We start from the raw sequence: 72,089 nt of genomic DNA on the forward strand, positions 1-72,089 counted from the left end.
CTCTACCCCTACAGTTTTTGCAATCTTCCAAGCTCCATTTAACCCAACGACTTTTCTACAGCGGGTCTGGGATGATCCATATCTTGAATAGGGGACCGTTAGTTTTGTCGTGAAGACCAATGCCATAAATCGAACATGAATGGAATAAAATACCGATTCTATTACATTATGTTCATTGGCTTTTGCAGTATCGACGAGAGAGAAAAAGTCCTATGCGCTGTACTATTCAGCTGACGTTAACAGTTCTTTCCCTCCGCTGCGAACATCCCTCAGAATTATAGTTTAACCTGCAGAATTTTAAGCAAAATGGCGACAGTGTAATGGATGGAGGACGAAAAACGTACAGTGTCAAGTGTAATGACAAACTTGTCAATTGTTATTGTTTCCTGCATTGGGAAGGTAGGTCTCATGCTTTGATACACGCGTCTATAGACAATAAATTATTATTTGAGGTATCGGGTGTTGACATGTTGAGAGGTTCGTGGTAGCCCTTGGTTTTATTGAGCAGGGAACACAGCGGACACACTGGCACCATACTGGCATAGAGATGAGATAACGCAAGACGTTGGCTCGACATGCATAATGGTCAGTATGGACCGATGGACTTGACTTCTATTCACCAATTTGTGCACTGTCAAGTTACCCGATTCTCAATAAGCACTCCATTGTCCTGTATGTTGTAGTTGAGCACCGTTCCAAAAGTTCTTAGCTTACGGCTACTCAATAGACTCTTTGTTGTTTCTGTAGCTACGCAATGGGGCAGGAGCCTACCTGTCCCCAATAACTTAACACAGAGGTCTATATATTTTCAAAGGGGTGTTGTCAAACTCCAGACAGAGCTATACGTGTCGCATCTGCAGCAAGTCTGAGATTTGAGTCATTTGACACTTCAAGTATTCAAACGAGCATGGAGCAATGCATTCCTCAACTAATTAGGTCGGATTTGTAGCCACTACCCTAGGCTACCTCCTCAACTTTTTAAAAGACTTACACGAATCATGCACTTGACCTATTTGAAACTTAGACCCATTGTTTCAAAGTATTAAATACTATTAGAATATATACACACATTTGGGGGGTTCTGCTGTCATGGAATGCCTTTCCCATACTGAAGATAAAATATCATAGAATCAAGTGCTATTTGCATGTATAAATATCACTTTGTTCCACTGTGTCCATTCCATTCCAAACATGAAAACAATATGTAAAATGCATTATATGGGGATCATGTCTCTGCATGCCCTACTGTTAACTGTTAACCATTGTTCTAGAAACAGATTCCTGCAGTAGCCTACTTAAAAGGCAATGGGATCTTTGCACTTTGAAGGGCATCTGCCACAACAACTGCTAATGAATTATGCCCACATTCATAGCACGTTAATAACACCTTTCAGTTATGGGAGTCACTCACCCCAGTTACACTATACCTGAAATACATGCAAATGCCGAAGCATTTATAGCATATTAGAATAATCTATGATTATGACCTAACTCAAATAATATTTACTTTATATGAAAGTTTATCTACACTCTGGCTTCACACACACACACACACACACACACACACACACACACACACATACATACATATTTACACACAGCAAATTCCTTGTAAACTGATTTCCTAGTTTGACTTAATAAAATGATGGACTAGGCAAGTTATCCTCAAATTGATTATATGTAACTTGACAAGGTCAAATATAAGATGCCAGAATTCCCAGAATGCACGGCATAGCAAAACATCTTGTGCTCATAGGGCGCTCAGGTCAAAGGTAGTGCACTATGTAGGGAATAGGGTGCCATTTGGAACACACACTGAGTCTGCTGGCTTGACGTGCTCATACTGCTATAAATGAAGACGCCAGGGACTACTGCAACGGGAGTACACTGCCCTGAATTAGCAACTCAGATGAGCAGCTGCAGAGAGAGATTAGATATTTTAGTAATCTATGGAAGGATATAGTACCAAGGACCCAAAATCTTTTAGTAGCAAAAGGAAATAAGGGCAGAATGATTGGATGATGTGGCACACATTGACAATATCCTCTTAGTATTAACCATTGAATCTATAGGAAATGTCCTATTGTGAGGGAAAAAAGTATTTGATCCCCTGCTGATTTTGTACGTTTGCCCACTGACAAAGACATGATCAGTCTATAATTGTAATGGTAGGTTTGAACAGTGAGCGACAGAATAACAACAAAAAAATCCAGAAAAACTTGTGTTATCAATTGATTTGCATTTTAATGAGGGAAATAAGTATTTGACCCCTCTGCAAAACATGACTTAGTACTTGGTGGCAAAACCCTTGTTGGCAATCACAGAGGTCAGACGTTTCTTGTAGTTGGCCACCAGGTTTGCACACATCTCAGGAGGGATTTTGTCCCACTCCTCTTTGCAGATCTTCTCCAAGTCATTAAGGTTTTGAGCATGACGTTTGGCAACTCGAACCTTCAGCTCCCTCCACAGATTTTCTATGAGATTAAGGTCTGGAGACTGGCTAGGCCACTCTAGGACCTTAATGTGCTTCTTCTTGAGCCACTCCTTTGTTGCCTTGGCCGTGTGTTTTGGGTCATTGTCATGCTGGAATACCCATCCACGACCCATTTTCAATGCCCTGGCTGAGGGAAGGAGGTTCTCACCCAAGATTTGACGGTACATGGCCCCGTCCATCGTCCCTTTGATGCGGTGAAGTTGTCCTGTCCACTTAGCAGAAAAACACCCCCAAAGCATAATGTTTACACCTCCATGTTTGACGGTGGGGATGGTGTTCTTGGGGTCATAGGCAGCATTCCTCCTCCTCCAAACACGGCGAGTTGAGTTGATGCCAAAGAGCTCCATTTTGGTCTCTTCTGACCACAACACTTTCACCCAGTTCTCCTCTGAATCATTCAGATGTTCATTGGCAAACTTCAGACGGCCCTGTATATGTGCTTTCTTGAGCAGGGGGACATTGCGGGTGCTGCAGGATTTCAGTCCTTCACGGCGTAGTGTGTTACCAATTGTTTTCTTGGTGACTATGGTCCCAGCTCCCTTGAGATCATTGACAAGATCCTCCCGTGTAGTTCTGGGCTGATTCCTCACCATTCTCATGATCATTGCAACTCCACGAGGTGAGATCTTGCATGGAGCCCCAGGCCGAGGGAGATTGACAGTCTTTTGTGTTTCTTCCATTTGCAAATAATCGCACCAACTGTTGTCACCTTCTCACCAAGCTGCTTGGCGATGGTGTTGTAGCCCATTCCAGCCTTGTGTAGGTCTACAATCTTGTCCCTGACATCCTTGGAGAGCTCTTTGGTCTTGGCCATGGTGGAGAGTTTGGAATCTGATTGATTGATTGCTTCTGCGTTTTTCTGGATTTTTTTGTTGTTATTCTGTCTCTCACTGTTCAAATAAACCTACCATTAAAATTATAGACTGATCATTTCTTTGTCAGTGGGCAAACGTACAAAATCAGCAGGGGATCAAATACTTTTTTCCCTCACTGTACTTCAGTAGCCAACACTGCCATTGGACCATTAACATTGAAGGGAACATTTGTGTATCACTTTTAAAACTCAAGTTTTGATACTGTATGCTGTGCTATATTAATGTGTGCATACATAAAGACAATTTTTATTTCTTTATTACAGGTGGGTTTTCAGAAGACCGTAGGGTGGAACCAATGGTTTGGAATAGATTGGTAAGGAATGACTGCTTTGGAATTATTTATTAGTAAACCACAAGCATTAGTAACATGTCTACGATTGTATTTTGTGCTGAACCATATTAACCATAACCTTTTACTGCAGTTTGCTAAATCAGGGTCACACAGAGTGTTTCTTGGTAGTCTTAAACAAATCTACTTTGAAACCAAAGTATACACTTCACACATAGTTATGGGCTTAAAAAGAATACACCTGTACCATGTCAGATATGTTAGATATAGAGTTGAAATGTATTCAATTTTGAGTTTGCGTCCCAATATTACACTTTGTATACGTTACAGAAGACTGAAATATAACAAAACCATTTGACATAGAAACACCAGACTTTCGACAATTTTTTTATTTTTATTTTTATTAATTATGATATTAATACAATTCCACCCATGAGGCCACTAGTCATTTGACTGCAGGAAAGGGCTACCTAACTTTGTATACCTCAATAAATGTAGATTCAATTCAAAATTGAAGAAGAAGTCATGCATGATTTATAATATTTTTCAGGTTATATTGAAGGAAAGGGATCTTAACGCACAATAATGTTACTGTGTGTTGTTGAGGTGTGATGATTGTGTGACACAGTTGTGTGTCTCCATACATACTGCCATAACACCTGAAACTGTAGCTCAGAGCTGTGAACTGCTCTGATACTATAGCTGGGTGTGATTAGATTAAGCAGAGTCAAATTAAATCTCAGATGTCACTTTCCTGGCTACGTCCCAAATTGCACCCTATTCCCTACAGTATATAGTGCACAAAGTTTGACCAAGAGCCACAGGGAATAGGGTACCATTTGGGATGCAGCCCATGTGTCACTGCCTCACTGCCTCCTCCTGCACTACACTACACTACACTTGGCAGGTCATAGGCAGCGTTAAGTCTATTTCCTGTTACTCTGATTATACCTCCAGTCATACACATAGACCAAGAAGAGATTGACGCAAAACAATAATATTCTGAGTGTGATTTTAAGTGTTGTTATGTGAGCTAGTAATATTGTAATATTGAAATGAATATTCTATTTTCTTGAATTACATACTTTTATGGTACGTTTGATCTATATCCCAGGTAACAGGGGACGTCCTCAGGACATTCACAACGTTCCCTGTTTGTCTCTTACTGGGACTATATAGTGCATCATGTGTAGAGAGAGAGAGGGTCCTAGCACCTTGCTGGTCTCCTGGGGTTTTGACCCCTAAACTCACTGGCCACTCCAGTAACACAGGCTTATTGAAGTGGCTCTACAGTGTCAGCCTATCTGTCCGTTGCCTTAACCCCCCATTCAGAGGAGTTGAAATACAGGCCTAGATGAACAATGGCACATAACAATAGGCAATCATTATTGTCATTGCAGTCTATCATTTTAAGACAAGAATTTGTAGAATCTGAGAACAGTGAAGGCAGTCGCTACAAGACAATCACTAAAAAAATGCAATATTTCAGAAAAAAAGGATAGAAATGTTTTCATTGTGTTCCATACTAAATGAAACTACATTTCTAAGATGTTAACTGTATACACGATTTACTTATGACTGAAATAGAGAAGTCTACACCAAGTCTACAGTATGTTGAATGCACATATAAATACAGGTACATTTAGTGATATTTAAAAGAAAAATAAAGTATTTGTATTTCCATTTTGTAGCTCTGTAGCAATAATATAATCCTCAGAATGTGACCACATAATATAATCCACATTTAACCACATGCTAGACCACAGACAAGAAGGCCCAATCTGAAAATACATGTTTGTGAATTCTTGTGCAGATTCCAGGATCAATACGACCAAGGCCGGAAGAATGTTCTATTGATGTAGGAGCTATTCACTCATTGAGCGCCAATTAACCAAAAATGTAAATCCTGTGTCTGTATTGATTGAGAGGGTAAAGGCAGAAGTTTGCCACTACATTAGTAACAAGGCAGCTGGACCTTTCTGTGATATCTATCAAGGTTGTGGTCATCCACATTAAATTTCACATTTATTCTCGGAGTTTGATGTGATATTTTAGAGATTTGAGCGTAGGGGTACACAGGTTAGCTACAATTATGCTGATGCCAAGGTTTCTATGGGTACGCTGAATGAAATGTGGCATTCTGAGCCTACCGTTATACTTATGGGTAGTTGTTACATAGTGATGAACCTTCCTTTCTCTCCTCTCAACCATCTCAGGGAGACAAATCCTCATCTAATCAGCACCTTCCAGCTTGATTTATAAATGACCTTCAAAAGGGTAGATCAGGGACATTTTTTCATATGGTGTTTTTGAAGGATTTGTTAGCCATTTTTAGGACAGTGCAAATGCTCCCTTAAACTAAGTCATGTTCTGATTTGAGTATTCACTTCTTAAGAGGGGTAAGACCTCTGCATAGTCAGCTGTCCATACTAATGCTGTTGAACTAAATTGCTGGGAATCTCATTATTCTGACTGCAGAGGTTATATTACAAATCTTAAAAGAATTGCATTGAAGGACTTTTACCTGGTAAATTACAGTATCCTACTCAGATATTTGTGTGATAGTATGAAGAAATATATTTTTGATCATTGGTACAGTTATTCTTCTAATCAAATCGAAGTTTATTGGTCGCGTACACAGATTTGCATATGTTATCGCAGGTGCAATGAAATGCTTGTTTCTAGCTCCATTAGTGCAGTAATACCTAGCAATACAAAACAATACACACATAATCTAGAAAGAACGAAATTAAGAAATATCAGAATGAGCAATGTCAGAGTCCGGAATATAAATAAGTATATACAGTACCAGTCAAATGTTTGGACACACCTACTAATTCAAGGGTTTTTCTTTATTTGTACAATTTTTTTACATTGTAGAATAATAGTGAAGACATCAAAACTATGAAATAACACATATGGAATCATGTAGTAACCAAAAAAGTGTTAAACAAATCAAAATATATTTGAGATTTGAGATTCTTCAAATGGCCACCGTTTGCCTTGAAGACAGCTTTGCACACATGCGGAGATCATCCGTTCACCTACTCTGCATCTCACAAAGACACGGCGGTTGAAACCAAAAAAGTCAAATTTGGACTCATCAGACCAATGGACAGATTTCCCCTGGTCTAATGTCCATTGCTCCTGTTTCTTGGCCCAAGCAAGTCTCTTCTTATTATTGGTGTCCTTTAGTAGTGGTTTCTTTGCAGCAATTCGACCATGAAGGCCTGATTCATGCAGTCTCCTCTGAACAGTTGATGTTGAGATGTGTCTGTTACTTGAACTCTGTGAAGCATTTATTTGGGCTGCAATTTCTGAGGCTGGTAACTCTAATGAGCTTATTCTCTGCAGCAGAGGTAACTCTGGGTCTTCCTTTCCTGTGGCGGTCCTCATGAGAGCCAGTTTCATCATAGCGCTTGATGGTTTCTGCGACTGCACTTGAAGAAACTTTGAAAGTTCTTGAAATGTTCCATATTGACTGACCTTCATGTCTTAAAGTAATGATGGACTGTCGTTTCTCTTTGCTTATTTGAGCTGTTCTTGCCATAATATGGACTTGGTCTGTTACCAAATAGAGCTATCTTCTATATACCACCCCTACCTTGTAACAACAGAACTGATTGGCTCAAACGCATTAAGAAGGAAATAAATTCCACAAATTAACTTTTAAGAAGGCACACCTGTTAATTGAAATGCATTCCAGGTGACTATCTCATGAAGCTGGTTGAGAGAATGCCAAGAGTGTGCAAAGCTGTCATCAAGGCAAAGGGTGGCTACTTTGAAGAATCTCAAATATAAAATATATTTTGATTTGTTTAACAGTTTTTTGGTTACTACATGATTCCATATGTGTTATTTCATAGTTTCGATGTCTTCACTATTATTCTACAATGTAGAAAATAGTAAAAATAAAGAAAACCCTGGAATGAGTAGGTGTGTCCAAACTTTTGACTGGTACTGTATATATAGTGGTGTGTAAATACAGTATGGACAGTATGTGAATAGAAAATGTGTGTACAGCAGTAGTTATATAGGATGAGCCATGACTAGAATACAGTATATCCATATAAAGTGGCTCATATATAACGTCATGAAGTACACAGTATCTTGCGTTTCACAATTGAGGCTTCTAGTGTTTCATAGTGTGTTGAGTCTCTGCGGGTGAAATGTTGTATTCAGTCCACCTGTGTGTACAGGACAGGAAGGCTGCAGCAGGGCCATCTGTTGGTCACTGTTGGTATTGGAAGAGGTCCAGTTATACACATGATCAGGTTACAGTAATATACCTCTCGTGACACAAATCTGACAAGTACTCCCATGTGAGTATGACAATCATTAATTAATGTTAGTTCAAACCAGTACTCAGTTATCTGATAGATAACTTATTGGGGTAATTGAGGATTTGGTCAATCTCTACTTTAGTATTCATATCTTGCTCTATTGATGTAAAGATGCATAGATATAAAATACATATTTAAATAGAAAGCGATTAAGGGAGTGTATCTTACAGATACACATGTTCAGCTGGTTGATAGTAATGATTGATAGTAATAAACTGAATCGTTAGAGATGAAAATATTTTGAACGAGCTATAAGTTATAGTTTCAGACTCTCACTCTGTATGTTTGACAGATTGATAGTGATTGATAGTAATAAACTGTAATAAACTGAATCGTTAGAGATTAAAATATTTGTAGGGCTTCAAAATCAGGTTTTTATAGTGAGTAATCCTAATGTTGACGATGAAAGCACTGCCTGGCGAACATTTGAGTGAGAGTCTTTGAAGAGTCAACTTGAAATGAATCCCACAGCATCTGTTAATAAAACAGAAAGTTAGTGAGAAGAAAAGAACAAACAAACAAATTAAATAAAAGGAATGAAAGATCAAATCATCCTTCACAAAAACAGTATTCTGTGGATAATTTTTCTGAATGGGCACAAACTGATGCAATCACGCTTAGAGCAGCATAATGCATGAAGTTATATCATGTTATAGTCATATCATGCATTAGCAATAGATGCCATTAATCTATATTTAAAATTGCAGATAGCAGGTGGAAGAAGACTACTTACAATGGTATTTAGTACAGTCGTAGTGTTGCTACATCTGTACTATAAAATATAAGATCTCAGAACAATGGGGGATCAGTCAGTCGTCAAAAAAGGGACATTTGTGAACCTCTTTGATTTGGTATGATTTGTTTTGATCTGGAGAGGGAGGGAGGTTTTTAAAATCTCCTTAACCCCCCCAGGCTTGACCAGCCTCCCATAGGGTTAATGACCGGGGCCTAGTCTGTGTTGAATAATACACACACTCAGAGGATGGACGTGGGGAGTGTGTGTGTGTGTAGTATGTGTGTGTGTATCTCAGTGTGTGTTGAACCCTTGCCTGTGATCAGTGGCTAAGGGTTAGATGGTAGACGCTAGCCCACCCCACCCCACCTCTCCACGGTGTACCACCATTGATAAGATTATATTAATTGGTATGAATAGAGAGGGCTTTCTCCTCCTCCTCCACCTCTCCTTGTATACATTTACCATTATACTCATTAGCTTCCCCAGTGCGGTGCCTCCCAGCCAGCTTCCCTTGTCCTCCACATCCCCCTAGGGTCTCCTGGGAGGCAATTTGCATCTCTCCATGGAGTCTCTCTGGGGTTATTGAGGAAATATTAGCCTCTTTTCTTCCCCGGCCGACCCTTTGATTTATTTGGAGGCTGGGCTGATAGAGTGGCAGGCCCATGTTAATGACTGGTCCTGGTACAGGACCCCTGGTGCAAGCCACTCTTTGATCCATGCTGGAAAGGTGCAATTGACAAGCACCACTGAATAATCATGTTATGTGTGTGTGTGTGTCTTGGTGTGTGTGTGTGGGAAGGGGGTCTGTGTGTGAGTCTCGGTGTATGTGTGTGTGTACTGTATGCACGGCTTAGATAGGTAGACCTTGAGAAATGACAAGAGGGAATCCCATTGCTGTCAGGGTCAGTGTGTTCAAGTTGCTCAGTGTCTCTGATCACCCAGAGTGCATTGTGGGTTAGATTATAAAGGTTAATAAATAAAATGATGTTTGATTGGAAAGGTTTGTGTTTCATTACTTGTATCCCTGGCTATATCTATGTGTATTTTATTATTTTATTGTTTGCTTGTAAGGGGAAAGTTATTTTCCTTCCTTCTAACCAGGAACAGTTCAGGGCCAGTTGTTATTATTATTGTTAGACTTTGCAGAGAATTTGCTTCTTGTTTATGGGCCTAGGACTAAGGACCACATCCCCACTTCTGGCCAGCCATATAGTTCAGCTCAGCTGCAATGTAGTAGGTGTAGCAATCTAACAACACTCTAATGGCCTGCTAGATTACACGTTCTTTACCTGGAGAACACACTAATTGCCGAAAGTATTTTAAAACAGAATAATATAATCGGAGAACACACAGATTTAAAAGTACTTTAAATCGGGACAATGTTCTGTTCTACTGATGATGAATAATGCTAAATCAATTGAGTTTGGGTTGCTTTGTACTGTAGCTAGCTAGTGAGAGGTCCTTGTTATACCTTGTTCTGCCTGATCCATGCTTGCCATGTACTCTGTACGACTGACGGAGCCAGATATTCATATTATGTTTTTAAAGAAAGGTAATGAGAGGTTTTTCATCCTGATGTGTGTGATGCTTGACATTCCTCCAGATGTAAGCATGCTGATGCCTGCTCACTCGGCAGAGAGAGAGGAGCCTGTCCTCCGTTTGGAGAGGAGTTTGACACTGACATCTCTTTCATGTGATTGGTCACGTGTCTGACTACAGAAAAGTTTGATAGGCCTGTATTTTATATAATTCCATCTCAACAAAAAAGATGGGGTGCAATCTGAGCATGCCCAATCATGATCATAGCAACTGCTTGTATCATGCATATAGCCCCAAAGTATTTATATATAGTGAGCTCTAGAGTCTATGGTAATCATCACATTTATTAAAAGCCAACATCCATACAACTAATAAATAAATAAAATAAATACAAGTAGCAAAGCTACCAATGGAATCTACATCTAGACCTACATCACATATTCAAAACAGATGAGAAGATATGAATTTGTATTTTGAATCAACAGCTCATGTCATGAAGGAGGCAACAAACACAGTAATACATGGAAATGTGCCATTTTCAACAGGCATGAACAGCACTGCATAGCTTGCCAGAACCACCCGAGTAGATGAGTGTGGCGGCAATATGCTTTGGTTAGTGTTTGTGTCCCAAATGGCACCTTATTCCCTATTTAGTGCATTACTTTTGACCAGGGCCCATAGGGCTCTGGTCAAAAGTAGTGCACTACTGTATACAGGGAATAGAGTGCCATTTGGGATGTTGCCAGTGAGTGTTTTCTTCTAATTATTGGGTGGATCAGTGTGTGTGTATCTAAACAGAACAGATATGATGTTCATGAACCATCTGTCTGCTGTAGTATTCTCAGTGACTGTGTCCCAAATGGCACCCTACTCCCTATATAGCACATTACTTTTGACCATAGCCCATAGGGAAAGTAGCTGCTCCTCTGTGGCCACTGGCCCTGGTCTCCTCCGCATTGTGAGCGAGAGAGAACTCACTAAAATGGTCACTCCTCCTTTCTCCTTAAAAATGAGAGAAGTTTAAAACTAACAAAGCCCAGGGAAATCCCCATCAGACATCCCTCCCTTAATCCTTTTAATTTTGAAAGGTATTGTTTAAAGCTTCAAAGTTTATATAGTTTAATCCCCCCTCTAACACTACGGGCAGAAAATGAGGCCATGTCAGCAGTTTGAACAGATATAATCTACTCCACACAACAGAAAATCCTCGTGCTAGACAAGGGTGCATAGGTTCCCTGTGAACTCAAGCGTTTGATGTTGCTACCTGCTATTGAACATGACTTCTGTCTTAACCCAACTGTCACTCGCTCCCTGTCCTCTTTTATCACTCCCAATATTCTCGTTACACCTTTTTTTTCATCAGTAAATCTACCATTTCATTTATTCTCTTTCTGTTTTTTAGAGAGAAGGGCATGGAAAGGTTTGGGGTGAGAGGGTTTGGGGGTTTGGTGCGAGGTGTATTTTTTTAGACATGCTCCTTAGTCTTAACTCAGTGAAAGGAAACTAGCCCACTCGGTTTGTACTGACAGGATGTATTATTCTTTTGTTTAGTGAAATTCGGGGCTAGTTGAATTTGAGTCCACTCCACATTGCCACAACTTTACATCACTATTGCCTTCCTTGTGTGTAATCAGTGTTTTTTTTCTTGCCATTTTTGTTGTGGTTCCATAGAATAGAAAGAAAGCTCAAGGCATGTTCTATTATTCTCACATTCTTCTGAACCTTTGTTAACTGAGTCCAAATATACACACCACAACCTATTTTAGATCATAAGCTATTAATATATCATTTTAATCTATAACAGTGTCTATGTCCCAAATGGTTCCCTATTCCCTAGATAGTACACTACTTTTGACCATAACCCTGTCGGCCCTGGTCAAAAGTAGTGCACTAGTGACAAATGCATTTCTTCTCATTAGAACCAGTTGAGTCAAATACATGTCTTTTTACTTTAGCAGTGGATGACATTGTTTGGTTATGAAAGGCTTTGTGTAATTACATTAGCACGATTCAGCTGACAGGACTGAGTGCATCTGCTCAGGATACAGGCATACATAATCACACCCCGAATCAGGATACAGACATACATAATCATACCCCAAAATCCCTCTAGAGAGAGTGGATGCCTTTATGATGTAAATTACCTTTTGTTGACAAGCTATCTGGATGATAAAAATAAACTTAATCAAGCCAAACGTCATGTCATGCACAAATGTCATGCATCAAGTCTAGAACCAACAGGACCCTGCACAGCTTCTACCCTCAAGCCATACGACTGCTAAATAGTTAGTTAAATAGCTACCTAGACTATCTGCATTGACCCCCCTTTGCACTTACTCTTTTGATTCATCACACGGCTGCTACTGATTATTATCTATCCTGTTGCCTAGTCACTTTACCCCTACATATATGTACAGTTGAAGTTGCAAGTTTACATACACTTCGGTTGGAGTCATTTAAAACTTGTTTTTCAAGCACTCCACAAATTTCTTGTTAACAAACTATAGTTTTGGCAAGTCAGTTAGGACATCTACTTTGTGCATGACACAAGTCATTTTTCCAACAATTGTTTACAGAAAGATTATTTCACTTATAATTCACTGTATCACAATTCCAGTGGGTCAGAAGTTTATATACACTAACTTGACTGTGCCTTTAAACAGCTTGGAAAATTCCAGAAAATGATGTCATGGCTTTAGAAGCTTCTGATAGGCTAATTGACATCATTTGAGTCAATTGGAGGTGTACATGTGGATGTATTTCAAGGCCTACCTTCAAACTCAGTGCCTCTTTGCTTGACATCATGGGAAAATCAAAGAAATCAGCCAAGACCTCGGAAAAAAATGTGTTGACCTCCACAAGTCTGGTTCATCCTTGGGAGCAATTTCCAAACGCCTGAACATACCACGTTCATTTTTACCAACAATAGTACGCAAGTATAAACACCATGGGACTACGCAGCCGTCATACCGCTCAGGAAGGAGAGAGATGAACATACTTTGGTGCGAAAAGTGCAAATCAATCCCAGAACAACAGCAAAGTACCTTGTGAAGATGCTGGAGGAAACAGGTACAAAAGTATCTATATCCACAGTAAAAGGAGTCCTATATCGACATAATCTGAAAGGCCGCTCAGCAAGGAAGAAGCCACTGCTCCAAAACCGCCATAACAAAGCCAGACTACGGTTTGCAACTGCACATGAGGACAAAGATCATACTTTTTGGAGAAATGTCCTCTGGTCTGATGAAACAAAAATAGAACTGTTTGGCCATAATGACCATCGTTATGTTTGGAGGAAAAAGGGGGTTGCTTGCAAGCCGAAGAACACCATCCCAACCGTGAAGCACAGGGGTGGCAGCATCATGCTGTGGGGGTGCTTTGCTGCAGGAGGGACTGGTGCACTTCACAAAATAGATGGCATCATGAGGAAGGAAAATTATGTGGATATATTGAAGCAACATCTCAAGACATCAGTCAGGAAGTTAAAGCTTGGTCGTAAATGGGTCTTCCAAATGGACAATGACCCCAAGCATACTTCCAAAGTTGTGGCAAAATGGCTTAAGGACAACAAAGTCAAGGTATTGGAGTGGCCATCACAAAGTCCTGACCTCAATCCTATAGAAAATGTGTGGGCAGAACTGAAAAAGCGTGTGCGAGCAAGGAGACCTACAAACCTGACTCAGTTACACCAGCTCTGTGAGGAGGAATGGGCCAAAATTCACCCAACTTATTGTGGGAAGCTTGTGGAAGACTACCCGAAACGTTTGACCCAAGTTAAACAATTTAAAGGCAATGCTACCAAATACTAATTGAGTGTATGTAAACTTCTGACCCACTGGGAATGTGATGAAAGAAATAAAAGCAGAAATAAATAATTCTCTCTACTATTATTCTGACATTTCACATTCTTAAAATAAAGTGGTGATCCTAACTGACCTAAGACAGGGAATTTTTACTAGGATAAAATGTCAGGAATTGTGAAAAACTGAATTTGGCTAAGGTGTATGTAAACTTCCGACTTCAACTGTACGTATATACCTCAATTACCTCGTACCCCTGCACATTGACTCTGTACTGGTACCCCATGTATATAGCCAAGATTGTCTTTCTATTCTTTTTATTGTTCTCGCTACATTGTTGGAAAGGGCCCATAAGTAAACATTTCACTGTTAGTCTACACCTGTTGTTTACAAAGCATGTGACAAATAACATTTGATTTGATTTGATGTATGAAACTGCCCACTTTATTCTCTTTATGAATACAAGCACCATTAAATTTATTGTAAATTCATTATTGTGAGCTCTAAATGTACAGTAGTTGCTGAATAGCTCTAGTGAATTATTACTGTGTTATTATGAGGGTTGTAGGCTACACTAATCGTTTTAGGCCTGTTTCTCTGGTGTCTGTGCATGGGTCTGTGTGGGTAAAGGTGCAATCTGTGATATTAACTATCAATTTTTTTAAGTATATAACTTCTAAATGCCTCAAAAGCTTACCCCATCCTAAGCAAACATATATTGTGTCTCTGGGTCTATGTGGTTTTTCAATTTTCACCTAAAAATACCCAAATCTAACTGCCTGTAGCTCAGGACCTGATGCAAGGATATGCATATTCTTGATATAATTTGAAAGGAAACACTTTGAAGTTTGTGGAAATGTGAAATTAATGTAGGAGAATATAACACATTAGATCTGGTAAAAGATAATACAAACAAAAAAACATGCGTTTTCTATTTTTATTTTGTTGCATCATCATTGAAATGCAAGAGAAAGGCCAGACAGTGATGTAGGATTCTAGATGTAATTTAGATGTTGTCCACCAGATGTGTGTGCAAAGTTTCAGACTGATCCAGTGAAGAATTACATCACTACACAATATTTTGTATCAAGTCTGCCAGGAGTTTTCCCAAATGTGCTGAATTGGTTTTCAAGTACATAACTATAGAGAACATACAAAAATGCTATGGTATTACAAAATTTAAGTTTGCACATTCCCAGGAATGTGATAAATGATGGATCATTAGCTTCCCTACAGAAAAGACACTAACCTTCACACATCTAGATGGCCGGGTGGGGTGGGTGTGGAGTCAGAGGTCAAACTGTAGAACCCAGTTCCTACATTTGAAAAAAAAAAAGATTTCTCAAACAAACCTACATTACATTTTATATCTGGTACCCTCAGGATGACAAATCAGAGCAAGATTACTGAATGTAAGTACATTATTTACCTTCAGAGGTGAATGTACCAAACCAGTTGCCGTGATAAAAGTGTTTTGTTGTTGTGCACTATCCTCAAACAATAGCATGGTATTTTTTAGCTGTAATAGCTACTGGAAATTGGACACTGCAGTTAGATTAACAAGAATTTAAGCTTTCTGCCCATGTAAGATATGTCTATGTCCCGGAAAGTTGGCTGTTGTTTACAACACCATTCTGTCACATATCGCATACTGAGCAACAACCGTCCCGTATAAGAGACACTGATCCCGTAGCGGTTAACTGGAGGCTTTAGACCACACTCCAGAATATGAACTGAACCAAGCCTTTCCTATTCACTATGGCATTGAGAAGAACAGTGCTCTGCTCTCCTCTCATTGGGACTGCTGAAGAGTCAGACTGAATCTCTGCCTGTTTGTTTTGATCCGTGGGTTTTGATACTCTTATCACACTTGAGAGGCAGCTTCATAAATTCACTATTTGTCAAATAAATCAATAGTTCCCATTAGCTGAGGAAGTTGTGGAGCTGCAGCAATACTTGAGGGGCAGCGGCCCCCCTTGTTGTTTAGATGTGTGTTTTCTCTCCCAGTGAAGGCGGCGGCAGAGACATACTGCATGGGGATGGGTGGCTGTCTGTTGATCCATCCAGACAGCTCCAGCGGTTGTACTGGTCTGGTTGACTGGTCCTGGTTGGGAAGAGGGAATTCATTTGGACACTAGTACCAAACTCAAAAGCCTTTAGCACTGATTCTTTACTGATGTTAAGCCTGGCTAGCCTGGCACTCTTTGTTTTATGATGTTTTCAGGCTGTTCACATTAGATTTTTGCCATTTCCTGGACATTATGATAAATATGTTGATGAATGGAGCGACAAAGATATTTTAGTTATTTTTCCATTTGTAACACAAAATTGCAATAAAAATGTAATAAATGTAAAAAAAATTGCAGGTTTTGGTGAGGGTCAAGAGTAAGACGTTTAAAGTTTTAAATGCTTTTCTACAATGCTTTTAAAGACAATGGGTCGTTGAGACAAGCTGTTTTTTAAATATCTCAGAAAGGTTTCTGTATCATCAGGGAATCCAGAATAATAATGATAATATGCAATTATCGCCTCCCTGTTTCTTCTGCAGTAACCTCAAGATGAGGTGCTATATGAGTGTTACTGCAAGTGCTGATAGACCCGAAAAAATTTTGATTCAAAGAAAGAAAGAAAAAGCCAAGTAACATTATACATATCTGGGAGGTGTTTCAGTAAGAGCTCTGTTATTCCTTTAGTAGAATTTGACTGAATATAAAGGTTCCATTTCAGAGTGTTCTAGAACATAATGATTGCTGAACATTATCTCTTGCTGAACATTCTCTCATATAAGATGTATTGGGGAATGATGCAGAGCTGGATTAATGGTAATACATCTCATTGATAAGATACAGATCGATCTATGCATACGGCTTAAATGTATTTAAGCTTATAATCCTTGTAAATAGCTTCCGGAAAGGCAAAGTCAGCCTTTTAACATTGACTAAATTAAGTAAATAGAAGCAAAAAAATACATGTTTTATCGCATCGCTGTTGAACCCTGAATGTTTGCTTGTGGTTGTTATATATGGAACAGAGAGAGAGAGAGTCATATCGTATGCTAGTAGCCCCACTAATGAGCCTTTAAAGCAGAAATCATATTCTGATGGCTTTGCCACCCTGCTGTTCGGGGGGGTAGCAGTGAAGTTAGCTTTAAATGCGGAGCGTCTGTTCTGCCTCTCCCTCCCTGATAACCCCCTACAGTAACACCACAGCAGACGGATGGAATAGGGAGCTCGGAAGGTTTTACCTCAGAGGTGGTAACAGTGAAGCCACTCATTAACACTGAATTTACCACTTCGTTAGCGACGTAGCTTCCTGCAGAGAGCAGCCAACACTGGATCATGTCAAATCCACTGAGCATACATTGTAGACTACACTATGGTTCCGTCCCAAATGGCACGCTTTTCCCTATAAAGTGCTCTACTTTTGACCAGAGCCCTTATCGGCCCTGGTCAAAAGTAGTGCAGTAAATAGGGAATAGGTTGCCATTTGGGATGCAGTATATGTCTATCAGCTTGGGCTACAACAACCCTGCCTGGACACTTCACATTGTACCAAGCTGTAAAATACATCACCTCACCTCTCTGTCTCACAGCAAGGCTGGGAAGAGTGTTAAATATTAGAAGATTTTATTCATGTATTTTCACTCTTTTAAGTGGCTTGTTTAAGGATTAACATGTTCAACAGTTGAGTCTATAATACATTTAGCAATCTGTCGACTGTTGATTGCTGTTTATATGTTTGTTAGTGATGGGGGGAAAAAATCGATACAGTTACATATTGTGATATTATTTGGGGACGATATTATATCTGTATCTGACTCCAAGTATCGATTTGTCGGCTGTACCTGCAGCAAAACTCTTGTATTTTTCATCCTATAGCTTGGTGTCCATCTTCTTTTTAAATAGTTTTCAGCATTTTATTTCTCTGACTGATCAAAACGTGTTTTCTCATGCTCTCTCTTGTCTCTCTGCATCAGACCTATAGTGAGCAATATGTTTGAAGCATGAAATTGCAATTAAAATCGCAGTATCAAATCGCAATACATATAGAATCATGAGAATCGTGGGAGTCACAATACATACCGTTTCGGCACCATCGTGTCGTGATAATATCGTATCGTGAGGTCCCTGGCAATTCCCAGCCCTAATGATTGTGTGTGTGTGTGTTTGTGTGTGTGTGTGTTCATGGGTGTGTGTGTGTTTATATCTCTCTATGTATGTGTATGTCTGTGAATGTGTGTGAGACAGACAGATTGTGTAGCCCGACGTATGCCAATTTGTCAGGATTGGAGCAACAACAGTGTCGTGCTGGGAACCGTGTTGGCACCATCACAGAGTGCTAAGACTGAGTATGATCTCATTGGAAGTCTACTTTGTTCCCATGGAAATTGGTCAATTTTAGCAGGCGTCTGGGAGCGTTCGGGGGAGGAACAGGAAGGTTGTATTCTAGAGGTGTGCTATGGTAATTAAGAGGCCTCACCGGGGTATCTGGGGCTAACAGCAGGGTTTGTTTTGAAAAGAAGTGGCGGACGAGGGTGTTAAGAAAATCATAATGCAGCACCAGAGAGCCGAGCAGAAGAGTACTGTGGATGAAACTCTCATTGTGTGGAACAGTTGGGGAGAAAATAGGCAGAGCTGACACTGAACACTGACTGATTTTCTGTGTGTATAAGGAATAATAATTGTTTGTTATTCAACATAATATTAGCCTGCATTTTGACTTTGTTGTGGGTTGGACTGTATATATTTCCATTTGCCACATTTAGACTTGTTTTAATCATCCATTTTTAATCGCCTTTAGCCCTCAAAACACGATATAAATTATTGAGTATGTTTTAAGCTGATTTGGTGGTTTTTCTCTATTTCTCTCTTCTCAGAACATACTGGTGAGATGGCTGATATAAAGCCAAATGCACAAGAAGACAAAGAAGGAGATGTGGTGGAACCAGTGTGTGACAGCTCCGGTGCCACTCAGGAGCCATTACAGCGTCACACGTCCTCCCTAAAGAACAATGCTGCAGGGTTGTCAGAGCAGCTGTCCTCTGACAGACTCCCAAACCCTTTAAATGGTGCACAGCCCAGTCCATTTGTACCCAGCAGTGTCCCTGCTGTTCCCCACACAGCCCAAGCACCCCATTCACTACCTTCAGTAGCACTTGTTAATGGACCTGCTTCACACCCTAACTCAGAGGAGAGCTGTGGCCTGAACAAAGACAGCACAACGCCCAACACTGTCCTGGTGGAGGCCCAGGACGCCCAACTACGGCAAGCAGGGAGGGACTCAAGCCCTCAGGTGTTACCGCCACCCAGTGAGCTTCAATCAGACGCCACGAAGAACCCAGCAAGGCTAGGGCCCGTTCTGAAAACACTAGCCACCACGCAGCCAGGAGCCAACAACACATCGCCATCTGACTCTGGGGAGAGTGAGGCTGAACTGCCCTACCAGGCCTCTGACACCACCTTGTCAGGCCACAGTCCACAGCCACACCAAACGGCAATTAACCAAATATGGACGGCTGAGGGAGTCAAGGCTAGAGCTAGATCTATATGGGACTTAAACACCACAGAATCCTCTGAGAGTTCGTCGGACGGTTCTGACGGGACTGACGCACTACACTGGGATTCTCAGAAAGAGCTCATACGGGTGTTGTGGAACAATCGTAACGTTGACAGCAGCTTAGAGACAAACACTGCAGGAGTGGGAGTGATGCCTCAGCTTACCAGCCAAAGACAGAGGAAGCGTAAAATACACCTGGTGGGTACGTCAGGCTCTCCTGAAAAAGTTTACAACAGCAGCTCAAATCACACCTACAAAAAATGGCATATTGAAGAGGAGGATGATGATGAGGAGGATTTTGACATAAATGAAGAGGAATCCCCCTGTAAAAAGGATTATGTACAGGCTTCTGTGAATTCATGTCAAGAGCATCCCAGTGACAGGCCTGTAATCATCAAGAAACTGATTGTAAGAGCAGATTGCCATGAAGACAATCACTCCGACTCCCTCTTTAGTAGAAAGCCCAAGCAGCTAAAGACAGAGCAATCCGAAGAAGAACCATCGTTCTTCCCATGCACAAAGTGCAATGTTAATTTCAAGGAGAAAAGGCATTTGCATAGACATATGATGTATCATTTAGATGGGCATAATCATCAGATACGCCACCACGAGAACGTTCCACGGCCTTTTATATGCAGGGAGTGTGGGCGTTCGTTCCGCGATCGCAACTCCCTCCTCAAGCACATGATAATCCACCAGGAGAGACGGGAGAAACTCATGGAGGAGATCCAGGGACTCAACAAACTCCGAGACGAAGGCAGGAATGCCAAGCTGCAATGCCCGCAGTGTGTGTTCGGGACCAACTGCCCCAAGACCTTCGTCCAGCACGCCAAGACACACGAGAAGGACAAACGTTATTACTGCTGCGAGGAGTGCAACCACATGGCCCTGACAGAACGGGAGCTGGAAGCACACCTGTACGCGGTGCACTGTGACACACTGCAGTACAAATACAAGAACATGATCAAAGATGAGGAGTCAGAGGTTCCTACAGATAACAATGAAGATAATGAATCACGATCTGTTCTGTTTCACTGTAAAGTGTGCCCTTTCAGCACCCAGTATGAAAATGACCTGAAGAGCCATTGTGAGCTAATACACCAGTTTTGTGAAGATGAATGTGGAAGTCCACCGTTTAACAAAGCACCTGACCATCAAGATCAATATAGGCTAGCTGACCCGTCCAAGAAAGCAGATTTAAAACTCCTACAGCTGAAGCAAAAGTTCTGTATTAAAAAGCCTGCTTTCTGGAAAAGAGCAGATTTGCCCCTTTGGTCTGGTAGTGTAGCTGACTTTTACACGAGAGACAAAGCAGACGCACAGAAGTCTTACAAAGATCTTTCTTCCTCCCAGTTCAATTGCAGTCTTGTCAGCTCAACAAACAAGCTGTCACCATCTGTGTGGAGGAGTGACAAGCCAAGCAAATTATCTCCCAAACCAACAGAGAAAATAGACGTGACAACAGGTCTCCCTTATGTTGAGGAAGACAATCAACAATACGACCATGTCGTTTCAGGAATCTCAGAAAGGACAAAATATCCCTCAAACGTCGATGTGTTGGTTACATCCAAGACAGCTAAACCAGGCCAGATGCTAAATCATAGCTACGACTCTGACAAGAGTCAGGGAGATAGCAACAACTTGACCTGCAGGAAGTCAGAGCCCCAAGCTGTTACCCTAAAGTCTCCATCCAAACGAAAAATGTTCACTCCCTTCCGCAACACTGTGGACAAGGTGGTTGATCATGTTTTGCCAAAACTGAACCCAAAGTTAAAAGAGACTACCACTCCTGAAGACACAGAAGAGGGAGATGATGATTATGAGGACACGTATGACTTTAGTGCCTACACCAGCGAGGCTACAGCCAACTTCCTGGATAGTAGTGAGAATGAGAGGAACCCCTATGCCCGTAGCTACTTCATACGAAGACAGAGGGGTTCTTTTGTAAAAGAAGATCCTGCACCTGCTGCTGATGTCGTCCATTTTGAAAAGAACGCCGCTCAGGCTGACCACCATTTAAAAAAGACTGAAGTCAAGGAGGGGGAGTATGACAGCGATGACATACAGAAGCTTATCATCAAAGAGGAGTGTATAGAAAGCTCAGTGTGTGACGATCCTCCGGAGTCACCCACCACCACCAACACACAGAACCAGAGTCTCTCCTATGAGTATGACGTCTCCCCTCCATTTGGGACAGAAAGGAAGTCCTGCCCCTACTGTCCTGCTGTGTTTGAGTCTGGGGTGGGCTTGTCCAATCACGTGCGAGGGCACCTGCACAGGGTGGGGCTGAGTTATGATGCTCGCCATGTGGTGTCACCTGAGCAGGTAGCTTCACAGGACCGACAGCCACGCATACGCAGGAAGATCCCCTCTGTGGCACGGAGGATCAAAAAAGGTGAGCAACTTATTACATTTTCCCTGTCTTTATTCAATGACTTATTGTTTTCCTATTGTACTGTAATAGGGTCATCTGTAATCACACGCTAACTATATTTGTGACTGCTTCTTTCACAGTCAGGTGTGTCATGTTATTATTTTATAGATAGTGTGTAATATTCAAAGTTACCACAAAGTTGCCTAGTAATTTACCTAGATCGCTCTGGATAAGAGCGTCTGCTAAATGACTAAAATGTTAATGTAAATATAGATAGTGTGTTAAAACCTAACCTTTTTTTAATCTTCATGTTACAGCTGAGAAGCCAGAGTCTCAGGCAGAGCACACCTGTCCCTTGTGCTGTGGCTGGTTCGACACCAACACGGGCCTCTCCAACCATGTGAGGGGCCATCTAAAGCGGATAGGGAAGACCAGCACCAGCACCAGTAAGAGTCCAGTGTGTATCCTTAACGAGCTGCTACAGGATGAGCAGGAACACCAGAACATCCTCCAGACTCTCAACAGGTACTGTAAACATTTCCCCAACAAGTTACTGTTCACACCTTTTAGGGATGTAATATAATATTCTATCCTATATCAGGTATATATTTATTTTGAATTTGTCTTCATTTTAATGTATTTTTCATTATGTCTACTTTTATGTCATTGTACTTTTTCATGTATCTCTCTGGCTATATGTTGTGACTAGTGTATCCTATATCATTGTTGTGTTTCATTTGAAACCTGAACAGGAAGCAGTTCCTCTCTCGACCAATCATCTCCCAGAAGTTCATTGGGAGTGATGGGCTCTTCCTGACACCCACAGGGATCCCAGTGAAGATCCAACATGGCTGCCAGCCGGGCCAGGATGGCAATTCCACTCCATGGGGGCCCAGTGCAACTACACCCAGGGAGGAGGGAGTTAAGAGAGATGAGTTATTTTCTGAGAGGAAGAGTATAGAGGTACAGTTGTTGTGTTGTATTTTGGTGCTATGTTATTTTGTGTGATGTACTTTTACTCTTAGTTATGTTGTTTATAATTGCTTTATTTTTTTTTATTCTGTAAGTGTCCTTGTGTATCTTGAAAGGCGCAAGTAAAATGTATTATTGTAATGAATATTATTATTATTATTACAGATACGAGGGGTCAGGGAACCTTCCCAGGGCACTTTAGTAGAGCTGCTGAGGAAGAGGAAGTTGGACAAGGAGCAGGAGCAGCTGAGGGATAACAGCAGATCGTATGAAGCAGATAGGAAGCACTTTACTGTGACCAAAGAGAGGTTTGAGGAGAGACAGAACCAACAGGCCAGTAACCTGGAACCACACTGGGCCCAAGGTAAGCAGATTCACAACTCATTTCTATACACATCAGAATATCAGCATTTTAGAGCACTTTCAGAACTGTTTTAAAAAATATATATTTAACCTTTATTTAACTAGGCAAGTCAGTTAGGAACACATTTTTATTTACAATGACGGCCGACACCGGCCAAACCCAGACGACGCTGGGCCAATTGTGTTATGAGAAAGAGGTTGAGATTGTAACATTTCAAAATTGGTGACATCATGGTAAGGTTGAACATTTTTTGCAACCAGATTTTTTTATTTTTTGAACAGTGGATAAAATGACCTAGATAACCAAAATATGACATTTTCTGTTTTCTGCAAAGTAACAGAGTTAAAAACTATAGAGTTAAAAACTACAGAGTTACTTTGCCTACCAATTATATTTGATTTAATGCTAATGATTATTGTGGTGCAACAAGTCCCCTCTTTGTGACAGCAAAACATATATGACATATGAAGGGTCTGTTTCAACTGATGTAGAATCAAAGAAGACAAGAAATCCGGTTAAGCCAGATAGATGATGGATAGAAGTGACAGACATCTTTATTAGCTAAACTGGGTCACCAGTCTGTTCTTTTCACAGTGTTCTATCATCATTCATAGGCTTGATCAGTTTAGTCCAAAAGTATGATTATTTTAGGTGATCTTTGGAATAGTTTTATTGAGTGCAATGATACAGAGTTAAGATAGTAGTTTGCCCTCCAATTACAGTATATGATCAGCTTGCCATAATTAAACATGAACTTGTCTTGTTCCGCAGCTGTTTTGTGTTTTTTACTACCTGTACAGCTTTTCATTATTTACAGGCGCTCATGTTAAATCACAACATTTCATTCAAATTGAGCTTTATTAAATATGTATGTGAGACGCATCAGCATACCCTAGTACTCTGTCTGTTCTTCTGTCAGCAACCTTGAAGTCACCAGGAAAAATGCAGCAGAAGCCAGGCTAAAAAGGAAAATAAATATAAAAAGAGAAAAGTTCACGATCAATTGAATTATTGTAACGCACACAAACATAATAAATGTCACCAAATTGGCTTTGAAATTGAAATTAAAACCTGTCACGTCCTTTCGATATGGTTCTGGAAGCACATCAGCTGTGTTTACACACCTTTGTTTAATAAGAGTTTCCATCCGTTATGCAGAAAGATTAATAAGTGTCCATCTGAATTCTAATGTTTGGCCGTTCTGTGGCTGACATTGTTGAATGTCATAGTTACTTTTTACAGTATAGCTGAAAGCTGAAACCTTAAAGGGAGAATAGACTGACTCATGTATTCAGATTTAATCATCTAACTAAGGCTTTTACACCATTTTGCTGTAATCAGTGTTATGTTAAATGGAGATTTAACACATACAGTGGGGAGAATACTGTATAATATGTACTTTTAAGGACATTAGTTAATTAACCAAGAAGAGATTCATTTTGCACATGCAATTGTTACAAACGATTTGCAGGTAATTTAAATAACCTTTAGTAGCTTGTCATAGTTAAAAAAACACCTCCGTAGCAGATGTTTTCCCCCCTATTAGGTGTGAAATGAATGGGAAGCTGTCGCTATCATTTTCACACCACTGCCAGTAGCTTCAGGAAAGCCTGCATAGAAACTTGGTGTGGGCTTGTCATCCAATCAAATCTGCTCTAAAGGGTGTTCGGAGAGACCTTTCCTAATCAAATATTTTAACGATTTAGCATGCTCTAGATGTAGCCTGTAGTGACATGCCAAACCATTGTAATTCATGTGCAATATTGACACAATCAGCAAAGTATGAATTTCTTAGCATAGCCTTAATCAAATTCTAAACCCCAAAATTGTCCCAAACCCTGCGTGAATCTTCTGCTACAGGTGAAAATATGCTCCCTGGAGTCCTTAGATTGTGATAAACATTACTCTCAACAACACATCTCCAACTGCAGAGTGCAAAACAGATCTTTACAATATGAAAACAGATGGAGAGAGAGGTGATGGCACTCAGGGAATAGTAGTTTTACTTCATGTTCATCTCTATGTGCTCTGTAGTCACTTTTAGACATATTTCTTCCGATTTTTCCTTACAGACCTCAACTCACCTCCAGATTATATTTGTCAAAGACACTCATCAAAGACCCTGAAACCAAACAATTCATTTAGATGTAATGCGTGTAGAAGTTGAACTTTTTAAAAAAAGTGGGCAGCATCCAAACAAAATGTCTCTAATGGAAGATAACTGTTAATGAAGTAAAAAACAAACAGAGCGTGGTAATCCGGAGGCTTAGGGGCATTTGAATAAAATGCTATACTCTTGACACTATTTCAAAGACGTTCCCTTGCAAGAAAAGTGTTGTTAAGGAGTGTTTGGAACATATTTTACTTGTGTGTGCTTTGCTTTCTTTTGAATTTTATCTCTTTCCCTTTCACATGTCTCATTTTCCAGAGAGAAATGAATCTAATAAGAAGATGTGCATTCACTGTAACACAACCTTCCCCAGTGCTGTTAGTCTGTCCAATCATCTTCGCGCTTACGCACGCAGGAAGAGGGTTGCCATGTTGGAAGGAACAAGTAAGTTCTCTAAGCCTGATCAGAAAAGTCAAGAAAATAAAGGCACCTTTCTGAAATTACAGTATTGAATGTTCCTTGTAGAAAATGTACAGAACATTACATCATCCCAAATGGCGTCCTATTGCCTATATAGTGGACTACTTTTGACCAGAGCCCCATAGTGCTCTGGTCAAAGGTATTCCACTATATAGGGAATAGGGTGCCATTTGGGACACAACCTGTGACTCTCTGTCCTGGTGTCAATCAGTCTTCAGAGTTGTACGGAGTAAGTCTGTAGTAAGTTGGTCTGTAATGAGTTGGTCTGTACTGACTTGGCCTGTACTGTTTTCCAGCCTATTCCTGTATACAGAAGAAGCCTAGGTTGAGGGCTGGACCAAAGAAGAAACTATTCTCCGCTCTCCCACCTGCTGTTGAGGAGATGTACAGACTCACCTGCAGGTGTGTAGGACCACAACAAGCTTTTCTGTCACTTGGCTTTTTCGTTGGCATCTTGATTTGTTGTGTGTTTCATCCTGTGGCCACAAGCACCAATATATTCTGGATTACCCTTTTAATACTGTGAAATGGTCATGTATCGGTTCTAAAATAGTATGTGGACACCCTTTCAAATGAGTGGATTCAGCTATTTCAGCCACACTGGTTGCTGACAATCTCTATAGACAAACATTAGCAGTAGAACGGCCTTACTGAAGAGCTCAGTGGCACTGTCATAGGATGCTACCTTTCCAACAAGTCAGTTCGTCACATTTCTACCCTGCTAGAGCTCCCCCGGTCACCTGTAAGTGCTGTTATTGTTCCAAACTGCCTCTGGAAGCAACGTCAGCACAGGAACTGTTCGTTGGGAGCTTCATGAAATGGGTTTCCATGGCTGAGCAGCTGCACACAAGCATAAAATCACCATGCGCAATGCCAAGCGAAGGCTGGAGTGGTGTAAAGTTCGCCACCATTGGACTCTGGAGCAGTGGAAACGCGTTCTCTGGAGTGATGAATCACGCTTCACCATATGGCAGACCGACTGACAAATCTGGGTTTGGCTGATGCCAGGATAACGCTATCTGTTTGGTGGAGGAGGAATAATGGTCTGGGGCTGTTTTTCATGGTACGAGCTAGGCCCCTTAGTTCCAGTGAAGGGAAATCTTAACTCTCCAGCATACAATGACATTCTAGACGATTCTGTGCTTCCAACTTTGTGGCAACAGTTTGGGGAAGGCTCTTTCCTGTTTCAGCATGACAATGCCCCCGTGCACAAAGCAAGGTCCATACAGAAAGGGTTTGTCGAGATCGGTGTGGAAGAACTTGACTGGCCTGCACAGAGCCTTGACCTCAACCCCATCGAATACCTTTGGGATGAATTGGAACGCCGACTGTGAGCTAGGCCAGATCGCCCAACATCAGTGCCCGACCTCACTAATGCTCTTGTGGCTGAATGGAAGCAAGTCCCCACATCTAGTGGAAAGCCTTCCCAGAAGAGTGGAGGCTGTTATAGCAGCGAAGGGTGGACAAACTCCATATGAATGCCCATGACTTTGGAAAGAGATGTTCGACGAGCATGTGTCCACATACTTTTGGTCATGTAGTGTATCGTATGAACAGTGTTGTCACCTCAGATGCTAAGTAGTACGGGTGTAATCAAATCAAATCAAATCAAATTTTATTGGCCACATGCGCCGAATACAACAGGTGCAGACATTACAGTGAAATGCTTACTTACAGCCCTTAACCAACAGTGCATTTATTTTTAACAAAAAAGTAAAAATAAAACAACAACAAAAAAAGTGTTGAGAAAAAAAGGCAGAAGTAAAATAAAATAACAGTAGGGAGGCTATATATACAGGGGGGTACCGGTGCAGAGTCAATGTGCGGGGGGCACCAGCTAGTTGAGGTAGTTGAAGTAATATGTACATGTGGGTAGAGTTAAAGTGACTATGCATAAATAATTAACAGAGTAGCAGCAGCGTAAAAGGATGGGGTGGGGGGGCAGTGCAAATAGTCTGGGTAGCCATGATTAGCTGTTCAGGAGTCTTATGGCTTGGGGGTAGAAGCTGTTGAGAATTCTTTTGGACCTAGACTTGGCATTCCGGTACCGCTTGCCGTGCGGTAGCAGAGAGAACAGTCTATGACTAGTGTGGCTGGAGTCTTTGACAATTTTGAGGGCCTTCCTCTGACACCGCCTGGTATAGAGGTCCTGGATGGCAGGAAGCTTGGCCCCAGTGATGTACTGGGCCGTACGCACTACCCTCTGTAGTGCCTTGCGGTCCGAGGCCAAGCAGTTGCCATACCAGGCGGTGATGCAACCAGTCAGGATGCTCTCAATGGTGCAGCTGTAGAATTTTTTGAGGATCTGAGGACCCATGCCAAATCTTTTCAGTCTCCTGAGGGGGAATAGGCGTTGTCGTGCCCTCTTCACGACTGTCTTGGTGTGTTTGGACCATGATAGTTCGTTGGTGATGTGGACACCAAGGAACTTGAAGCTCTCAACCTGTTCCACTACAGCCCCGTCGATGAGAATGGGGGCGTGCTCAGTCCTCTTTTTTTTCCTGTAGTCCACAATCATCTCCTTTGTCTTGGTCACGTTGAGGGAGAGGTTGTTGTCCTGGCACCACATGGCCAGGTCTCTGACCTCCTCCCTATAGGCTGTCTCATCGTTGTCGGTGATCAGGCCTACCACTGTTGTGTCGTCGGCAAACTTAATGATGGTGTTAGAGTCGTGCCTGGCCATGCAGTCATGGGTGAACAGGGAGTACAGGAGGGGACTGAGCACGCACCCCTGAGGGGCCCCCGTGTTGAGGATCAGTGTGGCAGATGTGTTGTTACCTACCCTTACCACCTGGGGACGGCCCGTCAGGAAGTCCAGGATCCAGTTGCAGAGGGAGGTGTTTAGTCCCAGGATCCTTAGCTCAGTGATGAGCTTTGAGGGCACTATTGTGTTGAATGCTGAGCTGTAGTCAATGAATAGCATTCTCACGTAGGTGTTCCTCTTGTCCAGGTGGGAAAGGGCAGTGTGGAGTGCAATAGAGATTGCATCATCTGTGGATCTGTTGGGGCGGTATGCAAATTGGAGTGGGTCTAGGGTTTCTGGGATAATGCTGTTGATGTGAGCCATGACCAGCCTTTCAAAGCACTTCATGGCTACAGACGTCAGTGCTACGGGTCGGTAGTCATTTAGGCAGGTTATCTTAGAGTCCTTGGGCACGGGGACTATGGTGGTCTGCTTGAAACATGTTGGTATTACAGACTCAGTCAGGGACATGTTGAAAATGTCAGTGAAGACACTTGCCAGTTGGTCAGCACATGCTCGGAGTACACGTCCTGGTAATCCGTCTGGCCCTGCGGCCTTGTGAATGTTGACCTGCTTAAAAGTCTTACTCACATCGGCTACGGAGAGCGTGATCACATAGTCATCCGGAACAGCTGGTGCTCTCATGCATGCTTCAGTGTTGCTTGCCTCGAAGCGAGCATAGAAGTGGTTAAGCTCGTCTGGTAGGCTTGTGTCACTGGGCAGCTCACGGCTGTGCTTCCCTTTGTAGTCTGTAATAGTTTTCAAGCCCTGCCACATCCGACGAGCGTCAGAGCCAGTGTAGTACGATTCAATCTTAGTCCTCCAGACTCTTTGTCTGTTTGATGGTTCGTCGGAGGGCATAGCGGGATTTCTTATAAGCGTCCGGGTTAGATTCCCGCTCCTTGAAAGCGGCAGCTCTACCCTTTAGCTCAGTGTGGATGTTTCCTGTAATCCATGGCTTCTGGTTGGGGTATGTACGTACGGTCACTGTGGGGACGACATCATCGATGCACTTATTGATGAAGCCAGTGACTGATGTGGTGTACTCCTCAATGCTATCTGAAGAATCCCGGAACATGTTCCAGTCTGTGCTAGCAAAACAGTCCTGTAGCTTGGTACACATATTCATACCGTTCGGTACGGGGACCTCGGTCCGGTCTGCTCTGTGAACCCTAATGAATACATAAAAAAACAATATTTATGCAATAAAAACACTAGGCCTATAGGCCTCTGCCTATTGAGTAAATCAAATAACCTTTCAGGCTATTCCGTTAAAACAACTAAACCCTATGCGCACGTTGTGATCAAAATTCTAATCCGAATTGCTGCATTTCAAACTGTCCTTTTGTGAGGAACTAGTTCTGTACGATGGTGAGGGGTTGGGTCGATAAACCAGAATTGGAGTATTCTCCATCATCGTTGAAATCTCCAGTTTGGGAACATTTTTGCTTCCCAGTAGATTACAATGGCGATGGACAGAGAGTTGTGGATAAAAGGTTAACAGTATGTCGCCACACTCAACAAGAATAGCCTATGCAGCTGCCAACACCTCAAATATGTTGATACATTTACACCGACATTACCCCAGTATACCGGAGCAAGACGGAAACGCAAAGAAACAACAACTCAACATCGTCTCCCCTCTGCATTCAAGCTAATTCTGATTCTGACCGGGCCAAAGAAATTACAAGAGCGATAGGTAGGCTATGTTTATCTTTTTTACAGCCTTTGATTTATAGCCACGCATATGCACCCATTCTCCGTGGTTGAGAATAGGGGGTTTCAGCACCTTGTGAAAGTGCTCGAACGACATTACGAACTTCCCTCTTGCACCCATTACAGCAAACAGGTAGTACCCGCTCTATATAAGCAAACCAAAGCCGAAGTTTTCAATGAATTGGACAATGCACCCTGTGTTGCGCTTATTTAACATTGACCGCCTATCACATTACCCCGGAGTGGTAGATGTACCGTAAGACACAGCATCTTTATGAGAGTCACAAGTGCGCATCTGGTACTGAAGGAGGCAGTTGCATGGTGCGTTCAAACTAAGTGGGAAGTGGGAAGTTACCACATACGACTGGGAAAAAGCCACTTTAACGCCCCTCCAACTGGTATATACTAGTGGGAAACTCGTCTATCATCCTGAGCACCCACATCTCCCACATGGTAACCTCTGATGTCACCTACTAAGGAAGGCTTCTATAACAGCATTTTCAGCAGTAATATGCAACATCAAAACATAATTTGCTTACAAGCATGATATCTGTACTTTTAGTTTATGGTTGACCCAGCTTGTTGGCCATTAGCCAATCAGCGTTTCTCAACAAGTTCAAATCACATGAATGCATCCAACTGGTATTTCCGACTTCACAACTGGTAAATTCCCACCTCCTACATGGTTACAAACGCAGCATCAGAGTGGCAACTTGAGAGGCCCAACATAACAATCCGGTCACAACAGACAATGCAAGTAACATTGTGAGTGCTGAACATCATTTTACCACTGTATCGAAACTGAACCGCAATACGTACCGAACCGTGGGTTTGGTGAACCGTTACACCCCTACTAAATAGTATCCATATGTCTGCAAACCAAACCTAACCTAGCCTACCCTAACTTAACCAAACCTAACCTAGCTCTCTCTCTCTCCCATGCAGATTCTGTGACCTTGTCTTCCAGGGTCCTCTGTCCGTCCAGGAGGATTGGATCAAGCACTTACAAAGACACCTCATGCACACCAGTGTCCCTCATACAGGGGCTGGCATGGTAGAGGTCCTGGGACTACATAAAAATATGTCCTCCTTGCCCCCCCAGCAGCACCTCTGTCTGGAGCACCCAATGTCCAATGAGCACCCCGCGGCCCACGAGCCCCAGGAGCGCCATGAGCACCCCTGCTTGGAACACCCCTCTCCTCGTGATCACCCCTCGCCCCAGCAGGAGCCCCCCTTGCCCAATGAGCACCCCAAAACCCATGAGCACACTGAGCCCCATGATGAGCGCCTCTTGCATCATGCATATCCCTCATCCAATGAGCATCCCAGCCTGGAGCAGCACACGGCCACGCCCCCTCTGGAGCTTCTTCCAGTGGCTTCCTGAGCTAGAGGGTTGTTTACACATTTTCACTTTAGATCTTTATCCTGCACATGTAAATATGGATAGATACATATAAATATATATAGAGAGATAAATACAAATATTCTAAAGCTATATGTTTTTTTTTATATGCACATGGACCTACTAGCCCTTCTCTCTATTTTATAAGACCTGTATCTATACTATACTGTAGATGATAGATGTTGTTACTTAGACGTACAGAAACGTTACAGAATTTACAGTTACAGAGAATTCTACTTGAGAGGCAAAAATGCCAACAACATTCGCTGAAGCTAGAACAACGGTCAGTTCAGAACCTTGTATCTCAACTTTTTTAACCTAAGTTCTGTTACCTCTTCTACGTTTAAGTGAAGTTTTACCTACAGATAATCTTGCCATATTGCAACATGGACACATGTTAAATGTGTCTTCTTGCTTCCTTCTTTGTACAGTTTAGCAGTCAGTCAGAACTTTGAACCCATTACCAAAAGAGACAACTCACACCTCAGCATTGTGATAATGATAAATGCTTTGCCCATTAATTTGAGGCTATTCTCATTGACAAACATTTAAGGAGGCAGCGCGACAAGATTTCAATTTACACAATATGTACACTACCAATAAAAAGTTTGGACACACCTACTCATTCAAGGGTTTTTCTTTATTTTTACTATTTTTTACATTGTAGAATAATAGTGAAGACTTCAAGACTATTAAATAACACATATGGAATCATGAGGTAGTCACCTGGAATGCATTTCAATTAACAGGTGTGCCTTCTTAAAAGTTAATTTGTGGAATTTCTTTCCTTCTTAATGCGTTTGAGCCAAACAGTTGTGACAAGGTAGGGGGGGATACAGAAGATAGCCCTATTTGGTAAAAGACCAAGTCCATATTATGGCAAGAACAGCTCAAATAAGCAAAGAGAAACGACAGTCCATCATTACTTTAAGACATGAAGGTCAGTCAATACGGGAAATTTCAAGAACTTTGAAAGTGCAGTCGCAAAAACCATCAAGCGCTATGATGAAACTGGCTCTCAAGAGGACCGCCACAGGAATGGAAGACCCAGAGTTACCTCTGTTACAGAGGATAAGTTCATTAGAGTTACCAGCCTCAGAAATTGCAGCCCAAATAAATGCTCAACATCTCAACATCAACTGTTCAGAGGGTACTGTGTGAATCAGGCCTTCATGGTCGAATTGCTGCAAAGAAACCACTACTAAAGGACACCAAAAAACATGAGCACTGGACATTAGACCAGTGGAAATTTGTCCTTTGGTCTGGGGTCCAAATTTTAGATTTTTGGTTCCAACCGCCGTGTCTTTGTGAGACGCGGTGTGGGTGAACGGATGATCTCCGCATGTGTAGTTCCCACCGTAAATCATGGAGGAGGTGTTATGGTGTGGGGGTGCTTTGCTGGTAACACTGTCTGTGATTTATTTAGAATTCAAGGCACACTTAACCAGCATGGCTACCACAACATTCTGCAGCGATACGCCATCCCATCTGGTTTGGCCTTAGTGGGACTATCATTTGTTTTTCAACAGGACAATGACCCAACACACCTCCAGGCTGTGTAAGGGCTATTTTACCAAGAAGGAGAGTGATGGAGTGCTGCATCAGGTGACCTGGCCTCCACAGTCCCCCGACCTCAACCCAATTGAGATGGTTTGGGATGAGTTGGATGGCAGAGTGAAGGAAAAGCAGCCAACAAGTGCTCAGCATATGTGGGAACTCCTTCAAAACTGTTTGAAAAGCAGTCCAGGTGAAGCTGGTTGAGAGAATGCCAAGAGTGTGCAAAGCTGTCATCAAGGCAAAGGGTGGCTATTTGAAGAATCTCAAATATAAAATATATTTTGATTTGTTTAAAACTTATTTGGTTACTGCATGATTCCATATGTGTTATTTCATAGTTTTGATGTCTTCACTGTTATTCTACAATGTAGAAAATAGGAAAAAAAGTAGGTGTGTCCAAACTTTTGACTGGTACATAAACAATTTACATTACATCCTTGCCTTACCTTTTTATTGTGGCTGGCAACGTCACATTCTGGCTCTGCAGCTCCAAATTTACGTACAAATCAGTATCACAGTAGTCACTAACTAGCCAGTAACCTTGCAAACTATTCAACAATGCAAGCAACTTTTCCTCTGAAACATATTAGCTACACTTGAATAATGCAACGAAGTGTATAGACAATTCAAGGTTTTATTTTCTTGTTCATACACACATTAAATGTAGCTTGCAATACAATGACACAGATAGCATATCAAACATTTGTTTTACATTTTAGTAGACGCTCTTATCCAAAGCGACTTACAGGAGCAATTAGGGTTAAGTGCCTTGCTCAAGGGCACATCGACAGATTTTTCACATAGTCGGCTTGGGGATTAGAACCAGCGACCTTTTGGTTACTGGCACAGCACTCTTAACCACTAAGCTACCTGCCGCCTGAACGTTTACCCCTCTCATTCAAATATAAAAGTACAGTTTCAGTGCATTAAAGTTACCTTAGAACAAACCAGGCTTAATTTGATCAATATCATGGAAGTCATTATATGAGGTAAATGCAAAATTGCGACTGAAAACGTTTTCCCTCGTGAGTTGATCAGCTTCTTGCTGCATGCGTCTTGCCTGGATTGTGACTCTGAGCAGCCAAAGCGGGAAAACACAGTTGAGCTTCCCTTTCTTAAAGCTACGGTGACAATTTCAGAATGTAACAGGCTGTTGCTGCAATTTCAGGTGAAAGCTCAATAAAACAAGTCTCAAATATAATGAAAATGTCTATACATTTCAGCTGTTTCATTTCAGCTGCTCTGCTATTAGTATTTTTACTGTTTGAATGTTGGGCTCAAAGAGACAATTCTGTTTACACTGACCTGCTCAGAGGGGGGAAACTGTTGGGCGAGTGTCATGTGCGACATCCGGAGGTAGCATTCGAGATGTGAGAAATACGCAAGTTTACATTACAGTAATGGCTCTCAAGAATCAATACCTCTCGAGAATCTCTCGAAATTCTCCTTAAAGGGATATTTCGGGATTTTGGCAATGACCCTTTATCTACTTCCCCAGAGTCAGATGAACTCGTGGATGCCTTGTTTGTGTCTCTTTGACCAGTATGAAGGAAGTTAGAGGTAGTTTCACGATTCAATCCTAACTAGCATTAGCGCAATGGCTGATACCCATAGACTTCCAGCCATTGCGTTAACGCTAGTTAGCAATTGCGCTAGCGCTAGTTAGCAACTTCCTTCATACTGCACGCAGAGACATAAAAATGGTATCCACAAGTTCATCTGACTCTGGGGAAGTAGATAACATCCTGAAGTATCCCTTTAATTCTCAGTCAATGAGAATAGACCCTTTAACTGTAGCCATAGGAGCAATAATCAGAATACAGGGTCAATCATTCATATCACAAATTATATGCATTGCTATAACTGTTGTTATTGTATGTATGGACAAAATATCTGCTTTCTCCCAAACTTTTATGCTGATTATTTACTATTTGTCTTGTTCTGACTTAAACAGTAGGCTAACTGTAATTATGATATGTTCTAATTTTATGTTAATCAAGCAAAGAAAACACGTTTTCTATTTATTTATCTCTAAAGATCAATATTAGATTTTATTTACTGAAATATTCTAAACAAGTTTGAATGTTGGATTACTGGATTAATGTAGAGTGTAAACTGAGTACCCCATCAATATCATGCAATGCAATCTTACCTCTGAAGTGGTTCATGGGAATGGACTTGCTTCAATCCACTGCTTCGTTAGTTTCTTTGACTAGCAACCTTTGCTAATTTGCTAACCTTGTCAAATAAGCATACAGAAGCAGTGGATTGAAGCTACCTACTGCGCACACACTGGTTGAATCAACGTTGTTTCAACGTAATTCGTCAACGTATTGTGACGTGGACTCAACCGTGGAAAATACATTGGATTTGAAAGAAGTCACAAACCAGTACTGTTTTCATCTAATTTCAACCAGTGTTGCAAACATTGAAATTAGGGTAAAACTTCAACTTAAATACATTGACTTAACCGGACTAACAGGTTGTTACACCAATTTAATTTCTACATAATCATGAGAGCTATCTATACGTTGAAATTGCATTGAAAATGTCATAGAAACGTATAAAATAAATGTAATCCTATATTCAATATGTGCTGAGTATACCAAACATTAGGAACACCTTTCTAATATTGACTTGCACTCCCCCTTTTGTCCTCAGAACAGCCTCAATTCGTCAGGGCATGGACTCAACAAGGTGATGAAAGCGTTCCACAGGGATGCTGGCCCATGTTGATTCCAATGCATCCCACAGTTGTGTCAAGTTGGCTGGATGTCCTTTGGGTGGTGGACCATTCTTGAAACACACAGGAAACTGTTGAGCGTGAAAAACCCAGCAGGGTTGCAGTTCTTGACACAAACTGGTGCGCCTGGCACCTACTGCCATACCCCCTTCAAAGGCACTTAAATCTTATGTCTTGCCCATTCACCCTCTGAAGGGCACGCATACACAATCCACGTCTCAATTGTCTCAAGGCTTAGAAATCCTTCTTTAACCTGTCTCCTTTCCCTTCATCTACACTGATTGCAGTGGATTTAACAAGTGACATCAATAAGGCATCATAGCCTACTGGTATATGAGGAGTAATGCACTTCAGTGAGAACGAGTCAATCATGCCAGATGCCTACCTCTTTGCACCCTGCTTAGCTTTGGAAACAAGGTGTGTTTGTTTCACCTGAGCTACCATGTCAACACATTTAGACATTGACCAGCTTCCATACTCATTTGCATAGACTACCTAAATACCATTGAATAGTTGAAAGTAACTCCTCTTACACAAGCGGTATGTGAAAGTACATTCGGAGTGAGGTGGGTTTATGTAGGCTACATTGACATCTGATTTGCCCAAAGGACACCATCATTTTAATGTGAAGCTAGGTATACTATCATTCATTCATGGTTGATTGGATCTTTGGAAGATTATAAGTAGTTACCATTAGCCTTATAAATAGGATGCCAAATTCATTATATTAATAATACACTTTTACCTTTGGATATTATTTTGTATATGAAGGATGGTTGGTTGATTTCAAATGTAATCTGTTAATATATAATATAATATGTTAGATTCACGTCTCCCATGTCAACCAAAAATCGAAGTTGAAAAATACGCAACCAAATATCAAGTATCAACATTTGAAGGAGCACTTGCACATCCTGAACCAACACTTGCACTTGACCCCCCCCTTTCTAGCTCTGACTTTGCTGATACCTACTTTATTGAGGAAAAGTGTACTTACTATGCCTGTGATACTGTATGTGGTTGTCCCACCTAGCTATCTTAATATGAATGCGCTAACTGTAAGTTGCTCTGGATAAGAGCGTCTGCTAAATGACTAAAATGTAAAAAAATTATATATTATGAATAACATATATAAAAGACAATGTCCAAAGGTAAAAGTGCATTATTAGTATAATGAATTTGGCATCCTATTTATAGGGCTAATGGTAACTACTTCTAAACTTTCAAAGATGCAATCAACCTTAGACGAATGATAGTATACCTAGCTTCACGTTGAAATGATGGTGTCCTTTGGGCAAATCAGATGTTAATGTAGCCTACGTAAACCCAACTTCACTCCGAATTTACATTCATAATCAGCTTGTGTGAGAAAAGTTAGAGGAGTTATGAAAAAATAAAAAATTATGTATGCACTCACTAACTGTAAGTCGCTCTGGATAAGAGCGTCTGCTAAATGACTAAAATGTAAAATGTAAATGTAAATGTTATTTAGTTATTTGGGCCTAGGTAGTCTACACAAATTAGTATGGAATCAATGTCTAAATGTGTTGACGTGATAGCTCAGCTGGATCGAACACATCTTGGTTCCGAAGCTAAGCAGGATACATAGTGGTAGGCATCTGGATGATGGACTTATTCTCACTCAAGTGCATTACCCCTCATATAACAGTAGGAGTTGATGTTCAGGCAGGAATCGTTGGACGATAGCTTCACATTTTATTTCAATATACCTCTTTATTTAGGATGATAGCATGACGTTGAAACAATGACGTTGATTCAAACATACCATTTTACTATCAACATTGAAACAAGGTCAAATAAAATGTCTAATCAAATATGAAATTCAACAAAATATTTTCTATGTTTTCAACATAATTTTAACATTTACATAGTTCTGATGATTATGTTGAAATTAGATTGATGTAACAACCTGTCAGGTGAAGTCAATGTATTTAGGTTGGAAGTTTTACCCTAATTTCAATGTTTAAAACAGTGGTTGAAATTAGATGAAAACAGTACTGGTTGATGACATTCTTCAAATGGATTTTCCACGTTGATTCCACATCATAATACGTTGACAAATTACGTTGATTTAACCAGTGTGTGCCCAGTGGGTAGTCTCTCTTCCATAAAATCATTAAGAGGTAAGACAAAATATGAAGCAAGGCTGAGATAGTGGTGAAATATTGCTTTAAGGCATTTATTAGGCCTAGTTAATGAAGCACATTCTTCTGTATCGTTCTTTGATGATTCAACACCGCCAAACACTACTTTCTAATATTATTATGGAGAACTTAACTTTCCCTTCCGAAATTGATTTTACAGTCCAATAAAAGGACTAGGAGCTTTTTAATCTAAGTCAAGTTACAATGTAAATCACATTTTCATGGTGCTTAAACTTCCAGATATATATTATATTATGCTAAGTAAAATACATAAGCTTAATGTTTTATTCATCTAGACAACACTAGATGATGTCTGAGAGATGTGAATGTACTGTAATAAGGTCTGGTTGGTTTAACATCCATACCTCATTTTGGATGTATAAAGAAAGAAGGCGCTATATACCATGTATTCATTCAGCTTTCTGTAGTAAATATAGCAAGAACTTGCTGAAATACAATATTGAAATAAAATACTTGAATTGGCCTTTTTACTTGTTCATTTACTTTATTTATTTTAACTTGTTCAAGCACATTATTTAATTTTTTCCCCAATTTTTTACCATTATTGGTCTCTCACCCCCTAACAAATCCTGCTAACTTGGTCTATACAGTTTTGTCTCAACAGAAGAAATATACACTGATTTTATATAACCTGCCATTCACCTTTTGTTTTTAGCTTTTGTGAGTAGAATGTTTGGTTGGTGTGACTGCTGTTTTATCGTAACCATTTCTGGGTTCCACGTAGGGCTCTGGTCAAACGTATTGCACTATACAGGGAATAGCAGGCCATTTGGGATGCAACCCACATCTGCTAGAAACCCAACCCATGGCACAGGGGGCCAACCCTGCAGATTATCCTGGACGATCAAAGCTGTACAAACCAATTGTCATCATGTTCCTCCGGAGGGGATTCTCAAGTACATTAATGCTCCTTCTCAGGGAAATAATTGTGCCACTCTGCGACTTCATTAGGTCTGCTGGCTGTTTCAAAAGATGTTCTCTGCGGAGGTTGGGAGCCACGTCACGGGCAGACGGCGTCCCAAGGGGCCCCATGAATAAAAAACAGAGAGATTATAATGAGATTGTGCCAGCCATGACCAGGAGTGGGGTTTTTATTATTTCAATGGCAACCAGGAGAGAGAGAGGGGGAGAGAGAGGAGGAGGAGAGAGAGGAGGAGGAGAGGAACATAAAGAAATGTGTTATGGTGGTAGGAGCCACACTGGCCATCTGCCATAGTGGTGTGGTGATAGCTAGCAGCAGACCAGAGCATTAGGGCCTGAGAATCAACATCAACCCCATATTCCCCTGTACCACATGGAGTACAGAGAGAGAGAGAGAGAGAGAGAGAGAGAGAGAGAGAGAGAGAGAGAGAGAGAGAGAGAGAGAGAGAGAGAGAGAGAGAGAGAGAGAGAGAGAGAGAGAGAGAGGGACTAGCTGCATTTAATCAGAACCAGTGAATGGTAATGAGTTAGCATTGTAAAATGAGAGAATAGCAACAGCGTTTGCCTTGAATCATCATTGTATTTTATTTGTTAATGTTAATCTGTACAGAAAGTAAGAGCTGAGCAACTAGACAAATTGTTTCATATTAATAGGAGCGCTTTAGGAAGTCAGAAAAAAAAACTCTGGCGCATTGAGTGTCTGTAAAACTGTGTGATACTGCAGTAGTCTAAAGAAAAGCTCCCAGCCACCCAGAGAAGGTTAGTGTGTGTTAAGGTGTTATGGTACAGACTAGTGATGCGCGGGTTGACTCATAACCAGCAGTCCCTGCGGTTATATACGCGGGGTGGGCGGATTTAATAAAGAAAAACCATTATACGCAGAGTGTCAGGAAGCAGGTGCAGAAGGTGAGTTTAATAATAAACATGAAGATAATACAAAACAGGAGAAGCGTACTGAACGTCACCAAAACCAATACTGCCTGATGACTGAGGCTACTGAGGGCTATATGAAGGAGCAGCGTACTGAACGTCACCAAAACCAATGCTGCCTGATGACATAGGCTACTGAGGGCTATATGAAGGAGTGATTCAGTGAATTTTGGGCGTACTCCACCCAGGGAAGGAACCGGGCCCATTCCCCCTGCCGGTCCTGGCAGTAACTCCTAAGGAACCTCCCCAGCTCTTGGTTCATTCTTTCCACCCGCCCGTTGGACTGAGGCCGGTACCCGGAATTGAGAATGACCATCAGCTTCTCCATAAAGGCGCTCCATACCCATGACATTATTTGGGGGCCACGGTCGGAGATGATGTCCTCCGGAAGGCCATAGTGCTGGAAGACCTGCTGGAACAGTGCCTCAACGACCTGGAGAGCGGTAGGAAGACGAGAGAGAGGAATAAAACGGCAGGATTTAGAGAATCTGTCCACAACAACCATAATAGTAGTGAAACCATCAGAAGAGGGAAGATCAGTGACGAAATCAATGGACAGATGAGACCAAGGCCGCTGAAGCACGGGAAGGGGAAGGAGTTTCCCTGCTGGAGTGTGCCGGGGAGATTTAGTTTGGGCACTTACGGAGCAGGAGTTGACGTAGCGAGCAACATCCTGCGCCAAGGTGGGCCACTAGTACTTTCCAGATATTGAATAGTGCGGGTGATACCTGGGTGTCCAGCGACGAGAGATGTGTGCACCCAGGTCAACAGCCAATCCCTTACCTCCGTGGGAACGTAGGTGCGCTCCGGAGGGCAGGTAGCAGGCATGGGTTCCCTCTCCAGACCCTGGCGGATCTCCACGTCTACCTCCCAAAGCACAGGGGCAACGATTCGGGAGGGCGGTATGATGGGCGCACTCAGGACAGGAACCTCTCCCGAATCATGGAGACGGGACAGGGTATCGGCTTTGATGTTCTTTGAACCTGGGCGGTATTACAGGGTGAAGTTGAATCTAGTGAAGAAAAGGGACCACCTTGCTTGGCATGGGTTCAGCTGCCTCGCTGTCCGTGTGTAAAACGGATTCTTGGCGCCCTCCAGCCAGTGTCTCCACTCCTCTAATGCCAACTTCACTGCCAGGAGCTCACTGTCGCCGACCTCAAAGTTCCTTTCTGCAGGAGACTTATGTAGAGTAGTATGCTCATGGATACAATTTTTGTGGATTACCTTGACGTTGTGACAGGACGGCCCCCATGCCCACTTCTGAGGCATTCACCTCCACCACGAAGGGCAGCGTAGGATCTGGGTGTTTCAGCAATGGGGCAGAGGTGAAACGCCCCTTCAGTAGTCAGAAGGCCTCATCGGCTTCAGGACTCCACACCAACTTACGGGGACCACCTTTGAGGAGAGAGGTGAGAGGAGAGGCGATGGAGCTGAAATCTTGAATGAAGCGGCGGTAGAAGTTGGCAAACCCCAAAAACCGTTGTAGTCTCTTTATGGTGGTTGGGACTGGTCATGACTTCTGTAGTCGATGCACAGACCTCCCTCTTTCTTGGCCACGAAGAAAAGCCTGCCAATGCAGGGGAGGTGGATGTGCGGATGAAACTATGTTGGAGAGCTTCCTGTATGTACTCCTCCATGGCCTTGGTTTCAGCCACCGACAGGGGGTAGACGCGGCTGTGCAAAGGCACAGAGTCTGCTAGCAGGTCAATGGCACGGTCCCAGGGGCGATGAGGAGGGAGACAGGTGGCGCGGGTCTTGGAGAAAACCTCCCGGAGTTCCTGGTAAACCTCTGGGATGTTGGGCTGGAAGACAACCACAGGACTCTCAACCGACGTGGAACCACATGGTAAGGGAAAGCGGGTCTTCCGAGATCCGGGTGCCCAGGCAGTGATCTCCATCCTCGACCAGGAGATGATGGGGTAGGCCGAGGATGACTTTACGGGTGCCTCGGGTGCCTCAGTGATGAGGAATGGAAGGCTTTCTTGGTGCAGGGGTCCCACTGTGATGGTGAGTGGTGCTGTGATGTGCGTGATGTCACGGATCCCAATGGTCGATTATCCAAAGCTTGGACTGGAAAAGGAGAGGAGAGTGGGTACGAGGTGATCTTCAGGGAGGAGGCGAGGGCCTGGTCGATGAAATTCCACTAGAGCTGTGGAGACAATACATGAGGGACAGCCAGCCAGTGAAATGGAAACCAGGAAGGGTTTGGCGGAAAGCTATGATGATGGAAAACTCATGCCTACCCCAGGATATGGATCATCACGGGGCCGTCCCTCTGTCCCTGTGGACCCCGGGTTGGAACGCACCGGACACTGCTAAAGCTTGTGCCGCTCCTGGCTGCAATAGGAACACAGCCCCAGCCATCTCCGGCAACGCCACTCTGCCGCAGAGAGGTGTGTGGCCCCTACCTCCATGGGTTCAGGATCTGTTTCAGGACGGCAACAGGAGGAAGGCAAGAGACGAGGAGGGTGCCAGCGCTCTCGAAGAAGGTTATCCAGATGGATGGCCATCGATATGAGCGCGTCCAAGGAAAGGTTGTCGTCCTGACATGCCAGCTCTGTCTGGACCTCTTCGCGCAGTCCTCTTCGGAATAAGGTGTGGAGTGCCGGCTCATTCCATCCACTGGAGGCTGCCACTGTCCAGAAGGTGAGGGCATACTCCGCAGCGGTCTGGGCACCCTGCCGGAGTTGGAGTAGTCGCTCACCTCCTTCTCTGCCCTCAGGTGGAGAATCGAAGACCACCCTGAATATAGGAACCCAGCTCCTCCACTCCTCTCTCCCAGACGGCCGTAGCCCACTCCAAAGCCCGTCCGGTCAGCAGGGAAATTACTGTGGCAACCTTGGACCTCTCGGTGGTGGGGGATCCTGTCTGATGGGCGAAATAAAGAGAGTCAAACAGTGCAGCCATAATAAAAACAGTAGCTGCATTTGCATTTATTTAAGCTGTTTTCAAGTGACATTTACAGTGCATTCGGAAAGTATTCAGACCCCTTGATTTTCCCACATTTTGTTACGTTACAGCCTTATTAAAAAATAGATGACATTGTTTTGTTTTTCTTCTCATCAATCTACACACAATACCCCATAATGACAAAGCAAAAACAGGTTTATAAAAATGTTTGCTAATGTATTAAAAAAATAAAAATAACACATTTACATAAGTATTAAAACCCTTTACTCAGCACTTTGCTGAAGCACCTTTGGCAGCGATTACAGCCTCGAGTCTTCTTGGGTATGACGCTACAAGCTTGGCACACCTGTATTTGGGGAGTATCTCCCGTTCTTCTCTGCATATCCTTTCAAGCTCTGTCAGGTTGGATGGGGAGAGTCGCTGCATAGCTATTTTCAGTTCTCTCCAGAGATGTTCGATCGGGTTCAAGTCCGGGCTCTGGCTAGGCCACTCAAGGACATTCAGAGACTTGTTCCGAAGTCACTCCTGCGTTGTCTTGGCTGTGTGCTTAGAGTCGTTGTCTGTGTGCTTAGGGTCGTTTTCGTCGAGGATCTCTCTGTACTTTGCTCCGTTCATCTTTCCCTCGATCCTGACTAGTCTCCCAGTCCCTGCCAGTCCCTGAAAAACCCCACAGAATGATGCTGCCACCACCATGCTTCACCGTAGGGATGGTGCCAGGTTTCCTCCAGACGTGATGCTTGTCATTCAGGCCAAAGAGTTCACTCTTGGTTTCATCAGACTAGAGAATCTTGTTTCTTATGGTCTGAGAGTCTTTAGGTGCCTTTTGGCAAACTCCAAGCGAGCTGTCATGTGCCTTTTACTGAGGAGTGGCTTCGGTCTGGCCACACTACCATAAAGTCCTGATTGGTGGAGTGCTGCAGAGATGGTTGTCCTTCTGGAAAGTTCTCCCATCTCCACAGAGGAACTCTGGAGCTTTGGAACCACCAAGGCCCTTCTCCCCCGATTGCTCAGTTTGGCCGGGCGGTTGGCTCTAGGAAGAGTCTAGGTGGTTCCAAACTTCTTCCATTTAAGAATAATGGAGGCCACTGTGTTCTTGGGGACCTTCAATGCTGCAGACATTTTTTGGTACCCTTCCCCAGATCTGTGCCTCGACACAATCCTGTCTCGGAGCTCTATGGTCAATTCCTTCGACCGCATGGCTTGGTTTTTGCTCTACATGCACTGTCAACTGTGGGAGCTTATATAGACAGACAGGTGTGTGCCTTTCCAAATCATGTCCAATCAATTGAATTTACCACAGATGGACTCCAATCAAGTTGTAGAAACATCTCAAGGATGATCAATGGAAACAGGATGCACCTGAGCTCAATTTCGAGTCTCATAGCAAAAGGTCTGAATACTTATGTAAATAAGGTATTCAAGTTTTTTATATATATATATACATTTGCAAACATTTCTAAAAACCTTTTTTCGCTTTGTCACTATTGGGCAGGGGCGGTGTGTTCAATAGGGCGATATGGGCGACGCACTGCCAAACGGGAAAAGGAAGGGATTTTTTTTCTAATCAATTATATCACGGCAACAGTAGTTATCAGTGTTTTAATCTGATCTGACTGCCACTAAATGTCAAATCAGGCTAAAGTCGTGCTTCAAATGGCCCCGCCCGTTTTTGGGGCGATTTCAGTCATGTTGAAAATCGCCCAGAAGTCTGTCATAGACTCCCATGTAAAATCTATTTTTTTCAAATTTCAAAGCTTTCAATACAATCTCTATGGGTGTCTGTGGGCTTGCACTTACGCGCTTTCGTCATACGTGACGTAACCATGAACGTAACTAAGAAAATAGCGGCTAGCAGCGTCTCTGTTGCGACCTGCAGTGTGGCGTTATCTTATGTTTTTAATTTGTACACTTAGTGGCGTTATTTTATGTTTTAAATTTGTACACTTAGTTTACAAACATTCTGCCAACCATGGATTTCCAGTGGTGGGTTTTGGACTGATCTTGTTGATCGTGTACATACCCGCTACGAACTGACTAAATAATGAAAACGCTGCTGGCAGCGGAATCCAATACAGCTGGGAGACTTGGCTGGATGACAGAGTCCCGGACAGAGAAGTGGAGCCGGCCGGTCTGACACAGTCACAGGGAAAATCGATCCTGGTAAGAGAGCGACTCTGTACCCCCGACATTGAACTGCTTTCTGTGTCACTGCGACCTTACTATCTGCCCCGTGAGTTCCCCCAATTGTTTGTTACCGTTGTGTACTGTTGATAATCACAAGTTTACTGGAGAACTGAGACCAAGTAGAGACTTTGGACAGGGTGGATATGGTATAATAAAGGCAGTTTATTCAGAGGTAAAGATATCTGGAATCGCGTGCACGGACTCGTTCGTCAAACTCTTAGGGAGCTATCTGAAGAGAGCCCCGAAAACATTGTGTGCAGACATTTTATACAATAAATGATGTAGGTTGAATCTAGTAGTTCTGATCTTCTGATTGGTCCTGATGAGTTGGGCGAGGTCCCCTCCACTGTTGCATTGAGTCGGGTTCTCTGTCTTCAAATGTTCAGCCTAAAGAGAGGGGATTTTTGTGTGTGTGTGTGTGTGTGTTTAACAGTGATGATGTGTGTGTGTGTGTTATCAGTGATGATGTGTGTGTGTGTGTGTGTGTGTGTGTGTGTGTGTGTGTGTGTGTGTGTGTGTGTGTGTCCTCAGAGCAAGAACTCGTGAGTTGGAAGAACTGAGAGACCTATGGCGTGGGTGTTGTCCTTGGCCACCTGCTGACAAGGCTGACAAGATAGGACTCTTTTGTCCATTGTTATAGGATAGGAACAGCATTGATTGAAAACAAACGCCCAACACAAAATGGGTCATGCACAAGATTTTAGTCAGACCAAGCTATAACATTATATATTTACTACGACAGTACATTCAACCAAAAGCTAATATAACAAAGGCATCAGAGATTATTTATAATCTGTCACAGAAACTGGAATCCATCTCCCCAGATCAGTCAATAAATGCTTCTGGTATTGACTTATATGCTGCCCCTGTCTTCATGTTGTTGCTGGACATATCTTTTTTAAAATGTGTGTAGGTCACCTAAATCATCAGAAAAATTGCCCCTCCTGAGAATTTTTTCAGGAGCCGCCACTGCTATTGGGTATTATGTGTAGATTGTTAAGGAGAAAAAATCATAGAATAAGGCTGTAACGTAACAAAATGTGGAAAAAGAGAAGGGGTCTGAATACTTTCCGATGCACTGTATTTGGATACATCCATAACAATGCACTAATGAGGTGCAATTTCGCCTGGCATAGAAAATGTGCTCTCTCGTCAGGACACTGTGGTTCAGAGGAGCTAGCCAACAAAACAGCTAACACAATCACTTCAAACTGAAGCAGGGAAGACTGCAAACTACCTGCACTTCGTTTCGTTTTAGCTTTTTTCAATTGACATTTCTTTGTATATATCCATAAAAATGATGCCAGCTGATTCATGATTTCGACTGGCAGAGAAACGCTGCCTGCCTGTCTCGTCCTGACTCCCGACCCTTACGCGTTCATTACTATGGGACAGCTGGAGATCGAATTTGAATATTGAAACAATGTTGCAAATATCGGAGAAACAGACAGCAAGGTTTATACAAATCTGCGCTGTTGAAAACTAAATGTTAGTCTAAAAGAAATGAGAGATAACGTCTTAATGCTTTTTATAGTGGAGATCAAGTTTATAACTTGCCTGGCTGGGCTGATGAGACAGTGGATTGCACAGTCAGATGGAACAGAGTAAATAGGCATTTTAACGTCATAGATTTTGCCGGTGGTAACTTGTGGAATAGACACCGGCTGGAATGTGGTTTTATCCAAACAGCATTCAGGATTAGACCCACCCGTTGTATAACATTAGCTAAAGCAGGCACAAGCCAAACAAGCTACTGCCACCTTGTGGCCTGGAGTATTTAAATGAACTAAGTAGGCCTACCTATCGGCAGGCAGATTTCTTGGAGTGTCTGACCCTTCAGGGTGTTTCAGGTGGACCAGTAGACTATGGGTATGTCCCAAATGGCACCTTATTCCCTATATAGTGCACTACTTTTAACCAGAGCCGGAACTCTTTGGGTGTAGGGAATAGAGTGTCATTTGAGATGCAGCTGCACCATGAGAAACTGGATTGACTGATGGCACGTCCCTGTCTATTGGCCTGGCTTTTTTCACCCACCTTACCGTCTGTGGCAGTGGAGCTCCAGAGTTCAAGTCCATTGATCACGTCCTTCTCTCTCTTTCTGTTCTGGCTGGTTATTCTGACGTGCCAACCCAGCCACCGCTGTCCGCCGGCTTCCTGTTCAAAAAAAAGAAGAGAAAATCAATAGGTTTTCATTATCCATTCGGGCAGTGTCACTGGCCTGTCAATGTTCCCATTACAGGGGAGGTACAGGGCTGAGATGGCCTATGTGGCACCCTATTCCCGACATACGGCACTACTTTTATCCAGAGCCTTATAGGCCATATGGGTCAAAAGTAGCACATTATATAGGGAATAGGGTGCCATTTGGGACAATTTCCATTGCCCCACTCTGCTGACAAGAGAAAAACATGCTGACAGACACCAGGAACAAGTTGGAACACAGATTTGCACTTCAAGCGGTCGTCAGAAGAGGCCGGGTGTGAGAGGCCACCACACGACAAGGGGGCAAGTTCAGAGGGGGTGAGGATGGAGGGGTGATAGGGGGGTAGTCAGGGAGGAAAGAGGGTGGGAGTGAGGATGGAGGGGTGATGGAGAGCAGTCAGGGAGGGAGAAGGGTAAGGATGGGCAGTGAGGGATGGAAGGGTGTAGTCTGTCTGTCTGTCTGTCTGTCTGACTGTCTCGATCCCCCAACACTCACACTTTTATCCTCCCATTAATAATTTACTTCTGGTTACACCAAAGGGAAGGAAACCCAGGTGCACTGATTGTGGCTAAAGGAAATTAGTCAACTCCATTGCCCTTTGGTCTCCTCTCTATACCTATACCCTTAGCCTGTCCTGTCACTTTACCACAGCCACAGCATACACCACTGGGTTAAATAGTATATGAATTTGATGTTTTCATATGTTTGAATGCTTCTTATTATTTATGAAAATATACAAATTATGGAAAGTTTTGCTATTGAGGACAGGCCTGGTTGTAATGAGAATTCAAAAAGTGTTCCAAAATGCATTAGTAGTAGCCTTGTTGGCTATTCTTTAATAGACTAAGTGCTGTTATACATGCTGTTATACGTTTTAATAATAAAGAGTGAGGAGTAGAATTGTATATGTTTCATTTAGACTATAGCTGAACATGTGCACAGTGTATTATTGACCTGGAACAAATCTAAAACACTTCGAAAATAGGTTACAATGCATTCAATGTTGGACCCATGGGACCAATCCTTGGTGTATAATCGATGAACTTTATATTTTCCCCACAACATTTGTTGTATGAATGGTCAGCTTCTCCCACTGACCAGCTAAGGACTGAGTAAGGAAGACATCAACCACCCTACAAAAGCACAGAAATCAATACATTTTGACAAGGATAAAAACTGCTTGGAATGCACCATTTTGGTCCTCCAAAAAATATGCTTAATCTCTTGTCAAATGCCATTACGTTTTCCCTGCCTGACCAAGATTAAAAGAAGAGATATACCCTACCGTTCAAAAGTTTGGGGTCACTTAGAAATTTCCTAATTCTCCATGAAAACATACATAAAATTAGTTTGAATAGGAAATATAGCAAAATGAATAGAAAATGTAGTCATTGACAAGGTTAGAAATAATGATTTTTAATTGAAATAATAATTGTGTCTTTCAAACTTTGCTTTTGTCAAATAATCCTCCATTTGCAGCAATTACAGCCTTGCAGACCTTTGCACCTCCCACAAGTTGGATTGGCTTGACGGGCACTTCTTACGTACCATACGGTCAAGCTACTCCCACAACAGCTCAATAGGGTTGAGATCCGGTGACTGTGCTGGCCACTCCATTATAGACAGAATACCAGCTGACTGCTTCTTCCCTAAATAGTTATAGCATAGTTTGGAGCTGTGTTTTGGATCATTGTCCTGTTGTAGGAGGGAATTGGCTCCAATCAAGCGCTGTCCACAGGGTATGGCATGGCGTTGCAAAATGGAGTGATAGCCTTCCTTCTTCAAGATCCCTTTTACCCTGTACAAATCTCCCACTTTACCACCCCCAAATCACCCCCAGACCATCACATTGCCTCCACCATGCTTGACAGATGGCATCAAGCACTCCTCCAGCATCTTTCATTTGGTCTGCGTCTCACAAATGTTCTTCTTTGTGATCGGAACACCTCAAACTTCGATTTGTCTGTCCATAACACTTTTTTTCCAATCTTCCTCTGTCCAGTGTCTGTGTTCTTTTGCCCATCTTAATCTTTTATTTTTATTGGCCAGTCTGAGATATGGCTTTTTCTTTGCAACGCTGCCTAGAAGGTCAGCATCCCGGAGTCGCCTCTTCACTGTTGACATTGAGACTGGTGTTTTGCGGGTACTATTTAATGAAGCTGCCAGTTGAGGACCTGTGAGGCGCCTGTTTCTCAAACTAGACACTCTAATGTATTTGTCATCTTGCTCAGTTGTGCACCGGGGCCTCCCACTCCTCTTTCTATTCTGGTTAGAGCCAGTTAGCGCTGTTCTGGGAAGGGAGTAGTACACAGCGTTGTACGAGATCTTCAGTTTCTTGGCAATTTCTCACATGGAAAATCCTTCATTTCTCAGAACAAGAATAGACTGACGAGTTTCAGAAGAAAGTTCTTTGTTTCTGGCCATTTTGAGCCTGTAATCGAACCCACAATTGCTGATGCTCCAGATACTCCACTAGTCTCAAGAAGGCCAGTTTTATTGCTTCTTTAATCAGCACAACAGTTTTCAGCTGTGCTAACATAATTGCAAAAATGTTTTCTAATGATCAATTAGCCTTTTAAAATGATAAACTTGGATTAGCAAACACAACATGCCATTGGAACACAGGACTGATGGTTGCTGATAATGGGCCTCTGTACACCTATGTAGATATTCCATTAAAAATCAGCCATTTCCATCTACAATAGCCATTTACAACATTAACAATGTCTACACTGTATTTCTGATCAATTTGATGTTATTTTAATGGACAAAAAAAATGCTTTTCTTTCGAAAACAAGGACATTTCTAAGTGACCTTAGAAACTTTTGAATATTCAATGGACAGTGCTCTTTTGCCATTCGCTATAATGTACCCACAAAATCCAACCAGGCTTCAACAGGCTACTCTCCAATTCAGTTGTATAGTAACAGTAAATGTGTTTCCAATTCCCTTGTAATTTGATGCAGTGAAAATAACGATCATTTTAAATAAAGAAAACATTATTTACATCTATGACACATCAGTGAAGGTTAACAAGGAATAACCTTATTATTTCACTGTAAATTACTTTCATCTGGACAGTTTTAATCCTGACGCGCGCGCTCGGGCGTCATCTGCCATCCGGTAAAAGGTTCCTCCATCACTAACGCTCTGTTCTTGGATAATAAAATGCCAACTGTTTTTCAATTATAACATCCCTTTTCTCTTCCTTTTTTTTCCTCCATTTTTTCATCCCTCCATTAAAAAAATAAATATCTAATGTACCAATTCAGTTCATGATGACTGTAGGGAATAGTCAGGTTAATATGTTGACAAGGTTTAACAATAGCGGGTCATGTTGCTCAACACGCTCGACTGGTTTCGTTCAGCTCAGCGTCTGACAGGTCCTAATCACGCGCTGCCCTAAAGGCACCAGGCACAGAACATTTTAATTACTGAATTATAGACTAGCTTGAGCTCGACGGCGTTAAACTGAGACATAATTAGGGCCAGAGTTATAATAATTGTTTCTGCTAATTGGGCGGACAAGTGCGTTATGGTGCAACTATAGGACTATCCATGCAATAATTATAAATGTGTTCTTAATAATATAAATGTGATATAATTGCTACCGGACTTTGTTTTAATTCGTTTTCGTCATTATAAATGTAGGGTTTTCAAACATAGGCAAATCAGTGAGCTATTCAGGTTTTATAGGCCTATAAAATAGGCCTACACTGCCTTATATATTATTTTAGGTGGATACTCCAATACAATATCACCTGTCTTTGTTTAGGCTACTATCCAGAGATAAACTTCACAACATATATATTGCATGAAAAGTTTGAATAAGGCTTCAATATTTGTTGTTGCATTATAAGAAAGGGACATTTACACGCCAGCTATAGTGTTGTTGACAGATTCGTCCTCTTTCCTCAGTGAAATATGTTGCGCAAACTGACTTCTGTATGAACCAGCCAAGCGTGGCGGATGTCAATTCCAATAGCACGTTTCAGCAGCTAATGTGTCATTTACAATAACAAATATAATAATGTAGTGAAGAGAGAGAGAGAGAGAGTCCTCCTTCCTTAGACCGTGACATTCTGGAAAGTGATGTTGCACCTCTGGCAACGCCATTATTTCCTATTAATTACTCGCTAAAGAATGCCTTTAGAAATAGCGCGAGGTGTGACGGGGAGCTGGTCAGCGCGAGAGCAGCTGCCCCTTCAGCCCTCCAGGCGCGCGCTGACCTCCTTTTTTACTTCAACAAATTGGAGGCTTGACAAGCCATAAAACGGAAGAGATTTGATTTGGATATATGAAGAAATGCAGAATATGAGCCAGAAATGACGAGTCAGAATAGATCTCGTGGTCAAGAAGACATGTCACGCGTGAAAAATGAATCCATAATGTCCCCTTTTACGAGCGTAAATATGTTTTGGAAACAGAATGTCTCTATGTTTATATTCCATCCGAGTTAAGCTTATAGCAGACTATTTATTGGAATTGCTTAGTTTAGAGAAAATATAGTTTTTTATTTTCCTTTGTAGACATAATACACTAGATTTTTTCGGATATGAAGCCTATTTATTTAATTTATATTTACGAGAGAAAAAGTTAGGTTCCTCGAAATCACCGTCGAATAGAAAAACATATAACACTCTTATGAACTGTTAATACAATTTAGCAACTGTGGGGGTTCCCAATATTTGCTGGTGTTAATATGAATAGAACATTTGGATATGAGCCAATCAAAATGAAATAACGTGGGCTGCATTTGGCTTTGTGCCTCCTCTTGTCGGCCTTACAAGTCAATAACCTTATTACTGTAGCCATACTGTATGTAGACTTTAGATTATAACAGGTATGCAGTTCTACCATTTGACGCCAGGGGACACTGCGGTTCGCGTTCTGAAAGGCACACGACCAAATAGACAATACACTATATCCTTTCACTAATGTCTGCTATTTGAAATGAACAAAACAATAATACAGGATCTAATGAGATGTTTAAATGTGACACTTGGTTATTATGACGGGTGCTGTTTCCATTTCGTTTCCCACTGTAATTCCCAGTAAAAATGTGTTTTGGAAATGAAATCTAGACAATTTAACAATGCTCATGTGGCATAAAATAGGACCATTAGCAAAAGCTCAGTCCAGATAGGCCCCGTTGTCTGCTAAAGTGCAACATACAAATATAAATGTATATTGCTGATGCATTGCATACTATATTGAAATGATAGGCATAATCACACTTCCTTCATGTTGACAAACATAGGATTAGGGCTTTCATTCCAGCAATGCGTAAATGGCCTAGTCTTATTTAGGCCTACTGTGGCTTGCGATACTGAAAGGGCTATTTTAGACTGACAACGATATAATTCAGTAAAAGCTTTCAAGTTTTTGTATGTATTATTTTGTACAGTACTTGTCTATTCAACCCAAACAATATTGTGTTTGTTCCTTTCATTTTCCCCATCCTTTTATATTTGCTTTGCGCACCTCCTCAAATGTCATAATTCCCAACATTACCGCAGGCATCACTCTCTTTTTCTTGCTGTTTTGTTTGCTATTGTGCCAAACACGCCACTATTGTAAAGATGACAATAGAGTGTCTCATGGTTTAAATCCCCTGAGCTGCTCCGTCTCCCTGGGCCCTGAGGTCATAGGTCGAATTTTGAAATCAGTAGTAAACGTCTGCTGTCTGAGTGAGCGTGCATGGTGAAATTAAGTAAGACCCATTGGCAATAGCCCTCTGGGAGTTCCCGTTGTGTACATTTTAGTAAAAATTATATAAAATGGGGTCTGTTTGAGCATATAATCTTCACCTTTGTATGTGTAGGTCTATAGGAAGTGGTCGTTGGTGTCTCTGGGATAGACTAAACATGCTAAAAGTCTAAATGCCCTGCCCTGAACATGCGGAGTGAGGAGGTCTATTTTTACATAATAAAATGCATAATAATTTAATCTTTGGGACCTGTTGGTATGCAGAGCTAGGACTACAACTCCTCACTATCTCAGGCAATGAAGATATACAGTGGGGAAAAAAAGTATTTAGTCAGCCACCAATTGTGCAAGTTCTCCCACTTAAAAAGATGAGAGAGGCCTGTAATTTTCATCATAGGTACACGTCAACTATGACAGACAAAATAAGAAAAGAAAATCCAGAAAATCACATTGTAGGATTTTTAATGAATTTATTTGCAAATTATGGTGGAAAATAAGTATTTGGTCAATAACAAAAGTTTCTCAATACTTTGTTATATACCCTTTGTTGGCAATGACACAGGTCAAACGTTTTCTGTAAGTCTTCACAAGGTTTTCACACACTGTTGCTGGTATTTTGGCCCATTCCTCCATGTAGATCTCCTCTAGAGCAGTGATGTTTTGGGGCTGTCGCTGGGCAACACGGACTTTCAACTCCCTCCAAAGATTTTCTATGGGGTTGAGATCTGGAGACTGGCTAGGCCACTCCAGGACCTTGAAATGCTTCTTACGAAGCCACTCCTTCGTTGCCCGGGCAGTGTGTTTGGGATCATTGTCATGCTGAAAGACCCAGCCACGTTTAATCTTCAATGCCCTTGCTGATGGAAGGAGGTTTTCACTCAAAATTTCACGATACATGGCCCCATTCATTCTTTCCTTTACACGGATCAGTCGTCCTGGTCCCTTTGCAGAAAAACAGCCCCAAAGCATGATGTTTCCACCCCCCATGCTTCACAGTAGGTATGGTGTTCTTTGGATGCAACTCAGCATTCTTTGTCCTCCAAACACGACGAGTTGAGTTTTTACCAAAATGTTCTATTTTGGTTTCATCTGACCATATGACATTCTCCCAATCCTCTTCTGGATCATCCAAATGCACTCTAGCAAACTTCAGACGGGCCTGGACATGTACTGGCTTAAGCAGGGGGACACGTCTGGCACTGCAGGATTTGAGTCCCTGGCGGCGTAGTGTGTTACTGATGGTAGGCTTTGTTACTTTGGTCCCAGCTCTCTGCAGGTCATTCACTAGGTCCCCCCGTGTGGTTCTGGGATTTTTGCTCACCGTTCTTGTGATCATTTTGACCCCACGGGGTGAGATCTTGCGTGGAGCCCCAGATCGAGGGAGATTATCAGTGGTCTTGTATGTCTTCCATTTCCTAATAATTGCTCCCACAGTTGATTTCTTCAAACCAAGCTGCTTACCTATTGCAGATTCAGTCTTCCCAGCCTGGTGCAGGTCTACAATTTTGTTTCTGGTGTCCTTTGACAGCTCTTTGGTCTTGGCCATAGTGGAGTTTGGAGTGTGACTGTTTGAGGTTGTGGACAGGTGTCTTGTATACTGATAACAAGGTCAAACAGGTGCCATTAATACAAGTAACGAGTGGAGGACAGAGGAGCCTCTTAAAGAAGAAGTTACAGGTCTGTGAGAGCCAGAAATCATGCTTCTTTGTAGGTGACCAAATACTTATTTTCCACCATAATTTGCAAATAAATTCATTAAAAATCCTACAATGTGATTTTCTGGATATTTTTTTCTCAATTTGTCTGTCATAGTTGACGTGTACCTATGATGAAAATTACAGGCCTCTCTCATCTTTTTAAGTGGGAGAACTTGCACAATTGGTGGCTGACTAAATACTTTTTTTCCCCACTGTAGGCCTGCCTTGGAGAAGTGTGCATGGGAATCAGAGTGATACCCTCCACCGACATGGATGTTATCATGATGCTGTCCTATTAACGTTGAAATAATACATCGATATTATATTCTTCAATCTCTCAGTCAGAGAAAATCAGAATGGCACATTTGGGAACAATGCCATGTCTGTTGTTTGTTTTAACACCAGACATAAACAAACAAACACAAATCTGCAGCAAACATGTCATATGGTTTTCTGGTGTCTGTTGATTCTGCTACAACTTAAGCATGGAATAACTCTTTACAATGTGTACTTTTTTTGTTGCTTTGTTGATATAGGCCTATTTAATTGCAACCCAACTGTATACCGCTGTCGAAAAAAGTTCCAGGCGACAAGTGAATATATAGAGCAAATGACAAAACAGAGAGAGAATAAGTGACAGTTAAAAAGACAAGAGGATGTGCAGCTAACAGGGAAACGCAGCAGCTACAAAGTCACACATACCTTTGAGAGCGCAGTTTGTTTTATAGCACATCTCCCGGGTTGTATCTCCTGTCGATTTGCTAGGGAAAAAAGCCGAAGCGAACATGCCCTGTTTAAGAAACAAACATGCAGATTTAGATGGGATTGTGACAGCAGCATACCTTACTTAGAGACTTCATGTCCCACAAGACTCATATTATAACAACAGTGGAGAAAAGGCTATAATGCAGAAAGAAGAGACAGCACGGTTGACAACATTTATCGTCAGTCTGCAAGAAGTAAATGCAAATAATGGCATGCCAACTAAGAGCTAATAATATGTTTGAACCTTTAGATACAGAATAGAATAAACAGTTGCGATAGTCACAGGAGTTGCTTCTCAGAACAACCTGCTCTAGGCTATGGGGTAATTATTATTGCCCCATATAAGGTAACATTTAAATCAAGATATGTACTCTATTCTACAGTGGCTATGATGTGTTAGCACATTGAAATCTGACAATTAGTGTAAGTTGTTTTCATAATCAGGTGTAAGGTAGTCTAATGTAAAGGAGCAACTCGTCATCATAGCCTAACCTTTCAGTTTAATAATTCATTTTCTGTCCGGATCTTTCTGGCTTCTTCAAAAAGCTCAAACCTGACAAGGCGTGTGTTAAATCTCTCTGCTCGTCCAGGGAGTTGTCACCTGTTATATGTGGTACTTACTGCCTGTCACCGCGGGCTTACAGCTTCTCCTCTCGTCTCCCTTCGCTCACCTTCCAACCGATGCCGTAGTCATGCACTTGGCACGGTCACTCTTGATTCACTGGCTGCCATAATGGTCCCAAAATGCATCTTCCAGGAGTTTAGAAATTGTATTGCCAAAAAAGTTATCGCCTACCTACCGTGAGGTTACAAATGCAAAGAATGTAAACCGGTTTGATATTTTCAAGTGCATTCCCCTTTCTCACCCTCAGGACAAGGATATTAATATACACTGAACAAAAATATAAACACAACATGCAACAATTTCAATGATGTTACTGAGTTACAGTTCATATCAAGGATATCAGTCAATTGAAATAAAATCATTAGACCCTAATCTATGGCCCTAATCTATGGATTTCACATGACTGAGAATACAGATATGCATCTGTTGGTCACAGATACCTTAAAAAAAAGGTAGGGGCATGGATCAGAAACCCAGTCAGTATCTGGTGTGACCACCATTTGCCTCATGCAGCGCGGCACATCTCCTTCACATAGAGTGGTCAGGCTGTTGATTGTGGCCTGTGGAATGTTGTCACACTCCTCTCCAATGGCTGTGGGAAGTTGCTGGATATTGGCGGGAACTGTAATACGCTGTCGTACACATCGATCAAGAGCATCCCAAAAATGATCAATGGGTGACATGTCTGGTGAGTATGCAGGCCATGGAAGAACTGGGACATTTTCACCTTCCAGGAATTGTGTACAGATCCTTGTGACATGGGGCCGTACATTATCATGCTGAAACATGAGGTGATGGCAGCGGATGAATGGCCTGACAATGGGCCTCACGATCTTGTCAAGGCATCTCTGTGCATTCAAATTGCCATCGATAAAATGAAATTGTGTTTGTTGTCTGTAGCTTATGACTGCAGATACCATAACCACATAGCCACCATGGGGCACTCTGTTCACAACATTGACATCAGCAAACCGCTAGCCCACCTGATGCCATACAAGCTGTCTGCCATCTGCCTGGTACAGTTGAAACCGGGATTCATCCATGAAGAGCACACTTCTCCAGCGTGCCAGTGACCATTGAAGGTGAGCATTTGCCCACTGAAGTCAGTTACAATGCCAAACTGCAGTCAGGTCAAGACCCTGGTGAGGATGAGGAGCACACAGATGAGCTTCCCTGAGATGGTTTCTGACAGTTTGTGTAGAAATTCTTCGGTTGTGCAAACCCACAGTTTCATCAGCTGTCCAGGTAGCTGGTCTCAGACAATCCCGCAGGTGAAGTAGCCAGATGTGGGAGTCCTGGGCTGGCATGGTTACATGTGGTCTGCGGTTGTGAGGCCGGTTGGACATACTGCCAAATTCTCTAAAAAGATGTTGGAGGCGGCTTATGGTAGAGAAATTAACATTAAATTATTTGGCAACAGATCTGGGGGGCATTCCTGCAGTCAGCATGCCAATTGCACGCTCCCTTAAAACTTGAGACATCTGTGGCATTTTGTTGTGTGACAAAACTGCACATTTTAGAGTGTCCTTTTTATTGTGCCCAGCACAAGGTGTAATAATCATGCTGTTTAATCAGCTTCTTGATATGCCACACCTGTCAGGTGGATGGATTATCTTGGAAAAGGAGAAATGCTCACTAACAGGGATATAAACAAACATTTGAGAGAAATAAGCTTTTTATGTGTATGGAACATTTCTGGGATCTTTTATTTCAGCTCATTAATTATGGGAACAACACTTTACATGTTGCGTTTATATTTTTGTTCAGTATAGATAGCATCAATATTATAATTCTGTTGTTGTCCCACACTTCATCTTGCAAATTAGTATTTTTCTTGCTTTATTATAGGCCTATTGCACTATGTAAATATATATTTTTTATGTAATCTAATAAAATCAGTAAAAACTGAACTATAACATTACATTTTAATGTTATAGGTCTGTAGCCTTATAAGACTTATACGACTACAGATACTACTATCTCAAGAGTCTCTCATCAACACCAGGCATGTGTTCATGTCTTCAATAGGCTACACAGGCTTACTCAGCGTATATCATATTGGTCCTGGGGACACACTGTAGCCTACTGTATGCTCACTATGCTGGATTGTCTTCCAGCTGTGTGTCAATTAGACTGTAATTAGTAACCTCTCTGCCTGGTTAAGAGCAACCACTTAACGGAGAGACACTTCGAATTATCCATTTTAGAAGTATTGTCAGAAATGTACACAGACACATGCCATTCATTTGGAATAGGCCTAGTTATCTGGAGTAGCTAGGCCTATACCTCATATGTCTTGGTATAGGCCTAATTATCTGGAGTAGCTAGGCCTATACGTCATGTGTCTTGGTATAGGCCTAATTATCTGGAGTAGCTAGGCCTATACCTCATGTGTCTTGGTTTAGACCTAATTATCTGGAGTAGCTAGGCCTATACCACATGTGTCTTGGTATAGGCCTAAGAAAGAATAGGCCAACGCAGTGAACTGGAGTTGATCTAAAATATATTATGCCACCATCTTTATGGATATAAAAACACATAAAAAAAAAACAAGAGTTAGAGGGTATTAAAGAACATTTAGGGGTTGGTTGACTTACAACCTGACGTCAATGAGGATGATAAATCTATGCTGAAGGCTTCAGCCGTGCAGGACAATGTTGAGCCCATAGAGTCTGCCCAATGTGCAATGAGTGTGTGGTTAATGTGAGCAAAATGTGAGCCAAACTATGTGAATTACTGCTCTCCACACCACACCACACCACCACAACACCAGTCTGTTAAGTATTCTATTCTACCCTCCTCTCTCTGCTATTCAAGGTTGATCTAATCTAATCACCAGATCAACAACTGAAATCTATGAGAGAACAAATAATGGAGATGAAATGAACAAATGATTAGCATGCTGTGAAAAGTACAATTCGTTTCTTATTTAGCATTTAGATAACTGTCTATCCTGAGGAGCAAGCTTCAAAGTTGAACCCAGTTTAGGCAAGGGGGATTAATTCTCTCTGCTGCATGCTTCATTGAATCTCTCATTACCAAACTTTGTCTGTATTGATGTTAGATTTGATTGAAGATTAGAGCATTTAGAAAATCTTGCTTTTCCGCGTGTATCATGCTTTTTCAAGCGCAGCAGCACAGCGCCCGATGGTCAATACCCTCACTTTTATCCAGTGTCTGCTTCATTTAAACTTAATCAACTCCATCAATGAACTGGAACAGAGAAACGTCCCTGTGGAACAATGCTGTTCTTTTGTTAGATAATTCTCTGCTCTCCTTCCCAACCCGGTGGCTTTAAACCTAAAATTACACTATGATGAACGATTTCAATCAATATGATAATGAAAATTGGTTTGGGCAACTGTTTGCAGCGGGTTTGCAGGGCTTAAGAAGAAGCGATCCTATGTGACATTACTAATACATCCTCTCCTCCATGCGCAACTAGAGATATCTTCTCTCCTCTCTCTCTCCACCCCCCACTGTTGTTGCAACCCCTACCTCACATTTTTTTTATCGCCCCATCTTCTCTGACATTGACTATTGCTCACAAGACTGAAAATGATGTATCTTCGCTGGGGTAACGCTCGTGCCATATTGGAAACTGAGCCCATCGGTGTTGTATCATGCATACATGCATTGTTTTCTCATTTTTTCTGCAATAAATTATGATCACAGCAGCGTCTCCTGTATGCCAACAAACTTCCCTAAGCAGAGGCCAGGCATTTATCAATCATTGGTGGAACCTTGGCAGTCAGTGGAGATAGGGTGGGATGGGATTTCTGTTTTAGTATAGGTGAAGTGCTACATATCATACTAAGTATCACAGATTTACGTTTACTATGTTACGTCTAGCCTTTGAGGCCAGGCTGGGAGGTTTTGCCCTTGCGAGTCACTAGGATCCTATGCCTTGAAGCCTAGGCTACTGCATTGTTCATCATTTTTATACTGCCACCAAAGAGCAATTTCAGAAATTATTTGCAAGAAAAATGCAGCCCTCCATCTGTTGCCATAATATTACATGTATCACCTTTTCAGGCTATCCAAAGATAATCATATATTTAATGATCAACTGGAGAATGATATAGAGCTTCTCATTAAAATACTACTTCACATTTTCTTCTGTTTTTACAGAAGGATAGCTCCTGTAGTTGTTTAAAGAATGTGTACACTAAGCACAATTTTCCAAGTGGACACCCAATTCACACAGGGAATCGAAAAAGTGTCAACATCAGCAGCCTACAATCCCCTTTCTCAACCACAGGAGGTTGGTGGCACCTTAATTGGGGAGGACGGGCTCATGGCAATGGCTGGAGTGGAATCAATGGAATGGTATCAAATACATCAAACACATGGTTTGATTCCATTCCATTTTCTCCGTTCCAGCCATTATTATGAGCCATCCTTCCCTCAGCAGCCTCCACTGTTCTCAACATATTAGGCCCCATGCCTTTACTATAGGCCTTTATTATAAGTTACTCGCCACAGTCCATATTGGAGTAGATGCGTCCAGATGACTTCTTGGTAATGTTGTGACTTCTTGGTAATGTCTAAACCTTTAATAATGAATCTCATTTAGGCTATATCGAAACACTATTCGTTTCAGGAATGGAATGAATATCCCTTTATAGATGCATCAGGCCTACATGCTTTATACCCAGGATTACTGTTTTTATTACTCAAAACCTCTGGGTATAGAATTACCATATTTCTACATCTCAATTAGACATCTTTGTGAAAGGGTTTAATTCAAGTACCAGTCATAATTCCAACCTTTAATTAAGAATAGACTAGGCAACTTACACATTTTTTTCTTCAAAACTTTCTTTGCCATTTTTCGGCACTGAATGTTAAGACTATCTATTTATTAGGGCCTTTTGCTGAGAATTATGATAGGTGATTAGCTGAGAGTTGCTGAAAAGCACGCATAAATGCACTATTAATGTCAATGGAAATTTGAACGAGAAGAGTGCCATTTGGGCCTGAATGTAAAGGTGCTGTTGGCGCGATTTAGAAGGTGGTGGAACTTTACATTTCCACGGAAATATGCAACATTTCCCTGATCATTTCTAAATCAGTTGAGTGGCTTACCTGGGGTGTAATCATTAGTTCAAACAGTTCAAACGGAACGACTAAAATTAGTTTATATCGGACTTGTTCATGTAGGCCCCTCCCCGTTTTGTTACGTTTGCTTCCGTTTAAGAAATGTTTTGCAACAGAATCGGCGTAATGAATACCATCCCACGATGTTCCATTCAAGCAAAGAACTCTTGCTTGATGGTTTCCCTGATTCCCTCACATGTGAGATTCCCAAGATGATCGTGCACATGTCGGCCTAAATGGCAAAAACAAAAGTAGGTGTACATGGCTACACCTCAAAACTTGATAGAATACACTTTTATTTTACATAGCCTAAACAAAGATAATGGAATTGGAAACAGTATAATGCATTTGAATAAGTACAAAACGTTATATGTAGCTGACATTTCAAAATGGATTATCCCAAACAATGCGTGCGCACTATACAGGTAAAGTAGTGTATGAGATGAGCTCTGCCAATACCACACCCACCCAACATGAAAAAACGAAAGACTGGATTTTAGGCAGGATAAGCAACATAATGAGTTGATCTAAACATGAATGTCAACATAAATGCAAACTTTAATCTGAACATAAATAAATAGGCAAATGTAAATGTTAAACAAAGTAAAACAAATAATTACAGTAAATAATGCCTTCCTTGGTTTCAGTTTTGAGAATGGACGACACAGATGTAGCCTACAGTGCAATACAGGCCTAAGAAAGAGGATTCTTCGTCACATAAAGGTAAATAATGTCTGTGTGTTTGTGTTTGTCAAGTGTAGTAATATGACCATAGTTAGTATGTCCTGTGTAAATACAAGCTATTCCCTGTTGAAATCCCTAGTTTTTGATAAATACCTCATTTTATGCGTTCCTGCATGTGGGCATTCCTCCATCTGCAGGAACGCCCCCCCCTCAAGCATCCCATCGGTTTCTTCATGATTGCCCACTCCTCGAGCACCCCATTGGTTCCTGCATGAATACATTTAAACATTACATTTACATTTAAGTCATTTAGCAGACGCTCTTATCCAGAGCGACTTACAAATTGGTGCATTCAACTTAGGATAGCCAGTGGGGCAACCACATCTTGATCACAGTATGTACACTTCTTCAAACAAGCAGCTGTGAGCAAAGTCAGTGCAATCAGGGACAACTACATCTCGATCACAATAAGTACATTTCTTTAAACAAATCAGTGCTAGCAGGTGAAATAAGTCAGGTGTTAGTTTAGACAAAAGACAGTGGTAGTAAAGGGGGGGTAGAAGGATTACTATTATACTATTCCAGTTATTCCTTAAAGAGGTAGGGTTTCAAGTGTCTCCGGAAGGTGGTCAGTGACTCCGCTGTCCTGGTGTCGTGGGGGAGCTTGTTCCACCATTGGGGTGCCAGAGCAGCGAATAGCTTTGACTGGGCTGAGCGGGAACTGTGCTTCCATAGAGGTAGGGGAGCTAGCAGGCCAGAGGTGGATGAACGTAGTGCCCTCGTTTGGGTGTAGGGTCTGATCAGAGCCTGAAGGTAAGGGGGTGTCGTTCCCCTCACAGCTCCGTAGGCAAGCACCATGGTTTTGTAGTAGATGCAAACTTCAACTGGAAGCCAGTGGAGTGTGCGGAGGAGCGGGGTGACGTGAGAGAACTTGGGAAGGTTGAACACCAGACGGGCTGCAGCATTCTGGATAAGTTGCAGGGGTTTAATGGCACAGGCAGGGAGCCCAGCCAACAGCGAGTTGCAGTAATCCAGACGGGAGATGACAAGTGCCTGGATTAGGACCTGTGCCGCTTTCTGTGTAAGGTAGGGTCGTACTCTGCGAATGTTGTAGAGCATGAACCTGCAGGATCGGGTCACCGCTTTGATGTTAGCAGAGAACGACAGGGTGTTGTCCAGGGTCACGCCAAGGTTCTTTGCACTCTGGGAGGAGGACACAATGGAGTTGTCAACCGTGATGGCAAGATCATGGAGCGGGCAGTCCTTCCCCGGGAGGAAGAGCAGCTCCGTCTTGCCGAGGTTCAGCTTGAGGTGGTGATCCGACATCCACACTGATATGTCTGCCAGACATGCAGAGATGCGATTCGCCACCTGGTTATCAGAAGGGGGAAAGGAGAAAATGAATTGTGTGTCATCTGTGTAGCAATGATAGGAAAGACCATGTGAGGATATGACAGAGCCAAGTGACTTGGTGTATAGAGAGAATAGGAGAGGGCCTAGAACTGAGCCCTGGGGGACACCAGTGGTGAGAGCATGTGGTGCGGAGACAGATTCTCGCCACGCCACCTGGTAGGAGCGACCTGTCAGGTAGGACGCAATCCAAGAATGAGCAGCGCCGGAGATGCCCAACTCGGAGAGGGTGGATAGGAGGAGCTGATGGTTCACAGTATCAAAGGCAGCAGATAGGTCTAGAAGGATAAGAGCAGAGGAGAGAGAGTTAGCTTTGGCAGTGTGGAGAGCCTCCGTGACACAGAGAAGAGCAGTCTCAGTTGAATGACCAGTCTTGAAACCTGACTGGTTAGGATCATGAAGGTCATTCTGAGGGAGATAGCAGGAGAGTTGGCTAGAGACGGCACGCTCGAGAGTTTTGGAGAGAAAAGAAAGAAGGGATACTGGTCTGTGGTTGTTGACATCGGCGGGATCGAGTGTAGGTTTTTTGAGGAGGGGTGCAACTCTCGCCCTCTTGAAGACGGAAGGGTCATAGCCAGCGGTCAAGGATGAGTTGATGAGCGAGGTGAGGTAAGGGAGAAGGTCTCCGGAAATGGTCTGGAGAAGAGAGGAGGGGATAGGGTCAAGCTGGCAGGTTGTTGGGCGGCCAGCCGTCACAAGTCGCAAGATTTCATCTGGAGAGAGAGGGGAGAAAGAAGTCAATGCATAGGGTAGGGCAGTGTGAGCCCACCTACTGTACTAACTTAAAAATTGACCAATAGAAGTATAAAGAGGGGTTCCTGCAGATGCAGGAATGCCCACATGCAGGAACACCCCGAATTGCGGGCCGCAATTGCACCCTTCTCATTTTATGTGACGTCGGAACTCCAGTCCGCCCACACTAGTCGCTGCTCAACTCAGCTGCTAGCAATTTCTATAGACTGGTTGGTTATTTAGCAACAAACCCAACATTTGCGCAACTATGGGGCAAAACAGACAGGGTTGGCTTAGATTGTTGACAATATGTAAACTAAATTTAGACTCCAATGTTTATTGAAAACTTAAATAGATTTGAACAATGAGCACTTGTCTCTCAAATACATTGTTACAGTTGTTGGTTAGCTAGCTAGCATATTTTTTGCCATATTATGGTGCTTTCAAGAAAACTGGGAACTCAGGGGAGAAAATGAGGTCAAATCATGACATCAGTGATATTCAGGTCGGAAAGTCGGAGCTCTAGCAAGATGCTAGAGTTTCTGACTTGGAATTCCGAGTTGGATGACCATTCAAAAAGATTTTCCCAGTCTGAGCTAGTTTTTTCTGAGTTCCCAGTTGTCTTGAATGTACTGAAGTCGGACATTTCCGAGTTTCGAGTTCCCAGTTGTTTTGAACGCGACATTAGCACAGACGTGACATCAGTCAAAACACCTCAAAACAAAACATGGTATCAAGAACAAGATAAAACTAGCTGAAACGAGCCACCTACAATTCCCCACACGGCAGCTTCTTGCCATTGTTGCTACCTATCTGGCCATCCAGAATCACAACAGAGACTTCTGCCCCATTGAAGCGTGCACATCGTTTCCGAGACATTGTCAGCTAACCCGTCTGTTTATATGTCGCTACCAAATCTATCCAGGGTCGTGGAGCAGGTAGATATGTTATGCGACACGTTGGGATGAGTTCTGTACCTTCGTTGCCATGTTTTCACTCTCAGCGTTGGAAATGTTTTGAGGCTACATACAGCACCCTGAACATGTGAGACAAAACAGACAAGTGTATCAGGAAAAATAACAGACCATGGTGTGTTTGTGCTTATGTAGGCCTCGCCAGTCTGTGTGTGTGTGTAAGTTTTTTTTCTGCATAGAAAAGTATTGTGCGGGCTACCTAAGTGTTTTTTCGGGCCACCTATGTCCAAACAGTACAAACTGTGTTGTTTTAATGTTTTCAGTTTAAACTTAAACAATTGAACTTAAAATATTGTTGTATATATGTTCATCTTTGAGAACTCACAGTCATCAAAATAAAAGCTAGACAGTCAGTGAGAATCTAAAATTCCCAAAATGATGCATTCAGAAGTATTTTTGTCATGGTATGGGGCCCCCATTGATTTTGTTATAATGTTTGATCCACTCAGATGTTTGTATTTTTTAATTATTTATTTAACCAGGTGAGTTGACTGAGAATACATTCTCATTTGCAGCAACAACCTGGGGGAAGTAACACGACATAACAAGGAACATAAGCCATGGCAAAATGTGTAGAATTGCAGGAAATGTACTTTTAAACTGCAACTTTTTCTCTCAGCCTCATGGCAAAATGTGTAGAATTGCAGGAAATTTGCTTTAAACAGCTAAATGTTGTCACTGCGGCCAACAGGAGGGCCTATACCATTTTCGGTAGTCAACCACTCCATTGGCCACACCCATGGCCACTCGCCCGCCACACCCACCACCGAAGCCCCATTTTGATCTAGAAAAAACCCTGGTGTGTGTGTAAAGACATGTGCATGAACGCAGATCCTCCTCAGCGAGTGTGTGTGTTGCGCATACACGTGTGTTGCCTAGCACATATGAAAGCATCAGAGACAGCCTGCAGATTGCAGAATGGTACAGGACTTTCCCTCCTTGTCTCTCTCAGCCGAAGAGAGGCCTCTGACAGAAGGATGCCTAGATCCTTTCATCTAGCTCAGTGTGGGTAAAATAGCTGTCATGTTTGATTGACAGACTGACATGCACTCTATATGGACATACCCATGGGTGGAGTGGAGAGAGAGCATTCTTCTCCTCTGAGTCCCTATGACAAGATATGCCAAGAGTGAGGTAGTAATGGTTGATATGATATCTTGCACATAAAATCTGAGCCTATACTCTTTTCTACTGCCATTAGATTTAAATGGATTGGTGCAATGGAGAGGTTGCCTTGAGATTGATTTTCTCTGGTAGTTCTGTTGTTTGTTTTGTTGTTTGACTTGGGTGGATCGATGTCACACAAACACAGCAGTTGTATCCTCCTAGTTTAATTTGCTCATCATCAGATAAGCGAATAAGCACCCCACTCTCATCTCCATTCCAATGGGTTGGAACCTGGAACGGGAGAGACCGAAATCATTTAACTAAAGAGAATATATGCATCAAATGAAAAACAGATGAAAAAAACATGCAATTATGTCCTTGATTGGTTCAAGTCTTTCTCTGCCAGCAGCGCCAGCTACTGTCTGTGCCCCAAATGGCACCCTATTCCTTTTTATAGTGCACTACTTTTGACCAGGGTCCATAGGGCTCTGGTCAAAAGTAGTGCACTATCTAGGGAATAGGGTACCATTTGTGATGCAGACCTGTATCAGTAGAACCTGTCCCAAATGGGTGGCTTCCAGGTTCCATCCCTGCATGGCTGGGCTAGGCACCAAAAACACGTCAGGCTCAGGCCAGCGCTGTGACCGTATCTCTTTTCACATCTATCTTTCCTCAGATCCACGGCCAGGGTGCTCTGCGCCTCTCGCCCTTCTCACTCCGCTCTGTTGTTCCTCACTCCCCCTCTATCTCGCTACCCCTGCTCCGCTCTCCCCTCCCTCCCCTCTCTCCCCTTCCTCCCCTCCCTCCCCTCTCTCCCCTCCCTCCCCTCTCTCCCCTCTTGCTCCTATCCTCCACCCCCTTCTCCTCTATCCCCCTCTCTCCACTCTCCCCACCCTCCTCTCTCCCCACCCTCCTCTCTCCCCTCTGCCCACCCTCCTCTCTCCCCTCTGCCCACCCTCCTCTCTCCCCCTCTGCGCACCCTCCTCTCTCCCCTCTCCCCTCCCCTCTCCCCTCTCCCCTCTCTCTCCTTTCCCCGCTCTGCCCTCTCCCCTCTCCCCTCGCTCTCCTTTCCCCGCTCTGCCCTCTCCCCCCCTCTCCTCTCTCCCCATCCTCCCCTCCCCCTCTCCCTACCCTCCTCTCTTCCTTCTCCCTAACCTCCTCTCTCCCCCTCTCCCCCACCCTCCTCTCTCCTCTCTCCCCTCTCCCCTCTCCCCCACGCTCTCCTTTCCCCTCTCTCCCCTCTCCCCACCCTCCTCTCTCTCCTTTCCTCTCTCTCCCCTCTCCCCCTCTCCTCACCCTCCTCTCTCCTCTCCATCTCTTCGTCCCAGATAATGCAGAGCTCTCTCTGTTCTGTGTCTGCCAGGGCTCAATGCCTGTCTCCCAAATGGCACCCTATTATCTATATAGGGCACTACTTTTGACCTGGGCCCTGGTCAAAAGTAGTGCACTATAAAGGGAATAGTGTGCCATTTGGGACACAACTCCATGGCTGCTCCATGCTGCAGCCCCAGGCCTGGGAGTGATGACCGGAGGGGAGACTTTGTGACAGCCAGGGTATAATAACGCCTCCAGCCACGGACAAAGCAGACCCCGGGGGTCAATTTTTAAATACTTTATGCTTTAGACCAATGGTGAGTCATTTGTTGTATTTTTAGGTCATATTCTGTATATGAATAGTGTGTAGTTATTATAAAGACTTACTGCATGGTTGCTATTCATGCCAGAGGATGTTCATGTTTTGATTTACTAGAATAGGTATAAGATAACATTTGTTGTAAGATTGAAGAGACAATTGGACCTTTAATAGGCTGTAAGTTATCAAAACGGTATAAAACAGGTACACAGAGAAGAGCAGAGAGACGCCTGTGGATGAACTGTTTTCCCTAATAGGTTAATTACAGCAGAAGCACAGGGTCTTGCCCCATGGAGCAGGAGAGAGTTGAAACAGAGGGGCATGGAGGAAACCGTGTCAAACTGCAATGTGCTGCCTGCCTGTTTTCCCCGGCAGGGTTAATGTGTGTCCCAATTGACACCCTATTCCTTGTTTAGTGCACTACTTTTGACCAGGGCACTTTGATAGGGTCTGGTCAAAGGTAGTGCACTTTATAGAGAATATGGTTCTATTTGGGACACACTTTTCACATTGACTATAGCAAAGGGACATTTTTGGGAGGTTCTCAAGATGTATCGATTCTCAAGAGACAATACTGTTGTGTAAACTTGCGAAATTATCCCCCCCTCCGAGCAGGGCAGTGTGAACAGAATTGTCTCGTTGAGCTCAACACTCATACAGTATAAATGGTAATAGGAGAGCAATGTTTTTGAAACAGATTAAATGTATAGACATTTTCCTTATATTTGAGACTTGTTTTATTGAAATTTTACCTGACTTACATATGTCAACATTTTGAGATAGTATCAACATTATTTTATTATGGTGGCGGGAACGAGCTTCCATAGTTTTCCGTGGCACAGTGCAGGCGGCAGGCGGCAGCTACTGCGACAGCTTCAGAAAGTATGCAAGTCAAACTACTTAAGTCAAAATGTAGATAGTAGAACATACAAATATAATATGTTTTTTCATTTGTAACATTGTGTGGTGACTTCAGAGGGGGCGCCACAGGTCCCAGAGTGGTGGGGGAGGGGAAATTGTTTTCCTGGGGCCCAGAGTTTTTCCCGATCTGGTAGGCTAACCTAACCAGGTTGAACTCTGGATGTGACATAGTAATAAATCAGTTGTAAAAAACGAGTTGATATGGGCTATATGGGACCCGGATTTTTCTTCAGGTCATATGGTTTAAAAAAAAAAAGAATCCTGGAAAACTCCTGGCCCTAGGGAGGATGAAAACATTACAATCCTGTCAAACAAATAATGAGGCGAATCAGTCTAAACAACAGTACTTTGTCCCTCTTTTTAATGCTTTTGTGTCAATATTTTTTATTAAACCAAATTAAAAGTGCTGGGACAAATGTCAGATGCCACACGTTTGCCGGCAGCCCTGCTGTGCTGATCTCATGGATAGATGGAAATCGCCACACAATGCTACAAAAACATAACCTACATGTATGATCTACAGAGTGTACAAAGCATCAAGGACACCTGCTCCTTTCATGACAGACTGACCAGGTGAATCCAGGTGAAAGCTATGATCATTTATTGATGACACTTGTTAAATCAATCAATCAATCAATCAATTTTATTTTATATAGCCCTTCTTACATCAGCTAATATCTCGAAGTGCTGTACAGAAACCCAGCCTAAAACCCCAAACAGCTAGTAATGCAGGTGTAGAAGCACGGTGGCTAGGAAAAACTCCCTAGAAAGGCGAAAGCCTAGGAAGAAACCTAGAGAGGAACCAGGCTATGAGGGGTGGCCAGTCCTCTTCTGGCTGTGCCGGGTGGAGATTATAACAGAACCATGCCAAGATGTTCAAAAATGTTCATAAGTGACAAGCATGGTCAAATAATAATCAGGAATAAATCTCAGTTGGCTTTTCATAGCCGATCATTAAGAGTTGAAAACAGCAGGTCTGGGACAGGTAGGGGTTCCATAACCGCAGGCAGAACAGTTGAAACTGGAATAGCAGCAAGGCCAGGCGGACTGGGGACAGCAAGGTGTCATCATGCCCGGTAGTCCTGACGTATGGTCCTAGGGCTCAGGTTCTCAGAGAGAAAGAGAGAACGAGAGAATTAGAGAGAGCATACTTAAATTCACACAGGACACTGGATAAGACAGGAGAAGTACTCCAGGTATAACCAACTAACCCCAGCCCCCCGACACATAAACTACTGCAGCATAAATACTGGAGGCTGAGACAGGAGCGGTCCGGAGACACTGTGGCCCCATCCGAAGAAACCCCCGGACAGGGCCAAACAGGAAGGATATAACCCCACCCACTCCGCCAAAGCACAGCCCCCGCACCACTAGAGGGATATCCCCAACCACCAACTTACAATCCTGAGACAAGGCCGAGTATAGCCCACAGAGGTCTCCACCACAGCACAAACCAAGGGGGGCGCCAACCCAGACAGGAAGATCACGTCAGTAACTCAACCCACTCAAGTGACGCACCCCTCCCAGGGACGGCATGAAAGAGCACCAGCAAGCCAGTGACTCAGCCCCTGCAACAGGGTTAGAGGCAGAGAACCCCAGTGGAGAGGGGAACCGGCCCGGCAGAGACAGCAAGGGCTGTTCGTTGCTCCAGCCTTTCCGTTCACCTTCACACTCCTGGGCCAGACTACACTCAATCATATGACCTACTGAAGAGATAAGTCTTCAGTAAAGACTTAAAGGTTGAGACCGAGTCTGCGTCTCTCACATGGGTAGGCAGACTGTTCCATAAAAATGGAGATCTATAGGAGAAAGCCCTGCCTCCCGCTGTTTGCTTAGAAATTCTAGGGACAATTAGGAGGCCTGCGTCTTGTGACCGTAGCGTACGTATTGGTATGTACGGCAGGACCAACTCGGAAAGATAGGTAGGAGCAAGCCCATGTAACGCTTTATAGGTTAACAGTAAAACCTTGAAATCAGCCCTTGCCTTAACAGGAAGCCAGTGTAGGGAAGCTAGCACTGGAGTAATATGATCAAATTTCTTGGTTCTAGTCAGGATTCTAGCAGCCGTATTTAGCACTAACTGAAGTTTATTTAGTGCTTTATCCGGGTAGCCGGAAAATAGAGCATTGCAGTAGTCTAACCTAGAAGTAACAAATGCATGGATTAATTTTTCTGCATCATTTTTGGACAGAACATTTCTGATTTTTGCAATGTTACGTAGATGGAAAAAAGCTGTCCTTGAAACAGTCTTGATATGTTCGTCAAAAGAGAGATCAGGGTCAAGAGTAACACCGAGGTCCTTCACAGTTTTATTTGAGACGACTTTACAACCATCTAGATGAATTGTCAGATTTAACAGAAGATCTCTTTGTTTCTTGGGACCTAGAACAAGCATCTCTGTTTTGTCCGAGTTTAAAAGTAAAACGTTTTCAGCCATCCACTTCCTTATGTCTGAAACACAGGCTTCTAGCGAGGGCAATTTTGGGGCTTCACCATGTTTCATTGAAATGTACAGCTGTGTGTCATCCGCATAGCAGTGAAAGTTAACATTATGTTTTCGAATAACATCCCCAAGAGGTAAAATATATAGTGAAAACAATAGTGGTCCTAAAACGGAACCTTGAGGAACACCGAAATGTACAGTTGATTTGTCGGAGGACAGACCATTCACAGAGACAAACTGATATCTTTCCGACAGGTAGGATCTAAACCAGGCCAGAACTTGTCCGTGTAGACCAATTTGGGTTTCCAGTCTCTCCAAAAGAATGTGGTGATCGATGGTGTCAAAGGCAGCACTAAGGTCTAGTAGCACGAGGACAGATGCAGAGCCTCGGTCTGACGCCATTAAAAGGTCATTTACCACCTACCACCTCCACTTCAATCAGTGTAGATCAAGGGGAGGAGACAGGTTAAATAAGGATTTTAAGCCTCGAGACATGTATTGTGTATGTGTGCCATTCAGAGGGTGAATGGGCAAGACATAAGATTTAAGTGCCTTTGAACAGGGTATGGTAGTGGTGCCAGGCGCACCGGTTTGTGTCAAGAACTGCAACGTTGCTGGGTTTTTTACACTCAACAGTTTCCCGTGTGTATCAAGAATGGTCCACCACCCAAAGGACATCCAGCCAACTTGACACAACTGTGGGAAGTATTGGAGTCAACATGGGCTAGCATCCCTGTGGAACGCTTTTGATACCTTGTAGAGTCCATGCTCTGACGAATTTAGGCTGTTCTGAGGGCAAAAGGGTGGCGGGAATGGGCTTCCATACATAACAGCTCAACATGTAAGTCGCTCTGGATAA

General features: G+C 42.5%; 1 protein-coding gene across 1 annotated transcript; it reads left to right on the forward strand.

The window, feature by feature from the left end:
• The first annotated feature begins 316 nt into the window (after window positions 1-316).
• On the forward strand, window positions 317-32,452 carry LOC121533924 (zinc finger protein 644). Its single transcript, XM_041840287.1, has 9 exons — window positions 317-399; window positions 3,633-3,682; window positions 18,953-22,027; window positions 22,324-22,531; window positions 22,759-22,969; window positions 23,144-23,342; window positions 25,771-25,896; window positions 26,229-26,334; window positions 31,337-32,452. The coding sequence occupies exons 3-9, from the start codon at window positions 18,967-18,969 to the stop codon at window positions 31,773-31,775; spliced, it is 4,350 nt and encodes a 1,449-aa protein (XP_041696221.1). The 5' UTR covers window positions 317-399; window positions 3,633-3,682; window positions 18,953-18,966; the 3' UTR covers window positions 31,776-32,452.
• Window positions 32,453-72,089: the final 39,637 nt, after the last annotated feature.

This window comes from Coregonus clupeaformis, chromosome 20 (assembly GCF_020615455.1).
Source record: "Coregonus clupeaformis isolate EN_2021a chromosome 20, ASM2061545v1, whole genome shotgun sequence".
Classification (NCBI taxonomy): Eukaryota; Metazoa; Chordata; class Actinopteri; order Salmoniformes; family Salmonidae; genus Coregonus; species Coregonus clupeaformis.

Excerpts from the sequence above, each read along its gene's own strand:
- LOC121533924 (XM_041840287.1), top strand. The coding sequence starts at position 18,967 with ATGGCTGATATAAAGCCAAATGCACAAGAAGACAAAGAAGGAGATGTG. Across the intron at positions 22,028-22,323 it reads GGCACGGAGGATCAAAAAAG|CTGAGAAGCCAGAGTCTCAG; the intron begins GTGAGCAACTTA and ends TTCATGTTACAG. Across the intron at positions 23,343-25,770 it reads GGAACCACACTGGGCCCAAG|AGAGAAATGAATCTAATAAG; the intron begins GTAAGCAGATTC and ends CTCATTTTCCAG.